Source organism: Pezoporus wallicus, unplaced genomic scaffold (assembly GCF_028554395.1).
Source record: "Pezoporus wallicus isolate ANWC-B61680 ecotype Strahan unplaced genomic scaffold, APGP_CSIRO_Pwel_v1 contig_5601, whole genome shotgun sequence".
Taxonomy (NCBI): Eukaryota; Metazoa; Chordata; class Aves; order Psittaciformes; family Psittacidae; genus Pezoporus; species Pezoporus wallicus.
The window spans coordinates 785,390-857,478 of NW_026642944.1; the positions used below are offsets into that span (position 1 = coordinate 785,390).

Consider the following 72,089-nt stretch of genomic DNA (forward strand, 5'->3'; position numbering starts at 1 on the left):
GCAAGAAACTCTATACTTTTAATAATGACTTAATCCTCTCAAAGTGCTTTAGAAGGCGGCAAGTGGAGATAATTTAACAAACTTTATGTATGTTCAGGAGCCAGCTAGCTAGAATGAAAGACAGAGAAGAAAGGCTTTGTGAGATCATTGCAATTTTGCTCCACCCAGGCAGAGAAGGGGACCTGGGGCTACCACGGAGCTGTTCTGCGCAACACTACGACATGCTGCAGTGTCCTTCTGCAGTGCCGTGGCTGTGTCGTGGCACAGAGATACCTTCCAGCTGGCTTCAGTGATGGAAACTGGTTAGAGTGACCCTTCAGGTGCACCCCTACCTTGTTTCTTTGTCAGGCTAAGTAGTCAAGGTGGCAGGCTTGGGAGGCTTAGCTGCAATCCTGAGTAAATGGCATCTGATAAATAAGTTAATCCTTTCAGAACTGGTTTGGGTGTCTCAGCCTGGCATATCCCCAAACCATATACACGAAAGGTTTTAATTCTGGCAAAAGCCATAGACCTGACTCAAAACCATGCCAACAAACTTGCTGTCAATATGTACGTTGGGTGTAAGTCAAGGGGACAGTGTAGACCACTCACTTCTAGAATTTGTCCCCAGTTTTCATTAAGTTTCAGAATGTTATGTAAAGTATTACTTAAATTCACTTTTAATCAGTATTGCCTATTTGCCCTCTTTTTATTACTGTGAGCATGGTATATTAAAAATACTCATTTGGGATGCTAATACTTTTTAAACACAAAGTGTTTAATCACAAGTAAAGGCAAAGAGATGGAAAATAGTGAGAGTCCTAGTCTTGGAAAGTATAAAAAATATAATTAATTTAGCTTTAGCAGTTTGTTTTTATATCCAGGATTAATGGGTATGTGCCACAAATTGTTTTCTGTTTGTGCCTTGCTTTCATACACCAAAACCAGGGATACAATATTTTCCTCTCTCATGAGAAATCCATTACTGTTCATAGGAAATCTGAGATATCATTGTGATGAATGCCATGAGAAACTAATTCTGGGTGCAGCATGGGCTTGGGAAGATTTGCACTAAATAGAGGAGTGTCCAGAAACTGTATAAGCAGGGCTGAACAACTGCCTTTTCTGTTAACTTTCATCCAACCCATGCACTAAATGAGGCGGGGATCCTGTGGAAAAAAATACTGAGCCCTCATGTAATTATAGACTGCACACAGTTAAAGACACATCCACACAAGGAGACAGAGCAGAAACTGTGCAAATGCAAACTAATTTCTTGCACCTCCTAGCATTTGAGTGCTTCACTTTGTAGAAAAGCTACGTGCAAAAGCTTTTCCATGTGACATGGTCTGGAGCTGCTGTACAGAAGTCTTTCTAAAGGTCCATTAGTTTCCTCAGAGGTTGTTTTACTTGACGGAAAATATACACATCCAGAGATACACATGTGTATGCACGAACATGTTTATGCCTATAGCTGTCATGAAGTAATGTTGCGGTGAGGGGTGATATAATTCACACACAGTGAGTCTAGGTTCCTCCACTGAGTTTCCTTCCCTCACTAAAGCACTGATCTTCACAGCTGAGGTGGATTGTGCAACAACATCACACATAGAGGAGTTTTGTTACTACAGTGGGAGAAGTAGCCAAGGGATCTGCAATTATGTGGATCAGGAACATAAACCTCTTACACAGGAATGCACAGGAGATCAGCTGCATTCCTGCAGTCCAGAGCCTGTGCTAACAGCAGAGAAATGCTCTAAAGCTCCTGAATTAGAGAAGCCTTTATTGCACTCCCAGTTTTGGTTTTGCTTAGCTTGTGTACTGGCGCAGCACAGAGGTAAAACACAGATGAAAACATCTCTGTTTACCATAGCTGTGGTGTTCATGCTGAAGTCTAATTTTTATGTCAATATTTTGACGTTTTCACTGCTGAATGTTTTAGCAGGCAAAGCTAAATACTCCAGGATCACAGACCGAGTTTTGGGAGGGAAAAATAACCAGAGAGAACAGTTTTCCTTTTTTTTCTTTATGTTCTTCAAAAGATAACAAAATAAATTACAGGTGAGAAGCCCTTAAAATACTGACTTTATTAAACTGCCTAAGTATAGATTTTTCTGCCTGGAAGATTTTCTGCTTTCACTCTTTGGATAGTAATTACTGACCAAGAAATGCCATATTTTAGTTTTGTTGCCAATAAAGTCAGTTTTCATTCTGCTAGCCACTTGGTGATAATTTTCAGAAGTTACTGTTCAGCTGTTGTTCTACTTTGTCAGAAAATGGTGCACCCACATTTCTTGTCAAAAAGCACATTTTTATTCAGAAGAGAGAAAAAGAAATGGATCCAGTTAACAAAGTTGGTAAAATAATGAAAAGAAAAAATATACAATACAGTAATTTTTCAGTGTGTAGTACCTTTTAAATACATTTATACACCCTGTAACAACCACATGATATTTGATCTGCATAAACAATACACAGATTTTTAGCTTAAAGAATCTTATGATTATTTCTTTTCATTATTTGATGTATCGTATGACAAATTCAGTCAATATATTCAGTAAGGAAACACAGTACCTACAGCACATCAAGGCTAAGAACATTAAAAGCTATTAAAAATATGTGACTGAAAAATCTCACAAAGAATAGTTTACTTCTTTTTCAGGGGGACAAAAGAGGTTTGTATCTATTGAAGTCGTTTAACACAAGATAGTTAAACTATACTCAGAATGGAAGTTTCTTTGTTGGTCTTAGTGCAACATGTGAAATTTACTATCAGTTAAAACTAAACCAAGACTGGGCATATATGCTAGAGTTTAACACAGACTCTTTTGCAACAACTAACTGTGTAAAACTAATAACTGGTTGTGTATCTCTAAATGTCTGCTTTCCTTCTCAGTTCTTTGGTGTATTACTACTTTGATGAGGATACCCTCTTGAATGCCCTTAAAAAATAAATAAACCACCAGCAGCAATATAGTCAAATAACCAAATGCATTCATTGCACTCAATATAATAAGGTAATTTTTAAAATTTGGGTGCTGGTGCTGATGTTTACACAGAAAATTGGTATTTCTATGCCTGGATGCTGGTTTGAGTAGCAAATATAGAACAGGAATCGCAAGTTTACATATAGCTTTTCAGTGTATTATACGTGATTTTAAATACAGTATAAAACAGCTTATAGGCTACTATCTCAACAGTTAATTTTAAGTTTGATATCCCCATAGCATTATACCTCCTTCAAGATTTACTGTATTTTGAACTGTCAGTAAAAGGCACTTGTGTAAGATGAAATCTCAGCACCACTGAAGATAAGACCAAAACTCACTGACTTCAACAGAGCCAAAAATTTTGTGTTTATAAGCTAAACTTGCTAGTTTGCTACATTGCACTGGTTTGCACAGTGTGCTTTACTTCCCTTGAGGATTATAGGAGCCTTGATTATCAGGAGGAGTTGCTTACACTGATCCAGCCACATTGGTTATTACAGGTTTTTGATTATCTTGCACTACAGAGAAAGCATCACACATTAAAAGTATACGTTCCATATTCTGTGCATGCTCACCCTCTTTACTAGGAGTTCACTGTAACTGTCTTTTGATTTCCAGAGAGTTTGGATAGGTAAGTGCAAAGTGATATTTATTGTTATGATTCATTGTTCATTTTACTTTAGTTTGCTACTTGCTCATTCAGAGAACATTATCATAATGATTCTTAGGAATAAATGTTGTGTCTATTCTCTTATTCATCCAAGTCTAAAATATAGTACCTAGATGAAAAGGTATTATCAAAATACATATTTAATCTATAAATTATTTCCAATCAATCATCAGTTTATAGGTCCATGTTAATGACTATAGTGGCAACAGCAACATATCTTCAAACTAAACAGGAACTAAATCTTAACCTAAATGTTCTGAATATATTTTGAGCAATGCTATACTATAATCTATAGCCTATACTATGCTGTTCTATGGTTTATATCTCAGAGTGCTGTATGTAAGACAGATAGCATTGTTACTAATTTACTGTTAGTCAAAAAGTACTTACAGAATGGTCAAATGAACCTTACAGAATGATATTTTATCATAAGTACAACACAGAAAAAGCAACTTGAGCAATGATGGTACATGGCTGTACATGTCAGTGTAGCTAACACTATTGCAGTTGGAATGGCAGGTCAGCAATGTATTGTCTTCTCTGATGCCCACTTTTGATTTCCTGTTTTCACAACAGGATGTTATCACTAAAGGAAGCATTTCTTTTCAGGATACTGTCCTTCCCAGAGTGGGAGTCTCTGGTGTTTAATAGACCAGAGACAAAGTAAAACCTGTTCCCAGGGCTTATTGTCATCTGTATACTTCATAGACCTGGACTAGCCTCTCTGGGTATAGCTAGTTGAAGAAGTGTTTTTACATGGACTATCATAAATGTGGAAAGAAAGTGGAATATGGTAACCTTAACTTTAGCTCATATTCCCTGAATTTTAATTGCTCAGATAAATGGCAATTCAAATGTCATACAAAGCAAGGAATGCAAGAACCCTGAAATCCTAAAAAAAGATTAATTGTACATTTGTAAGAGTGTAACTGAGTTAACTTGTAATCAGCTTTAGTGACTTCTCTTGCTTTCACAATTAGGAACTCTGAAATAGATTTTGATCTTCAATGAACCTCTTGAATAAAATTCTGCCTCAGTCATTATCATAGATGCAATCTGAAATGGAAATAAAATGAAAAAATATTAGTATTATATAGTATTTCAACTCAAGAATAAAGTTATTTGGTGTAACTGAATACTGTTATTGTATTGTTTGAAATGTTCAACATACCATCACCAATGTCATCGTAAATCTCTCCATCACTGTAAGTTAAAAAAAAGAAAAATAATGTATGTAAAAAGTTGAGACATCAGACCATAGAATCACAGAATGATTTGGGTTGATATTATTACTTGCATGCAGATAAAAGATAGCATACTAGTATGGTGCAAACATGCCATGAAGTAATTAATTAGCTAATTAGGAAAGTGCAATCTTTGTGGTAACAGTACTGTGTTGAACAAGATGGTCATGTCAAAAGATTTTCAGTAGAGGGTAGAGTTGTATACATTTCTAACATGCAAGGCTTTTTTCAGTAAAAGTTTTTTGATTGAGCTTTTAAGTAGCTATTCTAACAGACTCATAGAGATACTGCCATAAAACAATTTAATGCTTACTGATTTTTTTTTAAAATGAAAACCAGAAAAGATGAGCAAAAAATATCATTATGCCCTTGAAATTCTTATTTGTTTCTGTATTTGGCAATGCCATAATGGTTTTGGAGTAGCAGCTATTTAATTAATGAATTTAGGTAATGTTGATAAATGATACATGCTCTGTGAATTTTTACAATATGTCACTTAGATACGTGAATAGGCCCATGGAAGCCAATAAGGCTATTTATACATATAAGAAATGTGTGTATAAGTGTTTGCAGGCCTGAATTCTAAAAGTGACATCTGATTTGATGCTTAAGGGGCTAACATAAAGCCCATTGAAGGAAATGGAAAGACTTTGCTTGGTGAGAGTTTTGAATTAGAATCTAAGTGCTGAACTCCATGCAGTTATTTGGAGCAGCACCGAGCCAAATCTGCTCAATCCCTATGAGACTGAAATAATATTAAACCTAAAAAAAATTGGTCCATGTTAGTTAAACAGTTTAAAATGGAATCAATACACTTAATCCCAGTAACGTACCATTCAGTAATAGATTCTAGTACTAATAATGTTTAATTTGTGTAATTTTTCGTGATTTAAAACAGAGTTTATGGTTAAGCAACAAGGAATGGAGCCCTGGAAAATTTCCAACATGGATGTGTGTGACTAATTCTTGAAAAATCTAAACTCCATTAAAAGAAGTTAATTTGCAGGACTAGAATGACATACTAAAATAACTATGTTCCACTTCTATTTAACAAACAGTTTAAAACAAAATTGAGTGTTACAACAATTTTTTTCAAATAGATAACTTTGTACTTACTTCTGAACTAAATCACTTCTCAGAACATAGCCATCTGTAAAATTGAAATATATTTGTATTTAATTAAATATTCATGTTATTCCATTGCTAGAAGTAGTGAAATACAGTTTTTCTCTTTTAGATGTTTCAGACAGAAAGACGTAATAGGTGGATAACAATGAAAAATAGGTATATACTTGTATATACTCAAGTATATACTTGAGGAAAATTATGCTATGTCCAATTTTAGTTTTAATCATTATTTGCTGTTTAACATATCTACGCCTTAGATAAGGAATCACAATACTACAGAATCTCCAAAATCAGTTAGGTGACTATTGTGCCAGGTACCTCACGTATTCATCAAATCTCATTTGTCTTGTTTTGTTGGAGTAGTTTCCATTGTGTACAAAATTAGTGCTGAAAGGAGGAAATAGTAATACAGTTTGTGTGAGATTAGGTTTTCATCTTCTATTTTAGTTTCCTGGTTGCATGAGAGAGGTATGAAATAATAGCCATTAACACAAAATAAAGTACAGTTCATGAATTATAGCACAAAAATGTGGTATAATAATAACCACATATTATTTATAATATTAAAAACCAGAAATATGCATATAGGACAAAATGTCTTTCAAGATGTATACACCAATTAATCATTAAATGTATTATATTGATAAGAGCTCTTTATGTAGATAATGGATATACCTTAGAAAAGCTGCTCACTAGTGAAATATTTTATTACCTTGCTGCAATACTAATTAAATCAGATAAAACTGCATATATTCTTCAATATATCTAACATCTTGAAAAAAATGCTTGCTAACTTTGGTAAAAGATATCTACAGAAATATTTGTCAGTTGGTGTAACATGCGAGCAAAGAGAAAGCTGCAACAGTAATTACATATTTAGGACATATCACAAAATTAGGACAATGCTAAAATGAGAAATGTGATCTTGTGTTATATTTGAAATTATTATATAAGTTTCTTTCTTTTATTCATTAGGAGGCTTACGTGGTCACACTAAAATGTCAGGTTTTTAGTCGTTCATACAATATTCATAGGTTTTAGAATAAATTTGTTAGCCTGACTTGTAAATTTCCTTTAATTCCTGGAGGCGATACTGTTCCATGTACTTAGAAAAACCATTATATAGTATAGAAAGTATCAGTTTTCTGATAATCTATCTTGTGGCAATCCTTCAAGTCAGTCCAGCTGAATCTCCAGATCCTTAAGGAATTTTTCTTTTCCAATACACAAGACATAAAAGTCTCTTAAGTCTGTCTTTTTTTTTCTTTTAATATAAATGCACAGTAATGTCCAGATAATCTCATATTTTGTGTTAAGCCTTTTTCACATCCAAGCCCTAATTTTGTTCTAACTGAAATCACACTTTTGAAGATATTTACTAGTACAGGAAACCTTCCCTTGCAAACTGGCATCAGTCACAATGAGCTAGTACTGTTCCCAAAAGCTGTCATATTGGCAGTCTTTGAATGGCCAGTGTGAAATGTCCTATGATTCCTGTATGGAATATTAAAAAATTATCTGGCAAGACTAATATACCCAATAGTCCTGCAAATTGTAATAAATAACTAATTCTTATATACGGCTTTTCTTCATAAAGAAATATTTGCATAATTCCTTTTAACTTGGTGTATTTCCACCTTAAAATAGGTAGATATCAGATAGTGCTATAAATCTCAAATGTAAGTAAGGGTGGTTTTTTTTCCCAGAATATGCTATATATAAAGTAGATTAGCAATTTGCTATGTGAAGGCTGTAATGCATTAAAGACATTGCCTTTTAAGGAAAACCTCTGTCTTGTGCTAGACCTGAAGGTTCCCTAGAAAGCCATTAATTCTATGTGATCATATTTTATCTGACACTTATCTGCACTACCTTCTGTTTAAGACTGGACACCTAGCCAGGATGAAGCTACAGATAAAGTGTTCTTCAAACAACTGGGACAAGTTTCATGATTGTTTGCCCTTGTTCTCGTGGGGGACCTCACCCTACCAGATGTCTCCTGGAAGTGGAACACAGCAAAGAAGAAACAATCCAGGAGGTTCTTGGAGAGTATGAAAGATAACTTCCTGACCCAGCTGGTGAGTGAGCCAACTAGGGGGGATGCCTGGCTAGACTTGCTGTTCCAAACAGAGAAGTACTGGTGAGTGATGGTTGGAGCCATTTTTGGGAAAACAATCACAAAATGATAGAATTTTCAGTCCTTGGAGAAGTCAGGAAGGTCAACGAAATCTCCACCTTAGACTTCCAGAGGGCTGACTTCAGCCTATTTAGGACACCGGTTGGCACAATTCCTTGGGAAACATTACTGAAGGTCAAAGAGGTCCGGGAAGGCTGGACACTCTTCAAGAATGAAATCCTTAAGGTGCAGGAGTGGCAGCCCCTATGTGGCAAAAATAAAACTGCTGGGGAAGAGACCAGCTTGGCTGAACACTGGAATGTTCCAGATACTGCTGGAACTCAGGGTAAAAAAAAAGAATCTATCACCTGTGGAAGAAGGAACTGTCACTCCAGGAAAAATACAAGGATGTTGTTAGGTTGTATAGAAAGGAAGTTTGAAAGGCAAAAACACAGATGGAACTAAATCTGGCCACTGCCACCAAAGAGAATAAAAAGTGCTTTTTCAAATATATTAACAATAAAAGAAGGGCCAAAGAGAGCCTCTGTCCTCTGCTGGATACTGGGTGAAACCTAGTGATTGAGGATTAGGACAAGGCTGAGGTACTTAATACTGCCTTTGCCTCAGTCTTTAATAGTCACACAGCCATCCCCAGGGTACTCGGTTCCCTGAACTGGATGACAGAGACAGGGAGCTGATTCAAGTGCCCATAATTCAGGAAGAAATGGTTAGTAACCTCCTGCTTCACTTAGACATGCACAAGTCTATGGGGCCAGATGGGTTCCACCCAAAAGTGCTGGCAGAGGACCTTGCTAAGCCACTCCTCATCATCTATCAGCAGTCCTGTTCTAGTGGGCAGGTCCCAGGGATTGGAGGTTGGCCAACATGACACCTCTCTACAAAAAGGGCAGGAAGGAACCCTGGAAACTACAGGCCTGTCGGCCTGAGCTCTGTGCTGGGGAAGATCATGCAGCAGATAATCCTGAGTGAGGTCATAAAGCATGTGTGGGAAAACAGAGGGATCAGGCCCAGTCAGCATGGGTTCATGAAGGGCAAGTCTTGCTTGACCAAACTGATCTCCTTCTACAATAAGGTGACCTGCCTGGTTGATGAGGGAAAGGCTGTGGATGTTGTGTATTTGGATTTAAGTAAAGCACTTGATGTTGTCTCCCACAGCATTCTCCTGGAGAAATTGGCTGCTCATGGCCTGGATAGGAGGATTCTTTGCTGGGTTGGAAACTGGCTGGATGGCTGAGTCCAAGAGTGGTGGTGAATGGTGTCACATTTAGTTGGCAGTCGGTCACTAGTGATGTCCTTCAGGGCTCGGTGTTAGGCCCAGTGCTGTTTAATATGTTTAGTGATGATCTAGATGAGGGCATCCAGTGCACCCTCAGTAAATGTGCAGATGACACCAAGATAGGTGAGAGTGTTGATCTTCTGAAGGATATGGAAGCTCTGCAGAGGGATCTGGACAGGCTGGATCAATGGGCTGTGGACAGTGGTATGAGGTTCAACAAGGTAAAGTTCTGTGTCCTGCATTTGGGTCACAACAACCCCATGCAATGATACAGGCTTGTGGCACAGTGGCTGGAAAGCTGCTCGGTAGAAAAGGACATGGGGGTGCTGACTGACAGAGCTGAACATGATCCAGCTTGTGCCCAGGCAGCCAAGGTAGCCAAGAGCATCCTGGCCTGTATCAGCAATGGTGTGGCCAGGAGGGCCAGGACAATGATCATCCCCCTGTACTGGGCACTGGTGATGCTGCACCTCGAATTCTGTGTTCAATTTCGCACCCTTCACTACAAGAGAGACATTGAGGTACTGGAGTGGGTCCAGGGAAGAGCAACAGAGCTGGTGAAGGGTCTGTAGCACAAGAATTCATGTGCAAGAAATTAACAAAAACATCTTTAATTGTTGATTTTCAGTCTATTTGAATTTCAAAAGGTAAAATCATATCTTTAAGGTATGAGAAACTAGTGCAACTAGAGAAAATAACTGAAACTGTCAGGCACTTAACTAAAGTAGGATTCAAACTTCACTAATGAATGTGAAAACTGACAAGAGATCTATTCAGAGGTTTCCAGGGAGGATATTTTTATTTGTTTTGCTCTTTTATGCATGGCAAAGCAGTCACTCTTACTGTTTGAAAGGCTTTGAAGACTGTGAGGGAAACAGCTGACATGAACTACTTTCTACTTTGTTATTAGCTTGATTCAAAAAAATGCAGCAGTGAAATCTGCACTTTAGGATGTGGCTACACTAGTGTAGCCCATATTTTGAAAAAACATTATGTGTTGTCATGCAAGAAATTCTCCCTCACCCTGCAGGCCTGCCAAGAAGAAGGCTATAATCCAGATTGTAACTATGAGTACAAAGCAGGGAAAAATAGCAGGAAAGTGACTGTATCTCCTTGAGAGGTATATAGCATTGGACAGTCATCTACACTGGTCAAAGGTAAAAAGTAAAGTGAGCAGAAAAATGCTTCTCCTTTGGATGCAGTCTTCCTACACAGTGGATTTTCATTAGGAGATTTGAAAAATAACAGAAACACATTAATAAATTGAAAATAGTAGTAAATAGTCCAAAGTTCTTCAAAAATGCAAAAAAACTTCTGCCAGTGCAGGCCTCAGACAAGGGTTTCAAAGAAAAACTGGACGACCTTGTGCAGCTCCCCAGACAAGCAGGCATGCCTTGAACCAGCTAGGGGATGGAGGAAAGACTCCTAAGCAGTTTCCCACACAGCCTCTTGGAAAGATTAAGCTTCCAAAGCAAGAATATTGTTACTGATGTTCCCTTGGCTGCAATCAATGGGCAAATGTTTCCCAGAGGTGCAGCAAGGATTTTACTTTTACTAGTTTCTGTGGGGTGTTATAGCTATGCTCTTTTTGGCAAATAGAGACAGAAGCAACCAAATCATCTGCTAATCTCAGCTGATGCAAAGCAGGATTTACATAACTAAGCTGTACTTTTTCTCTCATTTGGTATATCTTGTCTGTTGGAATTTTAATTGCTTTAAGACAATCCTGTCTTAAAATAATAAAAATAACAAGAATTTGCCTCTTGTCAACCACCAGGCAAAGAAAAGGACAAATACTAGACTCTGCTTTAGTATGGCAGGGTAGAGAATTTTTTACGCAACTTGACTCAATCATTCTCTGATAATTTGATTTATACTACAGCTTTGTAATAAAACTTACATTTTCCTTCTCCATTCCTGCACAGGACCTTGGTATCATCTGTACTTTCTATAATTTCAAGAGACTCCCCTGGTTTAACTGGTAAGTCTTTAGATCCCCATCTTCTCTGGGGCAAATCCTGGACTGCTGTGGTAGAGTACATAACTTTAATTTCACCTTCAAACTGCAAAAAGAAAATAAGAGATGCTGATTAAAAAATGATCTACATAAAGCTTATAATCATGCATTTCTTAGAACAATATATTCCCACTTATTAGTTAATTTTCAAAAATAACGCAAAAGATTGTTTATGCTGTGTATCATGTGCCCATGCTTGCATTTGGACTTATAAATACTCAGATAACTATTTTTACAAATGCTAATACTTTACATTTGAAGGCAAAATAGTTGATTACTGGCAAATTAAGGGATGCAAATTAGAGGATACAATACAGATATTTTAGTATTTATATTTATGTGAACAAAACTTACTTTGAACTTTTTTCTGAACTGTTTCTCTTCTCTTTCCATATTTTTAAACTTTTGTGCATCTTTTTCATCTGATTTGTATTTTACAAGCCTTGCTGATTTTGATGAACTAAAACAAAAGTTTACAAATAAAAACTAAATTAACAATACATCTGAGGTATTAACAAACTTTTTGATAATTTTAGTGAAAATGCATTTGCCTTCAGGCGTGTTTCACATGTTTTTGCTGCTCTGCAAAACCAATACAGATAATGCAATACAGACTTGATTTCAAAAGAAATAAAAAGTTGGGGTTGTCTTTCTTAGTATTCTCTTTTAGTGAGTTCTGATGTTAATATATCTATCACATAAGTGAATATGGAAAATTATTTGACATTTCTAGCTGCTACATCAATAAGAACTTTAAATCTACCAAAAATAGTTTAGGTAGATTATACCCATCACTTTAAAATCTCTAGGCAAGGCGCAAATTTTGTGAAGTCTATGTATCTTTGGAGAATAGCCTGAATAATGCATGTCCCACTGTGGAGGCAGCTGGAACCTCGTGGCCTTTCGTACAGTAGCTGTGTTAGTTCTATGAGTCCATACACGACCTTGCTACACAAGGGGATCTGCATTACGTGACCCATTTCAAGTTCAGTTGGTTTTTCCACATCCCCAGTACTGTTGACTTATGCCAGTGAGCATGGAAGGGTTTTGTGCCCTAACTCCTGATGCCATACATGGGAGTTCAAAGTCTGACCCTACTTTTTGATCCTTCCTGATCTCTTCAGGAGTTGCAGATGACAGTTTCACTGATAATGAATGTATGACTGTGTGTGAACTAACCTACATTTAGCTTAGGAAGGCTATGTCTTTTCCTTTGTGTACAGCATTCAAAGAGCTATCTCTGTTTTAATGCCTCCAGACTAGCTTATTGTGGTGCACACTTTAGCTCCACCTGAACGGAGTTAGTACAACAGAATGTGACATGTTGCAGCCATCTTCATAGATGCATCTGTACTCATAACACATCTGTGCTCCAGAGATGGCCATAACTTCCTGATACAGGGATAGAAGTTCTCCAAGCTGAACTTTACACTGCTATATGTGTTTCATACCTATAACAGCTGTCTGCTTTTCTCTTAAAATATTGCAGCAGCTGGAATCAAGTACTTATCATATCAGTCCCCAAATTCTGATAAGAAAAGAACTACATGCAGAAAATCTACAACAAAGTACTGTTAGGCCATGTATTCATTTCTACCTTTTGTCCATCAGGGACTAAATTTGTTGAAATTCAATGCATGCTTTTTTTTTTCTGTAGTCTAATTATTATTTCACTCTGAAATGGAAGCAGGGAATATTCAACTTCCATTGTCAACAGTAGAGTCATGAGAATTAAACTTAACACCAAATAAAGCACACATTAGTAGCAATGTGCCTGTAGTAAATACTTAGAAAATGTTTTTCAGTGTTTTACAGATTTCTAATCAGGGGAGAGATTTCCATTTTCTTTTGCTTGAGGTCAGGCAGGGGAGGAGAGAAGTCTGAAGGATCTACGTCATCATAAACATCATTGTCTCCACAATCTGAAACAAAAGTTTTAAAAGAATGGAAAATCATTATGCAATCCTTGAGTAGTGAATATATTGTGTTACAATCTATGTCACTGTAACCATTTACTCTCCATAGTAACTGTGGCTTCTCTGTTTTGCACAATGTACTGTGAAAAACATACACCAGCTAACCTTTTCAGAAGACTCTTTGTTAATAATAATAGGTATTCACTGATATTTTAATCTTTTGATGCTGAGGCAAGTTTTAGCACATGTTGGCTAATTTAATAGCCTTTAATCTTCATTTTAATGAGTCCATTTCCCATTGTATTGCATCAAAGTATATTTTTGGAGTTTGATTTTAATGTACACACAGGCACTTCTATAGCACTGTGGTCAATGCAATGTTGCTTAGCAGTGGATATAAGTCACATGTATATTAGGGTTTAGACCATCTTGCAATGCCAAAGCAGTGAACTCTTACCCAAGAATATACTTTGAATCACATTCAACATATTTGTAAAGAGGAAGCAATTGTTGAACTCATCAAATCAATGGCTAGAAAAATCACAGTGGGAAATAAAAGGTTTAGAACTCAGGTCTAGAAAAAGCCTCAAAAATTGTAAGAACTTGCTTTTCATTTCAAGGCTGAGTTGATATTTGTGAATATATATTCTCTCACAAAGACACTGTAAGTGATAAAAATAGCAACAAGCATCCCTTTTTGCTTTTGAAGTCTTGCAGTAAGTACTTCTTTCCAAAACTAGCTGTTAATACTAACGTCAAATAAAACAAAATAGTGTAAATCTCACATAGAAAAATCTCAGCTTCTTAAAAAAATTACATTAAATTGTTTTCCAGAGAGCTTGCAATGTATATGTATCTCTTTGTCTGCAGACAAATCGGTCACAATATTTGAAATTTGTTTACTGGAACTGGCTAAGCAATGGGAAATCCTGTTTCCTTCCTTGAATGTATTTTTGTGACCAGCATAATACAGAGTAATGTATACAAAAAAAAAAAAAAAAAAAAGATTGAGAATCAATATGAAGACTGAACAATAGGCTGTTAATTACCTTTTCCAAACTGCTTTGTTGAAGGAGGCATGCTGTAAAAAAAGGTGCTCATTAACTATTTATATCACATTAACAGGCTTTTGCATCATTTAAGTAATTTGAAAAACTTTCAACAAGGGCTCCAAGTAATCTCCAGACATTTTGAAGCTCTGCTGACACCAGAAATACTTGTGGACTAAACGGATTTTTACCACTAAATCAAAGGAAAATTGTTCAGAACTGAATGAGAGAAGATAGTGGTAAAACTAACAGTTGCTTATCTAACCTGTAGGCAAGATAGGTAAAAGACAATCTTTGCATTATTCTGTTGAACACAGTATTCTTAAAATTTGGATTATGGCACTAGGTTTGCCAGTTTGTCTCAGATACATTGGACTGGTGAGCAAAGTACATTTAAACTGAGGATACAGAAAACTTACATCACCAGAGTGGCACAAAGATGATGCATTATTTTGGCACTCTTCACCAGAAAAAAAAAAAAAAAAAAGGCAATTTTAATTACCAGACTTATGCAACAAATGCAGCTTATTAAGCAAATAGCTATATTATAGAGGTGAAAAGAAAGGAGGTCAGTGGTTTGGCAGAAAAGTATCATCCTGAGCTGCAATTTGATGCATGATTCATTAGGTTGCTGTAAGAACATGTTAGTTGCATGTGATCAAATTTTTTTAATTAGTTAATGTGCACTGTGATTTCCTGGCAGACTCTTACAACAAATTTCCATTATCTTCTGCCACATTGACTTTGGTTGGTTTTTCTCGTACACTTTTCTTTTTGTCATCTTTGACTTTTAGCCTCTTCAAGATTCCCCAGGACCAGATACCATTCTTATCTTCATCCTGCGATACAGACCTTTGGAGTATGGATGCAATTATCACAATGTAAAATGTAACAGTCTGTTTAAAAGGTCCAGTTTAAATTCTCCATTGATGCACATAATTCTCAATAATGGCAACGGTGTCTATACCACAAGGTGAGGACCCTTACCTAAATGCTAAACACTAAAATGCTGAACTATAAATATATATATCATTTGTAGATATTGAGATGTATTTGTAGGTTTAAATATTAATCTAGTGGCTTACTGTTTTCATGCTGTTACTCCAAAAGCTAGCATTTTACTTTGTTGATCTCACTTCAGAGCTATTCTGTCTAGTTGGGAATTCATGGATTTTCATGACTGCAGCTGCTTTTGCTGACATATCAAAAATAATTACAAAACAAAACCACTCCAAAAGAGCCAAAGAGCCCTTTGCTTCAGGAACCCATCCTGATATATATCCAGCAATATATATATTGCTGATCATTCCAATACTTGTTATTTATTATTCCTAATTAAAAAATACTAAAAACTGAAATGAAAACACTCTGCTAAAGAAGCAAAATGATACAAAAACATACCTGGTTGCAGCATCTTCATCATTAATCCCATCATAAATATCTTTATCAGAAGGAGGAGGTGGGAACATACCTTTAACAGATCAAACATGAATTAATGTATTATATTAAATGCTGATGAATAGGGTATTCATTACTGGCCTCTTTAGTATGTCAGATGTGTGTGCGCCTTGTTCAGCCTTCTTCTAAATGGAATCTTTTTGTAAACCAGTACAGCCCATTTATTAAAACAGTGATTTAGACTTTTGCCAGTTAGGAATGCCATTCACAGCATTTAGATGTGCTACTGCCAATCACAACAGTAGGTGTTGTGAATACTGAAAACAAATGCATTTACACTGTATTCCATGAAGTTCTAAATGGCTAATTTTGGCCCAGTCCTTATGATGACTGATGGCTTTTACCTTTTTGTGTGTGACACGAGTGATGATGGAAGATGTCAGACGAACACTTTCAACAACTGACATCTTGGGCTCACCCACAGAAGAAAGAGGCAAATGCAGTGTAAGCTCCCCATTTTGGTCTCTGTTTTTTTTTTTTGGTCTTCGGACCTTTCAGCCCCACCTCCATCAGTGCAGGGTTAGCTCATTTTCCATGTCCAGTTCTAGCCTCTGGCCAGATAATCACTGAAACCTGTACTTAGCTGGCAGCAACTTCATTCAGCACTGCCAGGGGATGCTTCTGCCATGACTTGTATCTAAACTTTATGCTGAGAAGATGAGCTGTGCTCTTGTGATCAACAGAGAATCCTCTGAAAATTCATGTGCTACCAAAGGGGAAACTGTTTGAAGGTGCATTCTTGACAGTGTGAAACAGCTGCAGTCATACCAGTTAGGACTCCAGAGTATCAGTGAAACTGAAGTTCAAAGCAAAATTCAGCTTTAATTGGCAGTATTACTGGCTATTTCAGAACTAAATTTCTCCTGCACAAAAGCTCTTGCTCATGTTAATATTTTGCCAATTATGTATGTGCTGTTTTGTAGGATGATTTACCTTTACAAAAAGAAATTAGTTTTGTCATCTTCTGGCATGCTTCTGATTCACAGTATCTGAATCTAGCCAAGTTCCCATACGTGGAAAGAAAGTGAATTTAGCCACTATACTTGCTTATTTGTTGCCGGTTAGCTAATATTTAGCATGGTTATGTATATTTACTGTCTTATTTGGAAAGTGCAGATTTGAAGGTAAGCGGTATGCAGAAACCACTCCTCCTCAAAAGTGTATGTAGAACTTACTTCCAGATCCACTTTGGCCAGCACTGTTACTGGAAAAGCAAGTGAGAGACATTTTAGAGAAAAACAGTCATCCTTTGGAAAACGAAAAACCCCTGATCACCCACTGCTTCTCAGCATTTTGGCACTCATCTACATTGCCAGTTGAACGCTACAGGTTCTGCACTGGAAGCTCAGGCATGCTTGTGTGTTCTATATAGGCAACAACTAAATGTGCCAGTTCTTTTTCTCTCTCTGTTTTCACCACATGCACACCAGTTTCTTACAGTCAAATGCTGGTTGCATTCTCACTAATGCTAAAGAAAAGGCGCTGTCTAATTCGTAAGTAAACTAGCTCTTAGATGAGGAAAGATTAAGTAGGTTCAGGTAAAGTGGGAAAAAATACTGCTCTTTTTCTTGGAAATAATTATTTACAAATCAGAAAAGAGTATTATAAAATCTCATTCACAGTAAATCAAAGGAGAATGAGAGACAGTTAATGATACCATGTTTAGTTAATGTAAAAGTATTTTATGAGTAAATCTGTGAAGCAAATTCTCTATTTGCATAAATCAAAGCAGATATTTCAAGCTAATGAAGGTGTGCATTTTCATACCAGCAGAACATTTGGTCCTAATTGTTAGTAATTGTTAGCAACTGTTAGCAATTTCCAATAAAGTGTCATTTTCAAGGAAATGCAAATTGATGTCTACAGCTATAGTGATTTAATATATTTAGAACATATTTTATATTCTTGTTGCTGTCTTCAAACTAAAGTACAAAATAAGACTTAGGATCATAAGATATTTCATGTTGGAAAGGATCTCAGGAACTCATGAAGTCAAACTTGATGGGGATAAAAATATAATTTGACTGAACACTGCAGAGTGCATCCACATCCACATCCACATCCACATCATTTAGAATAATCCCTTATAGGGGATTTTCTTGAGAGGAAATGTTAAACAAATAATGCTCAACTAGCTTTCACTGGGTGATGCTTTACCTCTAACTCCATGTTTCTAACATTTCAAGGATTCCATATTAGCCCAGTATTCCAACAGTAACTGAAAAAACCTGGTAGTTACACAGTAGCTGACATTATTTCCAGGTCAGAGCCTTTCTCAAACTTTTACATATTTTGTTGAACTCTTGTGCCAAGAACTCCTAAAATACAACAGCCTTAGTAGTCACTAGGAATATTTTGGAATATTAACAATACTATTTGATCAATAGGCTTTTTTTAGGATGGCATTCTTACAGTGCTTTCAAAACATGCTAATGTATGTCAGACCTTCCAACAACTCATGCTTATGAACTGAACAGAATGCTATTCATCACTAGAGAAGATAAAAATGGCAAAATACATCTTAAAGGATTTCATGAATCTGAGCCATTCATTCATCCTTCCAAGTTCCTTACACTGTTACTTTAGTGTATAACAGTGTGAATATTCTTGTTTGCTTTTGGATTCAATATATTTTCTAAATTCCTTGCATTGAGGTGGTTAATTGTAATGCTTGCCATAGTGAAATTGGCTGGCCAAAGATACTTCTGCAATGAAATACCTAATGCTCAGTTTTTCCTAAAACCTGGAACAACTAAAGCAACACTTCTGGTTAGGTTACAATGCCATGAGACCAATGTGCAGGGAGGAAAACTGATACTGAGCAACCTGGGAAAATATCAGACATGAAACTATATTGGCTGCTGAAAGAACGCCAGCCTGAAGTCAGATCTGATTTGTAATCCTGCATGTTTTGCATTTTATTCTCTTTTGGACTGCTAGGCTGTAGGTTCTCTTCCAATCGTATGGATTTCTCCTGAGTATGAGTGGTTATAGATGCTGGATTCCAGAATCCATCCTTGTTCCTCTGACTAAATCAGTCTGAATATCTGTTACATGTTTCTTACATAAATGGCTGTTCTTTTGTAACAAGAGTCTACTTTGCTGTTGTAAACCTTCCCCTGTTTAGGCTGACCGGGGCGAACCATTCATTTCTTATACATACTTGCTAATACTGTCCTGCTCTCCAACATCATCATACACTTCTTGGTCACTCTCTGGACATTTCACAGAAGCTCTGGTAGACTGTTGTTGCTTTCTTCTTAAAGAATCATAATCAATCTCCACCATGGTTGTTTTAATGTATCCATCTAAATGAATGAAAACATGTAATTATGCAGAGGTAGTTTTAAAGCTCATGGTAAAGGGATGTGTTTAACAGAAGGTTCAGAATAAGTGGTTGAATTGTTCTATATGATCTTTGAAAACTTTCAAAGAAATGTCTTATTCCAAGTAGCCTCAGCTTGGGTCTGCATCTGTCTACACAAATACAAATCTCAGACCTGTCTCAGATCTACACCCAAACCCTCCTCAGCTAGTGTCAAGTTAACTTCACCTTTATTTGTTTCTCAGGTACAGCAGAAGAATATTCTGTGCAAATTCCAGGAATGACTGGGCAAGCTCCCTTTCTCAGCTAACCTTGGTATCACTGCAGTGTCATGGAGTGTTTTAGGGCAGTCCATGACACAAAGATTCTGACAGGGCATTAGGAGGGAGACACACTTTGCACTGATTTTGCTTCAGGTTGGTAGATATGCTGAAACTCTATTTCTATCCTCTTATGCCTGTTTTTTTTTTGTAAAAAATTGTCTGGTTATATCCCTAGGTGGCATGGATCAGGAGAAACTTACAGCAAAGCAGTTGGCCTGGGATTGAGAACTCTGTCTATGTTAAGAGGACTTCTAGACAAGTGTACTGCCTGCACAGAAGAGAGCATGAATGGATTTTTCTGAATATGAAAAAATGTTTCTGCATTTCCTGAAAAATGAAAAATCCCCCCCCTTCACTGTTTCTGAGTGAACCCAGTTTTTACTGTGCTTCTCCCCAAATCTGTAACTTCTTTTTTTCTCTTATTTAAATGATCAGAACAGATTTTCCTCTGTTGTTTGGTCTTCTTCACAGACCATTACTGGCATCTGGTGAAACAAATTTGACTGTACCATTGACACTTGTCACTGTGCAGCTTGTGTTTGCTGATGCAAGAATTAGTTTATGAAAAGTAAATTAATTAAAGACGTATTAATTAATTGACTGCACATGCTCAAGAGAATACCCTTCTTCCAGCCCTCACCAACATTTATTTTGCTGTGTACAAAATGATCCATGCAAAAGACTTATTAATGAAGCTTCAAAGTAGCACAGAAAAGCTGATATTGGAACTTGCCTCTTGACATCATCTTGGCCAATCCCCCTGTCCAAGCAGGATCTGCTAAAGCAGGTTGCTCAGGACTCTGTCCCGTCAGGTTTTGGAGATCTCCATGGATGGAGGCTCTACCACCTCTTTTGGCAACCTGCTCCCTTGCTTGGTCACCCTGACAGTAAAAAAGTGTTTCCTGATGTTCATACAGAATTTCACAGGTTTCAGTCTATGCCTCTTGTGTCTATCAATTCTCTTGGGACAATAGAAAGATCCTGGCTCCATGTTCTTTATACCTTCCCATCAGATATTTATGAACAATTATAATATCCCCCCCGAGCTTTCCCTTCACCAGGCTGAACAGTCCTGGCTTTCTTAGCCTCTCTTTGTGTAAGACATGCTCCAGTTCCTCAATATTTTTTTTTACATCCAGCACTACAAAGTACTCAGCTGGTATTGTTCAGTTCTACATGTGTGAACTGTCTTACTGAACTGACTGTCATTTTAGTCTCTTTAAAAATCAATCAAGTGCTTTAATAGTTTTCATTGATTTTATGGCTCAGTCTTTTAATGTCTTTGTTATAACCCAGGAGCCAGATCATAAACTCCTTATCATGCTCATAGACCCACTGATGATGTTTATGCTATTAGAGACAGATCTTGGATTTCAGACAAAGTAAAATCTATAAATCAGTAACGAATAGGAACAAGACAAACAGCGCAGTGCTCTATATTCTCTGCTTCTATTTCAGACATGAAAAAATGTGATCCTTGTTATTTGAGTGATACTATTTAAAGGTCGACATGGAATTACCACTCAATAGGTCCATGAGGATCCAAACACATTTTTCCTAATTTATTCTAGTGTCTGTAGATGTTACATTATCTTCTAAAATAACTTTTTACTATGAACTAAGCCTAGCATGCCAGCTAAGGACAGGAGGATGAGTTGCGGAAATCATTTACTTTGGCGGCCAATGACTCAGCCTTGGTAAGGCTACTGCTTGGTGTAATGCTTACATGTTTGCTGTCTTACAGTAAAAACATTCATGAACACAGGGAAGAAACAGAACTCACAACATCCTTTTATCCTGCCCAGCCACTTTCCTTCTGGGTTGTCCGTCAGGCGAATTATTTCAATCTCATCCCCCTGTTTGACAGTCAGCTCATTCTTCCCTCCCTTGTGGTCAGCACAAGCTCGTGCCTGATGAAGGACTTGGATGGGTCCTGTTAACTGCAGAGAAGAAGCAACAGAAGAAATTGCAGATGTGGAAAATCTAAGTTCTTTCCAAAACATTCAGACAAAAGGGAAAATAATTGTAATAAAATCATAGAATCATAGAATAGTTAGGGTTGGAAAGGACCTTAAGATCATCCAGTTCCAATCCCCCTGCCATGGGCAGGGACACCTCACACTAAACCATGTCACCCAAGGCTCTGTCCAACCTGGCCTTGGACACCGCCAGGGATGGAGCATTCACAACTTCCTTGGGCAACCCCTTCCAGCGCCTCATCACCCTTACAGTAAAGAACTTCTTGCTTATATCCAACCTAAAATACTGATTACGTGCTTCATTAACATTTAAAATAGTTTAGGCAAATAAACAGAAAGGCACAACTCCTGTCCCCAACTACCCAGTTTGAAATTAATAATCATGAATGAAAAGATAGGGATATGGCATAGCAGTAGGGCAGCTGAAGAAGTGACTGGCAAGATCACAGAAATACAAAGTCTAAACCCAACAAAGTAACAAAGTATGGAGCCTTTTACATGTTCACAAAATATACACATATTTCATTTCGGTGGGCAGCTCCATGTAGCTCCAGCAGAACTACTCCTAGAATCATAGAATTTTTCAGGTTGGAAAAGACCCTTAAGATCATTGAGTCTAAGTGTTAAACTAGCACTGACAGGTCCACCACTAAACCACGTCCTGAAGTGCCACTTCTACATCCCTTTAAAGTACCCACAGAGATGGTGACTCCACTACTTCCCTGGACAGCCTGTTCCAGTACTAGACAACCCTTTCTGTGAAGAATTTTTTCCTAATATGAGTCAACATATCAGTAGTAAATGAGGTAAGTCAGAAAAGAGTAGTTTTGTGGGGTCTTAAAACAAATAGCTTCCTTTTTCAGATAGAAAAGTAAAAGCTTCTGAAGAGCAAAAGAGTAAGGATTAACCAGAGCTAAGTAATCTCTGCAGCAGTGGTCTAAACTGGGACCTAAAAAAATAGAAAAATAAAACAACTCACAAGCAAACAAAAAACCAACAATCAATCACTTGTTACTTGGGGTAAGAGTAGTTGTAGAGAGTGGTAAGTGCTCCCCTCAGCTTCCAGACTAAACACCCCCATTTCCCTCAGCTGTTCCTCATCAGACGTGTGCTCCAGACCTTTCACCAGCTTCTCTGCCATTTTCTGGACCTGCTCCAGTACCTCAATGTCTCTCTAGTGAGGGGGTCAAACCACGATTTCAGGTGCAGCCTCACCAGCGCCCAGTACAGGGGGGTGATCACTGCCCTGGCCCTGCTGCCACACCGTTGCCGATACAAATCGTATGAGTAAATGTGCATTAACATAAATATGTCTACCACATAATGTCCTGTGTTTACAATTCTGATCTGTAAATGATCCTACAAGTACTCACAGGAGATGATCACAATGTTTACTGGAATTCAGGATTCTCTTTGTGAAATCTTTAGTACATGTTATGAAGAAACCATTTTGGATTTAGTATCTGTGTCTTTAAGATACATGTGATTTTACAGAGGCTAGTGGCCTTCGACAATTACAGACTAGCTCAGGCAGTGAAGAAATGTGAAAGAAAATATATATTAAAATGTATTTGTCTGCTTTTAAGAATAACAACACACCTTAATGACTGCAAGACAGCAATCTGCAGTCTGAAAGCATTCTGTGCCCTAATGCCTCCACTCCACAGGAGTGATTTGAAAAATAGACTTGGGGCCTGCCAAACACCAGCTAACCCACTATTATTAACTATTACTGTTTTCCTTCAATATTTGCTCCTCAGCTCATGGCAGTCTCTCCACAGCAGACCAAGGCTATGATGTGAGAGAATCATCATGGTTTTACTGTGTACAGAGAGAGCGTAATATGAAGAAAGACAAAGCTGCCCACTATGTACAATGCTGAAATCAGTACAGTGCAGCACAGTGAACAGGCATTAGTCAACAGAGAATGACTGGCAGGTTTGTAGACTGTGGTAGCATGCTGCACCAGCTTTATAAAAATGATACAAACCAGAAAGAACTGTCTCATCATTTAGCCCCTAGCTGGATGCCCCTTTAGGTCCCTTTAGACCAAGGAAAGGGTAATGTAGTAGAATGCTGAAATCTCTTAAGGGCTGGATACAGTTGTATTTGACTCCAGCGAAGCAAAACCCATTAAGTATATGTAATCCAATTTCCACTTTTATTAAGGACTTTTGATGATATTAGTGATGTAAATGTTTTTAAACAGAAAAGTGGAAGGAAATGTTTTTAAGACTTTTTTTACATAAAAAGAATGTGAGAAGGGAGTTTAATGAAAACAGTATAAACACTGAAACTGACTCTGCCCTCAGTACAGAGCCTGAACTCAAGCATATGCCAAACATAAAAGGGTAACTTAAACCTTTATTCAGAATTCATCCAGGTGCTTGAACTACCTATCATAACAAATGGTTTGTTTCTAGCTGAAAAGTGTATTTTGAACTTGACAATGCTAAACAATGCTTCTTACATGTCTTTGGTTAGATTAGAAAACAAAAAGCTTACTTTGAACTTCTTCCTTATTTCCTGCTCTTTCTTTTCTTTTTCCTTTTGTTCCTTCTTCTCTTGGTCCACTCTTCTCTTTTCTTCCTTGTCCCACTTCTTCTCTTTTTCCCTTGATGATCTGAAAGTGCATTGCCAGGATTGAATGTAACTGTGAAACAAATCTCACTAAAACTGCCTTTTCCAAGGTTAACAAAGAACTATATGTGGTGGAAAAAGACTGACATCAAAGCTACAGATTCCCAACCCTAGTCTGGATGCAACAGATAGAGTAAGCAGCCCTTTATCTTGTATTTCAAATATAATTTAAAGTGCCTGTCCTTAAGAGGACAATATACCAGAGAAGTTTATCTGGAGGTAAAAAACTGGCTCTATGTGCATATTTAAACACTTCTGAGCTAATTTTAGAAATCAAGCTCGGAAATTGGTAGCTGTCTGGGTGCTGTGGCACTGACTGCAGCTGTTAAATATTTACTCAGGCCGTCAGTGGTTGATGCAGCCTGAAATGGAGCCTGAGATACCACTGCACTGAGGTTTTAAACCTAATTGCATTCTACATAAATGACAGACAGTCTTCTGCACCACATCACAAATATGCCTATCACACTAGGGTACATTGCCTTCTGTGCCTCATGTACTGGATGGCACTGAGGTCTAGGCCCTGGGATGTAATTCGGACTATAGCTACAGCTCTGCCATTTGGTGCCAATGGTTTCACTGGAAGAGCTGTGCTTTACAGACCCTATGGAAATGACTGAGTGTGGGTCCCTCCTCTTCCTTTTTTGGTACTTTAGCTAAACTAATATGCTTAAATTACATTAAAAAAAGAAGACTGAAAAAGGATTGCTTGTTTTGATTATGTAGTTTTAAAATGATCTGTTTTCAGAGGGAATTAATAAGTTTTTGCTGAAAGTCATTCTACATCTTCAACAAGGAACTTTAGACTGTTACTGATTCGAAGGGAATTAGCTTTTCTTTGGCTGTTGTCCTACAGTGAATCCCATACATTTATACATTAGCAGGACAAGAGACTTCTCAAAGGAAGGGACTAAATGGCAGAAGAATAGGTCGAGTTCATATTCTGTCTCAGTACCTAAGATAGAGGACTCAGGCCATGAGTAAATTGTAAATCCAGCCTTTCATATGAGTTCTAAGAACATTTACCAAGAATGCAAGAAAAACAACCACAACAAAAGCTCTATCTGGGACCATAGTGCCTAGGGGCTGAGCTTATTTTTCCTCCTAGGCTGTAATTCCAACCAGTGATTCAGACATGTTCCTTAGATCAGAAATCAGACTTTTGTTATCTTGATCATAGTAATCACATGATTTTATTGCAGGAGATTTTCCCAGCCCAGGGCACAGCAGATCTAAGTAGGAAAGAACCTGAGAACAACTGGACTTTCTCTGGGCAAAATGAATGAATGCAACAATGCCTGGCAGGGACTACAGTGGGATCACTCTTTTGTGCCAGGTGAAATAACTTTGTTAGCAATCTTTTAGTAACAAAGATACAATAGTTTCTAGAGTTTAAAATTACTACCTGATGTCATTTATGTCTTCATACATCTCACCATCACTTTCTTGGCCCTGTAAGAAAAATTTAGTTTTCAATGGAAAGACATGAAGAAACTGGACCTGCTATGTAAGCTTCATAAAAACTACATAAAAACATTTCCAGCAAAATGAAAATACAAACAAGTTTAATCATCCCAAACCAAGGTACTATATTATTCAAACCCACTGTTCCTTTTTTCTGCCTTTGTTTCTATGATACTGCACCTATGAAGTCCTGATTATAATCATACTAGCACATTGCTTAATCCAAAGTGGATGTTTCAAGTGCAGTTGTTAGTCCTGGAAAGCCTTTGTCTGTGTTGATTATTGCACTGTCACGGTGAAGCTACTAGGGTTAGCAGTAGTTAAACTAGAACAGTAGGGATCTACACGGGACTCAGATGAAGGTCTCAGAGACTGTTTTAGTCCTAATACATTTAATGTATCTACTTAAAGACACCAATACAAACCTGTGCTGAACTGAAACAAGTGGTTTATTACTGGAATAAAACAATGTTGTAGTTTAAGCTGTTCTTGTTTCTGGAAAATTTTAGTGAAATAAAATATTAGTGGAAATAGAAGGGGTGATTTTGCTTTTTAAAAATCAATTTCTGGTGTCTAGCCAGCTTTCATAATTAGCTCCAGTTTTCTCCACTTAACCAGTTTTATTTCTTTACTTCACAGTAAGTAAGTGTTTCTACAATTGGCTGTCAATATACTGGATTCATTCAGCAATTAAGTTTTCTAATGTATTGAAAGGATTTTACTAAATTTGTAAGTTCGTGTTAAAAGGATTGGTTTGTTAAGGATGATAACACTTACCCCCTCTGTGTTTTGATGACCTATATGGCAAAAAATGAAAACAAGGTATTTATTTTTTGATGTACAGAAAATAATTCATTCTAGCATTAACTATTTACAAATTGCTACTAATACCAGTGATATTAAGTAGAAAGCTTCTGGCTTTTAATAGGGGTATGAATGCAAAAATCAGAGGTTTTTTTCAGTTTGCTTTTGTAATACACTGTAAACTAGAAATATCTACAAAACAGCATATTTCACCATGTATTTTCAAAAGTGGAATTTTTTTAAAAAAATTCTTTAGTGACAATGATGAACTTACCTATGCTATTTGTTTACAAAATGCCTATTCATGCAAGAAAGGAGTTGTTAAAAATCTAATAAATCCAAATAAACCTCAAAGAACATGCTTGCACCAGGCCCACAGCTGAATACGGAGGCAAAGGCTCTTCTGCTAAGCCAGCTCTACCCTGAGCTGCAGGAGAAGAAACTGTGAATTTCCTCCTTCCTCCTTACTCTGCTGGCAGTTAGGTGAGAAAAGAGCTTGGGCTCAGTTTCAGCTCTACAGCTCACATTGCTGTATGGCAGGGATGGCTAGCACACTAAATGATGCATACTGTGCCTGGCACAAACCAAGTCCTCCAGAGGAGAGATCAGAAGGCAGATTGAAATTCTTTGTGTCACAATCTGCTTCTCCGGCTGCTCCTGGTACAACATAGTGACTCACTGCCTTTTATTGAAGGCAGACCACAAAGAGACATTAAAAGCACAGTCAACAATTTATTTTTTTTTTAATCAAGTATAAAACAATGCCTGTTTCACCAGAGCATGCAACGTCAGCTCTGGAAGAGCAGCATTCCTTTTGGTTCAGATTTGAAAACCTGGTAATTTATAGTCCCAGCATACTTCCAACTGAATAAAAGGGGGATATTTAAAGCAGTCCCTGAGAGTCTGTCATATTAATTATAGAACAGTTAGTGTTATCAGATAACTAACTTCAAGGATAAAGCTGCAGAAACAGCATAATTAGTAACACAAGTCACTCACAAATACGATTTCCTTTTGCTTATCTTATAAATACAGTATGCTTACAGATTCTTACAACTGCCATTAATTAAAATGTATGCATCTTACCCTGTGAAACAAATTCAACATCATCATAATTTTCTTCATTTTCTGGACTTCTGTAAATATGAAAAAGGGGACATGTGAAACCTATGGAGATTGCATTTTCAAGCACCATTGTTCTCGTGTTTTTTCAGCTATTTTATACAATGTGTGGACAGGCTGTTGAGCCTTGTAAGCTACTTAAGTACCCACAAGATTCACTAATTGTTCTTCTTAACTGCAGCATTTTTTTTATCCCCCCCCGCCCCAGCCCCAGACACCTAGAAATCAGGACACCTAGATTCTGAATATAAAACGAGAAAATGAGCCAAAGGCACTCTATGGAGAAGAACTTACCTATGCTATTTGTTTACAAATGAAAATTGTGTGAAAAAATATAATAGGCAGATGGGCTGACAGAATGCAAAGAATCTTTTGGGCTTTTTAACCATCTTCACAGGTGCAGGCTTCTTACACAATGCATAAGCAGAATGCCAGACTTTTGCTCCTTGTTAAATATAGCTCTAAAATATGCTCCTTGATTTGCAGAGCTTAAAGTCTGAACAAGGGATAAGAGAAACAGTGGTATAAAGTTAGCCCAGGTAAAAGTCTCTGATGCTGTTAGATTTAAAAGTGATGTCAAACTGAGAGAAGCAAGAATTGAGAATGTAACTAATAATAATATCAGGGACTTTTAACTTTACCTTATGTTAGTTGAAAGAAAACTAGAGATGACAGCCATCAACAAAGAAATGTAATCAAAGAAAGGACTTGAAAGCAGAATGTGATGTTTTAAAATTGGCCTGATGGAGAAAGCAACGAAGACATGGTGAAAGGAACAGTGTCAGCATCCAGGCACACATTTTCAGCAGAAGGGAGGGCCCAAAGGGCACACAGGAACAGGAGAGTGCAAGGACAATCTGTAAGTAAATTTTCCCCATTCCTGAAGACAGAGCACACTTGGATCCCAAGCACTTGGCAAGGAGGGTGTCTGGGGAGCTGCATCAGTGGCTGCAGAAAGGTGGCCAGTGCTCCTGCTGCTGGATGGGGCATATGCTAATCCACACCTCTCTAATGCCTAATACATTCTCCCTGTTGTCTGTTTCCTGCTATTTGCCATAACCACTGGCCAGAGAGAGGGTGATTATTCAGGATCAGCTTGTTTCTGGTCAGTTTTGACACTGGAATGAAGTGGGCTTAGCTCTTCATCACTGAGAGGTTCCCATTATGTATGCAGCTCTTTGAGGAAGGATCTAGAAAAGAGCCCTATATGTGACAGAGGCTTTTCAGTGTTATCACAACAGGCCACAGCACAGCCCTTGGTACAGTTTCATAACCAGCACTGAGCTCAGTATCTCTGGCTTGCACAGCTGTTTCCTGGGGTATCAACCAATAGACCTTACCTTCCTGGTCCTCCTTCCCCAGAAAAAGGCAGGGGAAAGCTTTAATTACTGATACAAATGATTTTCTACCAGTGTATGAAGCCCTTGAACTGTTCTGGTCTAATGAACCCAGAGGGGTGTCTGTTCTCTCCCTCCTCCCCTCTACCAACAAGGCAGAAAAAAAGTGGTTTTATAGATAAGACAATTTGGGGAAACAGTTGAAGAGATGGAGGGTTCAATCTAATCAAACCTAATTCCAAACTGTCCAGGGACAGGGTAGGACAAGGAAAGTGGTGTGGGACCTCGCTGCCACAGAAATCCGGGACACCTGCAACTTTAATCTGCTACTGCATGAACAAAGTAATAGAAAAAGGTGAGAAAATACAGACCTTTGGGTTTATGTTCACTTACACTGTTTCAAAGCTGGGCTTGATGTTTCTCGGAGGCAGGTTAGGAGCTGCTTCTGCCTGCAGAGATGGGTGAGAGGCTGATGGAGGAGATGGTAACTGCATAGCAGGGTGTGGTGGAGGTACAGGCAGGGAAAGTGCTGCTGAGGGAGATACTGTCTGTTTCAAACCTTCATTTCTAGGGACTGAAAAAAAGCAGGACAGTCTGAATTTATCAAGCAAACAACTGAGGAAGGAGCGTCACTGTTTACATGAAGCATTAGGATGCAATATCAGTACTGCACACACCCCAGAGCAAACACATTTTGTTGAACTCACTTAGATATATTTGGTGCCTTATCTTGCCAGAGAGCCTCTGCCTAGAAGAATGTATAGAAGGCCTTGAAATCTTTTTTGCCAAGATATGAATAAGACACAAAAATATCAGTTCATCCACTATTTAAGCTGTCTCAAAATTGAATTATCATTTAATTCTACAAATTACTTGAAAAGATCAGCTGCAGATGAGCAGATCATCATGTGAGCACTGATGCAGTCTTGCTGGAGTTTACCTTGCTCAGAGACAGAGTTTCAAGGGAAGGGATGAAAAGATATTTTGGCACTGATTAAGAGGTATAATAGTCTCTGTACATCTTCAAATATATTTGTAACCTAAGTTGTAAAAGTCTGGACTTAATTTCCTAGCAAGCCCATACCAGAAAAGTGGTAGTTTGAGAAGCTGCACAGAAGCTACACAAACAGGTGCAGCCTAACAAACACGATGATGCAGTGCACCAGGCACAGATACCATAATACATGAGTGGGTTGGTATGTGTGAATTGTGTGCTGCACTGAATTCAGGCTCCATGTACAACCATAGTAACCACTGCTTTGAAAGTTCACGTTGAGAGAAGTTATTCAACACAACCAAATGATATCACTGTTTGAATGCCATGAAAACTAGAGTTTTCTTTCAAGTATCATGAGTGGATTTAAAGGTACTCAGAAAGAATTGTCCCTAGCTGTACAGAGGGAAGTCCAGCAAAATCTAAGAAAAAGAGAAGAAAGAAAAAGATAATTCACAGTTCAGTTAAACCAAGTGAAACTGAAAAGAACTTTTTTTTTCTGGAGATTTTCTTCAAGTTCACACCTGTATAGTGAAAAAAAAAATCTTCTCAAGAAAGATATACTTTCACTTTTTTTTTAGAAAAAAGTGGTTTGAACACAGAACAAGGACAAATATGTAGGAATGCTTAATAGCAAGACTGAAAGTTACAGAAACTACTGAAAGAGCTATCTTTAGCTCTTTAGGAGTCTAAGAATCTGTCCTTGAGGGACGGAGAAGGGGAATCAACAACTACTTGAAGGACATTTCATGCATCACATGGAAATCAAAGCGAAATTACAAAGTCTTAACCATTTTTCTGTTACCAACAAAGAACTCAAAAAAAATTGGATATGCTGGGCTTTGGATATGCTTGGAGTAACTTGTCAACATGTGTGTCAGCAGCACTGCATTTGAAACCGTTTAAGTTCCTCCATTACTTAAACAGCAGAATACTGAAAGTTTCAATGCTGCTGCTGACACTGGTGAATTCTTTGGTTCTTTTGTTAAGAAACCTAACACATCTTTTAATAATTTTACGCAAAAGCATAATCTAAAAGTCAAGTAAAATAATCCTTCCACTTCATAGGGGGGAAGCTACCACAGGATTAATGTGTACCAGTTGGAGAGAGTCCATAGGAGAAAAGTGAGAAAGATTAGAGGTCTAGAAAACATTGGTTCCTAGATACATTGAACAAATGATGGTTGTTTAGGGGAATATGATAAGACTGAGGGAAAACAAAATTAATACCTAAGTCTCTGGCAAAGAAGAAAGGGAAATATTTTTTCTTCATTTCTGTGATGGAGAAGGCAAGAAGTAATGTGTTTAAAGGCCAGCAATGTTTGTTAGGAGTCACTTTCTAATACTGAAAGTGGAATTTCCATAGCTTGAAGGTTCATGTTGAAGAAGTAGAATAAACTGATGGCATGAATAAGTTCTAGTACACATATGGATGGACACCAAACAGCTTCTTTATGTCCCTTGTAATTCAAAGATGACATCTGCTGTTTCTTGTCATATATTTTAGAAGACACCACATGTAAAATACTTGCCCTATATTGAGCCCAACAACTAGAGATCTAAAATACAATTTTGGCTAAAACTGATGTTGCAGCAAGATGTCTCACTTGTTTGAAAATGAGAGAAGTAATATACCACTACAGAGTTTGGTTGAGTTCACTCACTGTTAAAATTTGTATTTTACTTGTTTCCCAAGCTCATCAGGCTTCAGGTTCTATTACTTTTATTTCTACCTTTGCTTACTAGATTTTGATAACTTTAAAGACGCAAAGCTTTTAGCCTTTTCCCAAAACATTTCTTTCCCTCCCCTCCCCTTAATTTGTAGCTATTTCTGTAATCTCTCCAACTTTGCCAGCATTGAAAAAAATCTGGCACTGGAATTCTACACAGCATGCGCTTGTCTGCCACATGCAGTGATCAGTATTACAAGCCATTCTTAATCTGGCCATATCCCTATTGATTGCATCTAGGGCATTTCAGTATTTTCTCCATTTGTTATCCCTCCTCCTGTTTTGGAAGTGCAGACACCTGAATATCAAACTAAGGCCCATTACCAAAATCTTTTATTCAAAACCTTTGTAACTATATGAAGAATCCTTAAAGGTAAATCTTTAAGAATTTAGGATTATAAAATGATAACAATAATTCATTAGACTTTCCTGGCACATCATTGTCCTTACTAATTTGTAGAGTTGTTTAGAACATCTAGATTTGTTCCCAAGACATCACACAACTCTTTGCAGGTGTGGTTTACATTTCTTCATTCTACATGGGTACTTCGAGTAAAGACAAATTTTGTCTAAATGAGCTGAGATTACACATGATTTTCTCTTGTTATATCTGACTCTCTGAGGACTTTATGTTCCCATTTAAGTCTTCATAGTCTTTATTTACCAGCTATAAATCCCTGATAAAATCCCTGATAAAAATGAGTAACACTGGCAATCTAAGCATGTATCTGCAACAGAATTCTTTTAAGCAGATTCTAATGAAAAAAAGAAGCCAGAAAGCTGTGTTTTGTTTTGTTTTTTCATTTTGTTTTGTTTTAAAGACATATTAGTTGGTATTAATTATATTGTCAAATTTCTATGTTTTAACAGTGTCATGTTTCCCTAATACAGTGTTGTGTACATGTTGACATAAATGCATTGTCTTCATACACCCTTACTTTATTGTAAATATTTTTTGGGATCAAGGTAAAAAGTCTGTTCAAGTCTCTGTGCATAATACTTCTTTAATCTGATGTGTCTTGGGAGCCAAATTCAGGCAATAGGAAACTGAGCCAGGAAAGGACATCACATGCATTATATATTAATTACTTATTTTTAAGTATAAGGGCTGAACAAGCTGTCCCTTTTAATTTATGTACACTGCTGGAATCTAACAATAACTGAATGATCATCATATTAATGTAAACAATGCTTTTTTATTTTTCAACTATTTTCTTCACTACTTCTTTAACTATTTAACTATTTTCTTCACTACCTTTAGAGTTGTAATTGCCTACACTTATGACTGAGACTGATGTGGGCGTAAAATGCTTTAATTCTAGTACTGAAAATAATGGGATGAGTTACATTTAGTATGAAAGGTGACATTTATTATGAAAAAGCTCTTATAATCAGGCCCATGGAGCCAAAGATATCAAAATGTTTCAGTAGTGTTTTATTTCCTGTTTTAACGGAGAATTTCTTTTTGACTCCAGTTCCATCTTTTTGTGTACGCTTGGTACACTAAGAACATGGAAAGGCTCTGTGTGGGTAGAGGAACTGAAGTCAGCTCTGGACACTCAGAACAAGAAAACAAATTGAAACAACATTCTGGCTTCACATGTATCCAAAGCACTCTCATCACAGGAAACAGTGTTAAGGACCATCACTGTGTGGTCGCTTTGACACTAACAAACAGCTCAATGACCAGATAGCCTCTTTCTGCTTCTTGGGACTCTTAAAGTTTTTTCACATGCTGTGCTGCACTGAAGAAACAGATGCAGAAACTGAAGCTCTTCACAAAGAAATGAAAGCGTATATGAAAAGCAATGAGTTCCTCAAAACCTCTGCAGCTGTATTGGAACTAAGATAAATTTGCCATAGTAAATAACTGTCCATAGAAAGTACCAAATATCCCATTAAACTGCTGCTTGTCATATTATACTTCTTTAATTGTGCTTGACATCAGCCCTTACAGCAGAACTATGCACAGAACACTTCAAACACTCCTGTGCTCTTGGGGAACCTTCTCAAACAAATTCCACACATGCAGTGAGCAAAGGTCATGTACATTCTTGGAGAATGTTTATTTATCCAGAAGTTTAGGGCACTGGAGTTGGCTTGATAAAGAATTTGTGACTTTGACCCTTGCCATTCTTGGCTTGTGAAGAAAAAACACTGATACCTGTTTGGTAGCTGACATAATACCTAGAGAAACATCCCATCCTCCCTTCATATCCAGATATTCTGTGTTCAACAACCTGAAGAGAAATCAACCTGCATATTAGCAATACCCTAATACCTCTCTTGTGTGAACTCCAAGAGAAACTAGTTAAAACCCCTAAATAAGTCCAAGTGTTTTAACCCATGTACTTTACATAGTCAGAAATAAGCTTGAGGACACAATGGGAAAAAGATCCATTCTCACCTTGCTAAAATCCTCAGTTCTCTACTGAGATGCTAAATTAAGGGATTCTATAGGTACATTGCTAATAAAAGATAGACTAAGGACAACGTAGGCCTCTCTGGAAGCTATCAGGAGAACTGGCTACCCTGGATTTGAAGAAGGCTGAGGTTCTTAATGACTTCTTTGCCTCAGTCTTCACTGGCAAATGCTCTGACCACACCAAACAAGTCTTGGAAAGCAGATTCAGGGATTGTGAGAATGAAGACTTTAGGACCACTGTAGGAGAGGATCTGGTTCGAGACCATCTTAAGAACCTGAATTCGCACAAGTCCATAGGACCTGATGAAATCCATCCACGGGTCCTGAAGGAGCTGGCGAATGAAGTTGCTAAGCCACTGACCATCATATTTGAAAAATCATGGCAGTCAGGTGAAGTTCCCGACAACTGGAAAAAGGGAAATATAACCCCCATTTTCAAGAAGGGGATAATGGGTGACCTGGGGAACTACAGACCAGTCAGTCTCACCTCTCTGCCTGGCAAAATCTTGGAGCAGATTCTCCTGGAAGGCATGCTAAGGCACATGAAAAACAACAAGGTGCTTGGTGACAGCCATGGCTTCACTAAGGGGAAATCCTGCCTGACCAATTTGGTGACCTTCTATGGTGGGGCTAAAGAACTGATGGACGGGTAGAGCAGTTGACCTGGACTTGTGCAAAGTGTTCGAAACTGTCCCACATGACATCCTTGTCTCTAAATTGGAGAGACATCAATTTGATAGGTGGACCACTCAGTGGATGAAGAACTGTCTGGGTGGCCGCATGCAGAGAGTTGTGGTCAATGGCTCAAAATCCAGCTGGAGAGCAGTAACGAGCTGTATCCCTCAGGGATCAGTGTTGGGACCGGTCTTGTTCAACATCTTCGTCACTGACATGGACAGTGGGATTGAGCGCGCCCTCAGCAAGTTTGCCGATGACACCAAGCTGTGTGGTTCGGTTGATATATTGGAGGGAAGGAATGCCATCCAGAGGGACCTTGACATGCTTGTGAGGTGGGCAGATGCCAACCTTATGAAGTTTAACCATGCCAAGTGCAAGGTCCTCCACCTGGGTCGGAGCAATCCCAGGCACAGCTACAGGTTGGGCAGAGAAGAGATTCAGAGCAGCCCTGCAGAGAAGGACTTGGGGGTGTTGGTTGATGAGAAAATGAACACGAACCAGCTTCAGTGTGCGCTTGCAGCCCAGAAAGCCAACCGTATCCTGGGCTGCATCAAAAGGAGTGTGACCAGCAGGTCGAAGGAGGTGATCCTGCCCCTCTACTCTGCTTGCATGAGACCTCATTTGGAGTACTGTGTGCAGTTCTGGTGTCCTCAACATAAAAAGGACATGGAACTGGTGGAACGAGTCCAGAGGAGGCCAGGAGGATGATCAGGGGACTGGAGCACCTCCCATGTGAAGACAGGCTGAGAAAGTTGGGGCTGTTCAGCCTGGAGAAGAGAAGGCTGCGTGGAGACCTCATAGCAGCCTTCCAGTATCTGAAGGGGGCCTATAAGAATGCTGGGGAGGGACTCTTCATTAGAGACTGTAGTGATAGGACAAGGGGTAATGGGTTAAAACTTAAATAGGGGAAGTCTAGTTTAGATATAAGGAGGAAGTTCTTTACTGTAAGGGTGGTGAGGCACTGGAACTGGAATGGGCTGCCCAGGGAAGTTTTGAATGCTCCATCCCTGGTGGTGTTCAGGGCTAGGTTGGACGAGCCTTGGGTGAGATGGTTTAGTATGAGGTGTCCCTGCCCATGGCAGGGGGGTTGGAACTAGATGATCTTAAGGTCCTTTCCAACCCTAACTATTCTATGATTCTATTATTCTACCCTGAGATGCTAATCCAGAAATAAGTGGTGAATTGCAGAGAATTCCCACCACTGCTAGGCATCCTTATTGGAGTAACAGAGGTAAGAAGTAGTTAAGCAGGATAAGAATCATGGGATCCAGGACTTTGTCCAGGGCCAGTCCCTCCATTCCTTTTCAAAATCATAAAATAAATTGGACTCAGGTGCAAGGGTGTTACAGGTGAAAATAATGTCTCTATTCATTCCCGTCTCTAAATACCAAGCTATTGATATGGCTTGGGTGAGAGAATGGCACATAGATGAATAATGGTATTATCAACCTAAGCAGAAGTGCTCAAAGGAAAAAAAAAACACACAAAAAACATGTTTAGCACTCACACCTGCAGTTCAGCATCCATTGGCTGAAGATACAGGCTGTCATGATCAGTTCAACTTGTATTGCAACAGAATGTGATTACTTGACACAAAGCTTTTATCTTGCAACAATAGAAATCATCTTGAAAAAGAGATATTTTGAAGGAAAGAAAAAGTAAAATCAAGGGGGGGAGGGGAAAGGGAGAGGAGAGAGGAGAGGAGGGGAGAGGAGAGGAGAGGAGAGGAGAGGAGAGGAGGGGAGAGGAGAGGAGAGGAGAGGAGAGGGGAGGAGAGGAGAGGAGAGGAGAGGGAAAGAGAAGGAGCATGGGAAAGGGAAACAGAAAGCAGGATTGTACCCGGGCATTTCTTAAAGGGGGTCTGGACTCAAGGATGGCAATAATCAAAAACTTTCTGTGGATTTTGTTTTCAAAATGTGAGCAGTGTCTCCAATAAGCTTCATGTCTCTGTTGTTACAGGATGTCTAATAACAGCATAATTAAAAGCACTGAGCTTCAGTAATGTTGCAAGTTTACCTGCTTACTTCGAGCAGCTCCAAAGTCGCATAACTGTGAAACCTGAAACCATGGCTTGTATCTAAATTAATATGTGGGTTAGGGAAGCTGAGAATAGTTCTCTGAACATTTTGAATTAAGCAGGAAGTGGGTGATCAGCTCCTGCAGATGTTGCTGCAGGTCGTTAGCAAACCCTCTGTAAAACTGAGGAAGCTTCCCAGGTCTTGCATATAGAAATGGTGAAATGTTTTGCAGTAAAACTGAAAACCAATATTGCATTTGCAGAGTAGCTCAAAAGCACTTTGTTTTATTAAAGGATGCTTCTATCAAAATGCAAAACTTTTGACTGTGTAACTACATGTGAAGTCCTGAATTTTTTTTTTAGTACAGATCTCCATCCATTTTCAGACTACTTTGTTGATTGCTTCTTGTACATAATGAAAAACGTGATCAGAGATAACAGAGAATTTGTCTTTTTTTAAAGCAGAACTTCTCATTGATCTCAATTGGGATATCTTGTTTCCAGAACAGATGCACAGACTACATCAATGGTATTTCACCTAATACTTAACAACTATTCAATATAAGTCCCAGACTACACATCTGATAGAGGGTATTCCCATTCTGTGTGAGAATGTAGAGAAAAACAGATGAAGGATAAACATCACCCAAAAGTGAATGTCTAAGTATACATTTAGGATTGACAGGTGAAAAATATTAAGCAGGCATGTAATCTTACTCCCAAAAGAAAACCCACAGGTTTCATCCAAAGTCTTTGGTATGTTAAAGCTCACCAGACTGAGCCTTAAGGTTACATATTCAGAACATTTCATCTGGGCAGTGCTGCTGCCATAAGGAAAGTGATTTCAGACTACAGATGTGTAGTCATATGCAGATGCTTATCCTTATTTAAAGGGGAACACAAAATTAATTCCCAATTGAAATATAGGTGAAACTTTTCACTGTCTGATAAGAAGCCTTAATAATTACTTCTTTTTTTTAATAAGAAGTATTTATAAACCTGAGCCAGTTAATTTTGCACTGCATGGTATACTCCATTTCATATGCATGAATAAAGAACAGCAACAGCAAGTATTCAGAGATGGAGGACAAACATAATTAAAGTAACATAATTAAGCAGACAGAATTACTCAGTTACGTCAATGTTACTGCTTTCTTTCTAGCCATCTACTTTCTATCACCTTCCATAATAAACTCATAGCTGTCTTATTTTTTTGACACTTTTTAAATTCTTGTTTCTAATTAGTGTTCTCAACATTCCCTCACAAAAAGTCCTTTCGTATATGGTGTAATCCCAAACACATTGTGCTAAACCCATCCAGCACTCACACTGCTGGGGATAGACACTGGTTTCTAATACAGTGTAATGCGTTACGTGTTTTGTTTGTAACAGAAGTCCAGACCTACTGAGTGAATATATTAGACACATACTTTGATTCATAACAGAAGAGTCCTCAAAACAATTCAAACTGCATATCAATGTGTGTTTGAAATTCCTGTTAAGTGATCATTTAGGCTTAATCAACAGAATTTGCATGATTTACCTAAAGAGTCCTAAATTCTGCATCTGAGATTTTGAAACCTTCACTCAGGAATTATTATAACTCACTCAATGAGAATTAGCATAGTCAACTGCAGGAATGACTCTAGAATTCTTACATAAACTATAACAAGTATTTACATGAGAAAAATACATTTTCCTGTGCCTTCATACTATGATATAAACAGCCCATATCTTACTTTTGATTTTACTAGAATCAGATAATCTGGGCGAGAACAAGTGTGCCACATAAGGCTGAACAAACAAAACCAGAGATAGTTAGAGGAAGATATATGAATTTGCCAGTTGTGTAAATTATAACATTTTGTGACTAATAACTGCCCTCTGGTGGTTTATTGATGGATACATTTTATTTGTTTATAAGTAAAAAAACACATTAATTTATTTTAAAGATATTGCGGACTGTTGTAGCTAAGGAAATGATAATGGGCAATGAGTTTAAATATTAATTTGCGAAGTTTTTTGTGTACTTTTGTTCCTATTGCACAACAGCAAGTTGTACCCAGAACAATCTTCTGCAAGGGATTACTAAAGGATAGCTTCCCTCAAGACTTATTTTATCTATAACTTGGATTAGATTTATCTATTTCCTTAGGCAGATAAATAACTTCTCATTCATATTTCTATCAGGATGGTTTCATTCATTTTTAAATTGCAGTGATTTATCTTTTGCAGTGCTTTAAGCCATACTAGCAGTTTCATCTGTAGTCTTGTCTACAGATTTTAGCAGAATTACATGGTTAATCCTTGGCCAATTACACGTAATACTACAAAAACTTCAGTGTGGCAAGGTTTCTCCCATAGCATTAACATTCTTTGCAGTGGAGGCCCTTAAAGAGTCTGAAAAATTTATCTCCAATTGAAGCAGACTGAAAGCATGTCTCCACTCTTTGCTTGTAGAAAACCTTAGTCTTACATGCGTAATCTCTAACTGTGGTGTATGTAATTATAGCTGGAGGATGAAGATATGAGCAAAAAGACTGAGGGAAATTTAATTCACCTGGTCTTTTGGAACTTAAAGTTTGAACTATTGAAAGATAGTCAAAGAAACAATATTGAAATTAGAAAGGAACACAGAATGCTTTTCTGAAACTACTCTTGTCCCATGAGTAAGACAACTCCTTCGAGGTCAGACATACACAGGTGATGTCAACGCATTTGTACTGAACTACGTACATTGTCTGAGATTTCATACACTGAGGAATGATTTTCATGATAAATGCACAACTTTATTTCAGCTGACCATTGTCTAGTTCTAGGAGCTTCAAAACTGATTCTTTTGTTTCTCAGTGGTGTAAAGTATTTCAGTCTAATGCTGCTGAACAATAAATATTTGGGTTCTCTCAGAGAAGAGAGAGAAATGTCCTTACCGAAAAGCTGAGAAGCTTTTACATTCATTTCCACTACAAACTAAACTACAGGCAAATACTCATCCAGTTTTTCTAGACACAGCAAAGTTAAGATCTTGGCAGATCTGTATGATCATAATTTCAAATTCACTTCCATAGTTTTACAGTAAATGTATGAGGGACCAATAATAATAAACATCAACATCATGAAATCTAATAAGAGACCAGGTAAAAAAAGCACTGAAGGTCTTCAAAGTCCCAGAGTTTCATTTCTCAGTCCCATAATTTTCATATTGCTTGAAATTCAGCATTTTAGCTCTGTATAGCAGGCATTTCAGAATCATAGAATAGTTAGGGTTGGAAAGTACCTTAAGATCATCCAGTTCCAACCCCCCTGTTGTGGGCAGGGACACCTCACACTAAACTATCTCACCCAAGGCTTCGTCCAACCTGGTCTTGAACACTGCCAGGGATGGAGCATTCACAGCCTCCCTGGGCAACCCATTCCATGCCTCACCACCCTCACAGTAACTAATTTCTTCCTTATATCCAATCTAAACTTCCCCTGTTTAAGTTTTAACTCGTTACCCCTTGTCCTGTCATTACAGTCCCTAATGAACAGCCCATGCCCAGCATCCCTATTTTGTTGCACATAATTATCATTCCATTCTGAAATTATGATTTTGACACTTTCTTGAGCTGTTACAAGGGTTTGTGGCATACTGTAGTTCACCTGTGCAGACATATCACATCATTACACACAGCTACCCCCACCCTCAACTGCTTTTGTTTCATCAGCTGCTTTTAGTTTTATCTGTCTTAGAAACAAGATGATTTAGCTCATGTTACAGTTCTTTTTATTCCCTTTCACCTTAATACTGAGCTGTTGCATAACTTTATCCAATCTAGCACTGAGGTAAAAAAAGAAAACCTACACTGACCCTTTAAGTCCAGATTCTGCAGTAAACAGCTGTAACATCCTGTGATAAAAAAAAAATCCCCTGCTCTTTATAACTTTGGAAGCTGCTTTTTCAACTTGCCATCAAGAGAAACAATTGGTTCTAAGAGACTTTGCTGTCATTTACTGTCTTCAGAAGTAGTGCTTGATTGTGATCAAGCAAACTTGATAAATTTGACAAAGCACCTCAAATTTTAATTCCTCCTCTCTCTCTGGTGTCCTACCCAGCTCAGATAGCCATGTCACTGTGTGGGTATATAGTCTGCTGCACAACAGAACCTCAACAAGGACTGCAAACAGAACCATTAACCAAATTATAAATTGTGAGAATTTTCTTAGATGTATTCTTCTCTTCTAGATCCAGTAGTTTCCTTTCATTTCTCCCAGTACAGCTCAAAATACTCTCCGTAGCAGAAACCCCAGTGTTGATCATTAACAACATGTTCACAGGTGTTTAAAGCCTTCAACTGACTTGATGTGGGTGTACACACAGGATCACACTGAGGTCAGCCCAGGTGCAGTTCTCTAAAAGCCATGGTATGGTTGTGGCCTCACACAGAAAGCTGTCAGCAAATGACTTTTTGTTTCTGACAAAGCACCCATTTGCACATGTTCATTATAAAACAGTATCATTAGTATTACTTTCTGAATGTAGAAGGCACATGCATCTCACTGATTTTGGGCTGATGTAAATACGATCTACTCTCAGGGAAAATTGCTGTAATGGGACATAACACAGGAATTTACCAGAGTGCTATGTGTGCACAGGCCCAGACAGGAATTTCTTAAAACCTTTCACTGTAAAATAGTAATGCGTCAATAGTCACACTTTCCTCAGCAAGACACTTGTTTCTACAGAAACTTTATCAAGAAAAATTTTTTAGGACCAGGTGAAAATTCTAGTCCAAATCAAGGCCAACACCAAATCAGCATCCCTTAGTATTCATGCAGGAATGAAAACCCTTCTCCCATACATGACTGAGAGCATCGCATCAAAGGTAAGTCCTTCAACCTCTAATGTTTAAAGTTATTTCATGCCTAGTGAATACCTGATTACAAAAAAGGTAAAGCAGCTTTCATGGGAAAGGATAACAACCAAAGAAAAGAGGCTGAATTTATACTTCTGAGTAAACAGAGTTTACACTCTTGCTTTATATCAGACAGTATAAGGTTTTCTGCACCACAAGCACATGCCCTAACACAAGTGTAATGACTGCTATATGAATATCTTTTCTCAAAAGACAACACAAAATCTAACTTTTGCCCCAGTACATATCACCTTCCTCCCGCCTCCTCCAGTGTTAGATCTCAGGAAGCTTTGTTGGGTGGGAAACCCCTTTCCATATTCTTGTTCTTTTTACTCAGCACCTGAATCATGGCAGCAAAGTAGGCAACTGTAAAGTTGCCTAAAAGTAAAGCGCAGGAATCTGTGCTGTGGGGATGGCACCTTCCTGATATGACTTTGGTCCTTGAAATGACAGTTTAAAAGAAAAGAAAAAATTTCAGTTTAACTGCCCTTCCAAAGCAGGTAGGTTTTGTCATTTGAGTTCAGTATTCCAAGAAACCCATCAATGATGAATAACTGTTGAGCTAAAAATTAATTTGTTCAGGATTCATTCTAGAACACCTAGTCATTCCACCAGAACTGTTCTATGGAGAGTTCTGGCCTCATTCATTAAAACCAAACAGAACATCAGGTCTACATGCCAAGCCTACAGAGGAAAGCTGAAGTTCAGAACCACTATGAACAGCTTTGTATGGATGTGGTTTCTAAATTTTTCAGTCTTGCCCTGACCCAAACACTGTGAGCTAGAGAAGGCCATGTCTGACCCTTCAGTTCTACCTAGCTGGGTGTGTATTTCGCAACGTTTAGAAAAAATCCTGCGCCACCACACTAGGCACCTCCACCGTTTGCTCATGTTCCCAGTGTGACTCAACCAGGCTGGTGATTGCGCTAGTGCTGCTTAGTGACAACTGGAGATCCTCTTTCTAGCAAAAGTTCTGGTTATATCCTTACAGCCCTGTTCACAGTATTCATTTTTAATGATTAAATATTACTAGCCCTTGGTTATAAAAAAAAGGATGAGGAAAAAATGCTTTGTGTCCTTAACCGCATTGGAACCAAAAAAAATAAACAAACAAATAAAAAGTAACATTATTCCTCCATTACTTAAACTAAAAAATGTACTTTTAAAAAAAAAAATAGTTGCAATTTTGGGTGTCTCCAGCTTTATCAGGACTTCTCAAAGTTCTAGCTAGCAAAGCTAGTTGTTTTTATTGAATCAAAATATTTTCTGGTGTCATTTGCTGAAAATGCTGTCTTTCCATTTTGAAACTGCTCTGGGCACTCAAGTAAAGCCAGCCATGCTTAACAGTGCTCTATCGAGAAGGAGCAGCTGCGCAGACTGTTATATATTGGCGTATTTCTCTTAAAGAGATTTTAAAGAAATTTACAACATTTGAGGATCTGGCTCTGGTCATGGATTTGTGAGAACATTTTTGTAACTGTAGGACTAGACAGAAAAAAACAGGATGTAGCAGCTGACAAGAACATACATTTTATGTTACTGATATGCTCCTAATTTTTAAATGAAATTAATAATAATAGAATATATAGCTGCATGCACACTCTGAGGTTTTCATGTGGCTTTTTGTCTTTACAGAAAGTCAGATCTGAGCTTTTTCATCCAGTCATAATCCCTTTGAGTATCTTCTCTCTCAAGAAGACAAGTCTTAGTGCACTCAAAAATACTGAAGCACAAACTATACTGTATTCTAAGTATGGGACGCACAAGGCCAAACTTTTTATCACTTAAATTACATTAAAGTACCCGATGTAGTGCACATGCACAGTGTGGAATGATTCAGACCATCTATCACCAGCTACATTAGGCATCTCCCTTTTCCACTGACTACACTGAAAATTTAGGAGTCTAAGTCTGATCTGTTTAATTAAATCAAAGCCAGATGGTTACAGCAGACTAATGTGCATGAAATGCTCCTCATTATTAGAAATTACTTAGCTATGGTTATCACCTGACAAAATTAGTTGCAGGACACGACTGGTTAAAATTACTTGAGCTAAAATATATATGTGAGGATTGAATATGTCTTTTCTTCTTGAGCTCAATGCAGACAGCATTGCATTAAGGGAGAAGTAAAAACCCAAACAACCCAACTTAAAAGCAACTTAAAGCTTTGATTTTAAAATGGGATCAGAATTTCTTAGCAATCACTGTTTCTTGCATCTGCTGCTGTAAGGAAAAAGAGGAAGCCTCCTTCAGCTACTGTAAAACTTGTAACAAAAATGTACCAACTGGCATCACCCATTCCAGCTGGAGTTGCTGTTTTTAACTTTACAGAATTGTTGAAGAGTGCCTAAAAGTCTTTTTGAAAAACCTTAAGCCAAATTTTGAAATACAGGTGATTTAATGAGGAATTACGGACATTCAGAACCTCACAAAACTGACCTCTCCTTCAAGGAGCTGACAGTCGTTATGTGGGCCTAACTCTAGGAAACTACATTTTTACATGAAAGTTTCAAGGGCGTATTTGGAGTATCTCAGAAACAGCTTATATCATTGCTGCAATTTGTCTTATGCAGAGAAAGCAACCTGTTGAAACAGAATTCTTTGTGGGAGTGGAGTTGCAGCAACTTCTTTTTTTTTCACAAGGATTTATGTCTTTCCAGATATTTCGAGACAATCTCAAATTTTACAGAAACCTAGTGACAGGTCTTAATATTAATGTGTGTATTATGACCATCAGGAAGTTCAGAGGTTTGGCTCTTTACAAAAGGAGTGAGGCAGACACTCAGGTGCTTCTAACTGTGGCACTGCAATCATTCAAATCTAACAGAAAACACTAAGTCTAGGAGATGCTTTAGGTGTCTGGATTCAGATCTATAAAATCAATGCAGCATGCGGGAACAATTGATTCGGTAATTTTGCTTAGTGTTCAACCTTCTAAATAAACCTTAAAATACAGTAACTTGTAGGGTCACACTGTGATTAGTCATTGTGAAAGGCAAAAATGAAATAAAAAAAAGTATGCAGATTCTAGTATATCATTTTGGTGACCCTCAAACTATGCTCAGGAAGTTACCATTGATAACGGGGCACACGACATGAACATCTTGTTTATAGGAAGTCAGGACTTAAATGTCTATTAAGAAAAATACTTACACTACCTAATGCAAGTTATAGTTACCTGTAGGTAGTTTTGAAAACAAATAAACCCAATACAGAAAGCATTCATCCTACACTTTATCATAGAGGGAGGGAGAATATAATTTTAATATTTGTCCTGAATGGAACAGACACAAACATAGGTTAAAGCTTTAAAGTGTTGTCTGATGCATAAGCCTCATTATTTCTGAACAGAAGAAGGAATTCCACCTGAAATGAACTGGGTAGTAAATGCATAAATACGACAATACCCAGGAAAGCAAGAACAGAGAGGACTCACTGTCTTTTAGGCTGCTCTTCCGAAACCTTTCTAGGTCCACGCTTGGGGGTCTGCTGGGCTTCTGCGGGGGCTGGCCCAGCTTGAACAGCGGGGGCAAGGGTTTCTGCTTGGGTTTTCCTAAGCTCCTGTCCCCATCCTCTTTCTCTTGTGATGGACCCGATAGCCTTTCTTCAGCAAATACTGTGTTTGTCTTATGGAACTTAGAAGAGGAACCTGACTCTTCCTGGGTGATTTTGTTGAGAAAGATGTTCTTGGCAGCACTCATTCCCTTTTCTTCAGTCTTTTTCTCCATATATTTGGGGGTTCCTTCAGATGCACCAGAACAGTGATCAGTAGGCTTCAGAGCTTTATTAGAAAAATGACTGCCTGAAGCTTCTGCAGAACAGTGACTATTTTCACCCACTTCCTTCGTTGCTTTAAATGAGTGTATATTTCGTCTAGGGCCTGATAGTTCTTTTTGCAGAAAAACATTTTTATTAGAAGTGTCTTCATTGTGGGAGACATCATGGTTTAGAGAAGGTTTCTGTGCAAGAGGTGGTTTAGAGAAAGACGACTTGGGCTCATTTTCTTGTGTTGCAGACAAGAACTTTTCCTTAACTTCAGTTACTTTTGAAAATGCTGGTTTTGCCTCGCTCTCCTGTGGTGCAATATTTGGATTTGGTTTTGTTCCCAGAGCGCTTTTTTCTTTCTCATAAGGAGCAGAGTTAAGGAACCTGTTCTGCGCAAGTTTTGGATACAGAGGCACTGGCTCTTCCTTTGCCAAGTCACTGGTTTTGGTGGTGAGTTTAGTGCATCCAGCTTTTTCATAATTTTCTCTGTTAGTTGTGTGAAGCTGAACTCCAAACCTTTGTGCCACTGGTTTCAAATATGGGGACTTTGGATCCTTCTCTGTTCTATCATCAATTGAAGGCTTGACTGCCTGAGGAGGCTTAGGATGAACAGGTCTGTGAAAAGTATTGGGTCCTGAAGAAGTTGCATTTCCTTGGCTTGCAAATTTCTCAAATGCTGCTTTCCTTGTCTGTAATCCTGTATGGATAGGTTGTCCAGAGACTTTGAAGGGATGGCTGTTACCAGAAACATCCTCTGTGGGGTTGCTGCCTGTGTTAAATTTTGCCATGAGTGACTTCACATCTACCCTGACATCCTGTAAGCATAAAGAAGATAAAAAGAAAGAGCAGCAATGAGAAAGTCGCTGTTGCGATGTTCACACATACTGTACATTAAAGAGTTTCCTGATCTGAGGCTTGTAGTACTGCTGATTGGCTGTGGAGATATTGTATCATGTCTTCCTGTAGGGTTAGAGAAGCTCTGTATTTTATTATATCCTTGCTGTGGCTATACGATCTTTTAAAATTTTCAGTGCAGGTACTGCCGTTAGAGCATGGTCACGCAGCTCCTTTTGGGCATACCAAAAATTCTCTTTATTTCTAGAATCAGGAACTGAACACTGAATAAAACCAATAAAATACATACTATTTTAAAATTAATATATCCTTAAAAATATGAGTGTCCTATGAGAAGCATAGACTGTACTAGAACTTGGATTACCAGACTAGTGTTATTCCTGTAAAATCCTTAGAGAACTAAAAGTTCCCTTGTGAAAACAGAAATTCTTCTGGTTTGGGGGGGGTGTGTCAGTTTTTCTTTCCCTTCTCAGCAATTTTTCTTCCCTGCTGCTCCCCCTTTCCTCTCTGTGTTCTTGTTTTTCTTCTCCATTTTGTATCTGGGAAAAAAAAAAAAGTGCATATGTAGATGGAGAATTAAAATATTTGGAGTAAAGTAGGAAGATACAACAGTCAAAGCCCTGTTCAACAACTTTCAGGACCAGTCTTTAGTGTGAACTGAGAGCAAAAGCTCAGTATGTTTGAATTCAGCACAATTAAAAGACAGTGCAGGGAAGGATAGGGGCAATAGGGAGGTAGCTGGACTCCTGAGCTGGGGCCAGCTTTGGTTCCAGAAGCCCTTTGCAGCAAGGACTCCGTTCCCAGCCAATAGTGGAAGCAGGGGTGCAACTACAGCAGATAATGGTGGTGTGTGTAAGTTAAAATGCAAGACTAATGATACAAAGCTGGAATGTTACAACTAGAAGGGCTCTGAACTGTTTGTTTGAAATTAAAGGAGTATCGCTACAAAGTACAATAAATGGGGGTCTGAAAAATATTTTAGAAAGAGGTTGAAGAATGATATACTGTCTTTACTCAGTACAGTTCAGTAGGTATTCAGTTGTTTTTTTTCACTTCACTAACAAGAGCTTCTAAATTGGGGTGTTGCTCCTTTTGCCTTCTGTTCGATTTTATCACATTACATGAATTGGCAGTTATGTTGGAATAGTTTTACCTCTGACTTCTGCAACTTAAAGTTATCTTTCCCAGTCTTTCAGTATCACCAAGAAATTCATTCTTTCCAAACACTGTGTACTAAACTACAACGTTACTTACAATAAAGACAGCCAAACTAAGATATATGTGAAACTTACCCCCAGAGCACCATATTGTCATTTCTTTTGCACATACAGAGAAGGGAGGAAGTACACATTTACTATAGAGATTATCAGGTGTAAGCTATCTGCTGCTATTTGATGCATATGCACTCACACACACACAATTACACTGCAGAAATGTGTATATGTATCACTAATCATTCAAGATTTCTCCCACACTGCCTCACAAAGAATTGATTTCACTCTCTTAGGCAGAAAGTTAAGATAATTGCAGCACCAGAGAGAATAACACATTTTTTTGTCTCTGATCTGTTTTGACTCTGTACTGCATGCTTCTGACTTCGACTTTGTAACGCATGCTTTTTTTTCAACAGCTGTAACAAAATCTAAACCATCAGAGATACTGTAACTTTACCTTAGCCTCTGAAGTCTTCAGAATTTACAAATTACAATCTCATCAGCTGCTTGGCCAACTCAGAAGCTCATTTCTTTTGAAAGTTCTAGCAATACATTGATTCTTCCACTCCCTCTTCCACTTGAAATTTAAGAAAATGTTCTGTGTCAAATTATAGCAATGTGATCATCCTGGAAAAGAGACATTCATCATGCAGACTTTTGGAACCTGGAAACGCAGCTTTGAAGAAACCTGCTATTATGAATTCGGTTCCTCAGAAGTTTTCTACATCTTTGTAATAGCAAGATCAATTATATTCATACATGCTTTAGAGTGCACTGAACCATTCATGACTGCCATGTTATGACTATCAATGGATTTCTCTTAATAAATTTCTTACCAGTGTTGTGAACAAACTTTGCCCTAGTCATGCAGATTTACAAGCACTTCAAGAGTAAAAAGCTCCTGGGCATGTGGAAGGGTTTACAATCAGCAGTGTAGCCTCTGTCTTTTACCAGTAGTAAAAGGTAAAGCTAACAACAAGAACCAGAAACTGAAGTCTATCTACTTCTCTCTAATGTACGTAACCAGTTCCTGCTTTCATAAAGTAAGTTATGCTAGAAGCCATATTATGGATTATAATGTAAAACCTGACTGGCCAGGGAGATAGAAAAGGAACTGGGATAATGAGAAAATCTTTTATTTGTGGCTATGCTCAGAGAGTAATCTCCGCAGTTTGTGTTTTTCTTCCCAGAAGCGATAGCAGCTACCTATTCCATTAGCACACGCATTATACCGTAAATCATGAAATGGGAACTTGACAAGATTCTGAAGGGAGATTAAGCTCACCATACCCTTCCCCTCTAAAGTGCAAAGCGCCTGTGGGACAGAGGAGTCTCATACAAGAAGTATTTGGGTTATTTTCTGAACTTTCTCTTTGCACTACATTGGGAAATTCAGTGCAAAATATTTTGGATTTTCAGCTTCTGATCTGAACTGGAAGCAGTACATTAGGTGCACAGTAACATTTGCTTTTATATGAGATGGTTGCATTAGTCAAATGTGCTCAAATCTGGAACAATACTCGGATTTAGTTTCCATTCCATGGATTCATCAAGGAGATTTGTATATGCAATACTTTCCAGCGTCCCACTGCCATCAACAAAGAATCACACAGATATCAAGATACACTTGTACAGACTTTTTTCACAACTGGATCTTAATTACAACTCTGTAAACAAGGGCAATGATCCATTCTTTACAATGTAACCGCATATTCCTATACAGTGTAATAGGAACACAAAAATACAAATATTTCAACTGTATTTTTCTTGAATTCACTGTGAATATCCCAGTCTCAACTAGCAGCTTGATTAAAAAAAAAAAAAGTTGCTTTGTTTTGGCATAAACATGGTCTCACTATTTACTTTTCAGTCTTTGTGAAGCCAAGCACTTCAACTTCCCCTTCTTGTGCTTGCTCTTTCTTCAAATAGCAACACCGGATCAATAAAAGGGTGTGCATACGATCCTCAATTAAGCAAGTGAAATATATATAACTGTTGACTGTACAAGGCATTGTGCAATGCTGTCTAAGTGATTCCCTGATGAGAGGCTCACACCCTCTATGTTATCCTGAGAGCATAATTTTAAACATCCTCCTTTAACACCAGCAAGGCAAAACCAGCATACTTGTGAGTACATGTAGCTGTCAAAATTAGACAAGACAGTGTTCCAGCCTGATCACTGCATTCTGGATCTTTTCCATTGTGCATTACTCTACATTTCCATTGTCCCTCTCTTGTCACTTTTTCTCATTTTTTACCTAGTCATAAGGTCAACTACATCATATTTCAGGAACACGAGAGGAAAATATAGTTCATACACTCAAGGTCAGACTAAGACCAGAACTAGTGAAAGCGTAGGGCTTGACCAGAGCGGCCAGATGGCATCCCAGTTTGGATTCAAACTATTGTCACAGCTTATGCACGATGTCAAAGCATCTATCCATTCATGGTCATCTATTCATTCTATGTCCCACTAAATTCAGCACAAAGTTCAGCTCCTATTTTCTGGCTTTTTTTGGTGCCTGTGTCAAAATAAAAGAAAACCTGGCAACTATTGGCAACTCAGTCTTCAACAGCCGAAACCTGTCAACTTCTCCATCAAGAACGTCTATCCAATAAGAACATGGCTTTTAACATGGCTTTATATAGTCACAGACTGTCATGGTACTTAATAATTTGGGTTCTAAAAAATATTTTTTTTATATGCTGATCAACAGCTTTCAGAATAATGTAAATTTTCTAGAGTAACAGCCCAGAAATGAAGCAGACAGTGTATATAGTAAATATAGTGTATATAGTGAATATAGTGAATATAGTGTATACAGTGACTGCCTTATGAACATCTTTGATTCGACTCTGGTTATTCCACTAAAGGTAATGTAACATCTCCAAATCTCCAGGAAGAAAAATGTAAATTCCTGCCACTGAAAAGTTCCTATCCTTATTTCTATAATTTCAAGATCCCTTGCAATTGTAAAGGAAATTTTGTGCAGTTTTAAGACACTGACTACCATTCTGACTTACCAATGGAAATAAAAATATTATTTATGACCCACTACAAACAAATTATGTTCAGATATCTCAACCCAGGGCATGATATATTAAAAAATACCCCACACACAACCAACCAGCCACAAATAATGAAAAAGGAATTACTAGAAAATAATTGCATTTTGGTGATATCATTTCTGTTATTATTAAAAACGCAAACAGCACTTTAAGTAGGACTGCTCTTAGTAAAATTTCAGGGAACCAGTGAAAGAGAGAAATCCATTTTGTTAACCTGGCATCTTTTCAGCTCCCTAAGTAATTTTAAATAAAATCTACAATTAAAATTTCCAGTTGTATAGGGTTATATGTAAGACCTCATATCAACTCTATTTCTCCTGGAACTTTGCTCATTTATTTCTAAGACAAACAAACATGTACAACAATTTACCTTGATTCCCCAAAGCTCTCCAATACTTTGATACAGGCAGAAAAACTGGTTCCTGCAATGATACAATCCATGGGTATCTCACTTCAGCAGCCTGGTCTGTTTGCTAAGAGGAGTTCTGTTTCTCAGCAAGGGTTTGCATAACAATGTTACTTGTGGGTTTCATTATGATCAGTGGAGAAAACTGCTCTCCTCAGGATATTAAGCAAGAAGTGGTGGGGGAAAGGGAACTAAAATGTGTTCAGACTGTTTGGCTGCTGCTATCAGCAGTATTCACCATGTGATGCATTTACCGCATTTTGCAGAGTCCTGTATAAAAGGTCAAGTCGTTACAAAGTAATGGCTAATGAAATTTGTGTGATAATTACAGGTATAAAAACAAGAGTGGAAAGACCTTGAAGTCTAGTTCCCTGATACCATTGAGAATCACTGTATACACTTCCACTCCCCAGGTGTCTGCTAACGTGTTTGCTCCCTCCTTTGCAAGAAGGATCTTAAGAGATTCTGCTAGTAAGTCTTTTAAAGATTTAGCTATGTGGAGGTGGTTTTTTTTGTTGTTTTGTTTTTTTTTTTAAACTGTGATAATAAATTTCTTCTGCTCTTCTGCCTGTGAGTTCATTACACAAATCAAAGACTTTGAAGAATAATAAAGGATTGGAAAACCAATACTGAGAAAATAAACTTCACTTGAAATTCTCAACCTGTGTTTGTGCTAAGTTAAACCCAAACCTGTCTGTCACAAAGACAGAACCCTCTATTAAACAGACCTCAGTGAAGGTGCTGAGCTCTTCAGTGGATGGGATTGCAGAATAAAAATTGTTTGTCTGAGCGTCATAAAAGGTTGCTTGACTCTTCCTCATTGTTTATCATGTCCCCTTCTGCACAAAATTTTAACTAGTTTTTGAAATATTTTGGGTGTCAAAAATAATGCTTTGGAAATGCTTGATATTTCCAGCTTAATTTTACCAAAAAGATCTATCTTAGCTTATTCAGAATCTTATTAGAGTGCTGGATGGAGCTTATTTGAGTTAAAAACACTGCCATGTGCTTTTTATTAGCTACTAATCAATGATAACTAGTTATTTTTTTTGTTGCATAACACAATGGGTTTTTTCTTGGTGGGAGAAATGCAGTTCTTTATGCTATCCATTCTGCTAAACACTGGATTTTATTTATAAAATCGTGTATTTGTGAAAATAAACAATCAACACTAGTGATGAGGCATTTATTATTAAGGAATATTAGACTTTGCGACTGTTGCTATTCTGACAGTCCTCATGACCATTAATGTGCTAACTATAGCAATATAGTAATTTTGCATGGGCAAACACTGCTGTAAAAGCATGCACATAGTATCAGCACCAGAAAAATCTTTCAATGATCAAAGGACGAGCTCATCTTTGCAACTCTGAATGCTAGGCAGTACTTGTCATCTTCTCCTTTGCCCAATACTCCGAAATAAATGTATTTGTACCTGGTAGAAAGCTTATGAGAACATAAATGGCAACAAACACAATTAAAATAACTGTTCATGCTGTGAAATTTCTGTGAAAGTTACCCATCTGAAAGGTCTATCACATGCTTCATTTTACACTTGCTGGTGGAAAAGCTTCCTGGATCCTCTCTGTTTTTTCCACTTTTTTCTGTGAAGGATGTCTGTGATTAATTTGGGGAAACTAGGTATTTTTAGGTGAATAAAAAATTTGAAGGAATTAATATTTTAAGGAACAGGACCCACAAGTCTGAAAGCAGCTTATACATATTTTGCCTTTTTCTTTTTCACAAAAACCAACAGCAGTACTAGCAACAAAATCACAAGGTTATATTCAAGCAATACAAGAATATTAGCAATGGTAATACCTTCTCATGTATAAACATGCCATTCCATTCTCTGTGTAGACCAAAACCAGCATCTAAATCCCAGAGCAGCGATGGTGTGTTATTTTTCCCATGTGCAACTTTTATGACTGTATCTATAAGTATTTTTTTTTTTATCAAAGCATTTATTCAACTTTTTGTTTCTCTTTACCTTTCTGAAAAGTGGCTGCTTAGATATTAAATTTGACAAAAACAGAGGAAAGAAAAGAGGGTGGGTAAGAGCTTCACTGAGTTTCTCTGCCATAAGTGCTAGTCCATCTTTTTAAGGTATTTTTCATGTATTGATATTGCCCTGTGCTCTGAAGTAGTTTGAAGGGTTGGGCACTCCCATCTGAACACCTTTGACTTTCCATTCAATGCTTACAAGGAATATCGTAATCAGGATCTTGTTACCTCCACAGTTCTGTCAGTACCATGGTTGGAGGTGAAGTGAAATGATATAAAATAAAAATACTTTTTTTTCTTTCCATGATGTTTTTAACCTGCTTCATTTCACTAATCTTACTCTATTAAATGATCCCAAAACAGGTGAAACATCATAATAGAATTATGTGGTGAGTGAGGGTAGAGAAGAACAAGACAAAAATTATTGACTGGGGCAGGTAACCCTTAAACCATGTGTATATGGGGGGAAAAAAGTATGTGAGAGAACGTTTTTGGACAGATGCATTAATATTGTTTAAGCAAGTTTGACAGTTTCATTCCTAAGTCAGAAGAGTGTTGCTCTGTATATCTGTAATATGCAACGCATACAAATGTGAGGAGTACTCAGCAAGAGAATGTCAATATTAGCAGTTTTACACATAAACTTCCTGCTGCTTGCTCACTCTTACGAGGCTTTTGCTTCCTAGTGGCATACTAGGAGCAGCAGCAGAAATGACACACTTTGCCACTGATCATTTCTTTGTACATACCTGTCCGGAGAGAGTTACAGTCTACCTGTTTTCATGCTGCTCCATGATTACATGTATGTGAACCTCATCAGAGGGCAAGGCAGAGAGCCAGCAGCTCTGGTTAGCAATGCTGTGCCACTCCACAGAGTTAAGGTCTAGGGAAAAGCGCCACTGTGCTGCAGTAGTGACCCTGTGGCAGCATCACTTTGGAAAGTACCTGGTTTTCAATAAAAACTTTAAATTGGTGAACACTGGCAGGAGCTTCTAACTCCCATTGCTATAGCATGCTATGACAATAAATGTTTCTTCATGGTCCTTCAGCCTATGCTATCTTTATGCCTGCAGACAGGACTAGACTTCCTGAAAAATGTGCTGCTGCATTTCTATTGGGTTGACATGTGAAGGTGGTTTTGCTATTTATGACACAAGTTTGATGTGTTCACGAGTGAATTAGCAGCATTCTTTCATGTATACATGCACTGTCATGCTTATGGGAAAAAATGGGCATTCCAGATACTGTTTGTGGACAGCTATAATGCAGAACTCCCTGAAAGTTCTTCAAGTCAATGCTGTGGCTCTTCAAAATTCAATCTCTATACTCTTATAACCATTAGCTATTGTTGTTATAGCTTCACAAGGAGTGCATAAATCTCTTTCCACTATTTATATTTTTCTGTCCTAGAAAAAGTAGATCTGTCAAATTCAAGAAAGAAGTTGGATGATGATGGCAGAGTCTCTTTACCCCAGCTATGTTTTGTGAAGGATATATTTCTGCCAAGAAGGAAAGCCCAGCGTACTCCAGAGTGTCACAGTCAGGTGCATGTTAAGCTCCTGGTTTTCTGCTTGGGTGTATCCACTGTAATAAATCACTCTTTCCAGAGCACAGTCCTTCCCATTGACGTCTAAAGCTGATGTAAAGCACCTGCCATACAAAATAATCTTGCATGCAAAAAGTTTTTTTTTTCTTTGGTGACTTGACCTTAGAAGTGCTCTGTCAGCTCAAATCTCAAGAAATTCTTTGAATACAAAGCTTGTATTCAGGTATTAACCATCATGTTTCACTGAATTACTCATCTTCACTGCCCTCCGGTCCCTGCTCTGTGCTCTGTCCCTAGGCTGCCCTCAATGTCCCCTACGTCACAAGCTCTTCCCTGCCCTTTTTGCTGTGAAGCCCACTCACAGAGGGCTCAGATTAAGTGGCTTTTGAACTCTGCTCTTTTTGCTCTGCAAGCTCTGAGGTTTCTGCCAATGTCTGTGCTCCTGCTTTCTGCCTGCCTGAGTTCAGCAGCAGGAGTTCAGGGGAACTGAAAGCAGTGCTGCAACAGAAAATGCTCCAAACAGACCAAATGGGAACACCAGGCCTGTACTAAACCCTTCAGACGAACCAGAAAACCCTCTTGAAAGTGTAGAATTCACCATAGCTGTCAAGAGCCCTGAAGCATTACAGCTGCAGCCCCATGAAGTACAGGGCTTGCCACAGCACCATTATCCCTCACATCCCACAGCTTGTGCCTTGTTGAGGGCTGTAGCTGATCATCAGTGTTAGCTTGATTACATGATTAACAAGCTAAATTGCAGGTGATGTGCATGTAGCTGTGATGGCTGAGTTTGCAGCAACCTATTCCTAGCCCGAGGCAAGGGGGATGTGGAGAGGATCTGTTAGCCATCTTGGCAGGCAGGCAGGGAAACAGGCAGGCAAGCAAGCAGGCTGGCAATCAAGTAAGTGGTCTTGCTGGCCGGGAAGTTGCTAGAAGCTGTGTATGAGGTGAAATCAGCAGAGGCTGGGGTGAGAGGAGAATGGAAGCGCAAGGCAAGTCTAAAGGGAGCTGGGCATGAACAGTCTGTGTGGGGAAAACAGATCCAGCAGCTGAGAAGCACATGTACCTGTGCTTACTCACCCCCCCCCCCCCCCCCCCCCCCCCCCCCGGGCCTCTCAGCAGCGTTCATGCCTGTGCCCTGCCTTCCCCTGCCACCAGCTCACAGGACCCTGACTTGCTCTGTGCCTCCCTGCTGGGGCTCAGGCTGTCAAAGAGGGACCCAGGACTGGCTGGAGCCAGCACAAGCCCGAGTGCATGCACGCATACGTTCATCTTCGCATCTGCTGTCACCAGTGTCCTGGCACCCAGGGAGAGGAGGAGAGAGCCTAAACTGGGGGAAGGGGAGACTGGGTGGGAAGGTAGGGAGGAAACAATTTGCTCAAGGAAGAAGTTGCTTATGTTTCCTGCCCATTCACCCTTATATAAATGGTGGGGCAGCGGATTATCCAGTGGCCTGGCTTTCCCCTTGGCATCCCCCACAGCTGCTGATACCAGGAGGAAGAGGAAGTGGAAAAGCAAGAGGAACAGACTGCTTTAGCAAGACACCACTGACTTCCCTTTCTCCTCAACATGTCCTTCCCTGCCTCTGCCTGTAAGGCAAAAAAAACGTGCAAGAACATGCAAACATCTTACCAGGAGTTGTGCAAACCTCTTGGAGGGAGAGAGGGACACTTTGTATGTTCACACTCAAACTTAACCTCCTTTCCTGTGCTCTTGTATGTTAAACCCCCATCAGCTGTGCAAATTTTATCTGCTTTTAGTGCAGAGAAGCAAAGCAGAAACCCATGTTTCCCAAAACGCATCTCGGTTTCAGGCAAGGCCCTGCTCTCAGTATTTGCCCTTCTGCACTAGCTTATGGAGGCATAGGGGACTTGCAGCTGATGTCTGTGCCTCCTCAGGTAACACATAGCTCAGTTATCAAGAGCTTTCTCTGGGAAGAGGGTAGCAAAGGGCCTTTATCTCTCAAAATCTCCTCCTTAAGCTTCTGAAGAAAAGGTTTCAGGTGAGAGCAAATTAGGTTCTGTTAACATGATAGGATTTCTTACAAACATCTCTTCAGTCTTTTCCTTTTAAAAAGTGGAAGATCAGACCTACATTTAGTAACCATTGCTGCAATCACACCAGTGGTGATCAGGCTGCTTTTGCTTTAAAAATATGTTTGCTAAAAAAAAAAAAAAAAAAATAAATTTTCATGGTCACATTTGGTAAGTAAATCCATAATAAAGTTAAGACAAAAATGTCCTTTAATGAAACACAATTAGCATCTTTCTGTTCTTTATGTGCTCTCAAGAAAATACCTGTCACAAGTAGGACCAAATTTGAAAACATCTGAAACAGAGAAAATGAAAGCTCAAGTTAAATTCTCAGTTGCCATGAATCTTTTGCCATTTCACCTCTGCACCCTTTCACAATGCTTCTGCGATAATTAGTAGTATTTTTCTCATGGTCTTGAATGTTAACTTTTTAGTTATCATATATGCTGTATTATGAACAGGCCTCTGTGACAGGATGAAGTTAGGGTTCTTTTTTTGCAGAGCTAAAGCTGTGTTGTAAGGAGATAGGGAATGGATTGGGATCCCAGCTTGTGTGTAGTATCAGGTAGAAGGATGAGGATGTAGAATAAAGGTCTGGGCTGTGAAAGGGAAGATGCATATTAGAAGAGAGGGGAAAGGAAGACAAGAACACATTTCATCTCCAGCTACTGCCATTGTGCAAACAGGGAGGGTTTAGGAGTCTACTGTGTAGGCCTGGCATGCATTCTTTCCTGCTATAGACCTTTTCTATTTATTTATAAGTCATCATTCATCTGTTTGCCACACACCCTATGCACCATTTCTGCAACTCCTCTAGTAAGTCAACAGTTTAACCACATCAGTGGGACTCATCAAAGAAAAAAATGAGCTGAAAAAATGAGCCTATGCTGTCATGATGTTCAGTCACTCCAACTAGTTGTACCTTCTGAGGAAGTAGTATGTCCTCAGTGTTGACATGGGGCATGGGTCACCTAACAATTACACTTTTAAATGTTTCCCCAAAAGGCTAGAAGCCTGTGTAACGGCCTCAACAGTTTTTCCCAGCAGTTTGTAAAGGTGTCTCAACTACCTTCCCTCAGGCTTCCTACTACAGAAGCAGAAGACTGTTAAGTACCACATAATCACTGAGAAATACTCAAGATTAAACATATTCAAAGAGAGGAAAGAAAATGAGAGAAAAGGAAAGGAACCCTGGTTCCTTTCAAAGGAATTGCTTTTCAGTCTGGATAATCCCACTGGTGGAGGTGGCAGGATGCAGCATTTATGTCAGCAATGCAAAGAAACATAATATTAAAGTAACTGCACTAGAGGTGTGCTTGAGTGAGGAGTCCCTAAACTATTCTTCCAGTGGAGAAGGAAGGTAAGAACACAGACTTTGAACATAGCTTCACGACAGTTTGGTTGGTTAGACAGGAACAAGCAAAATACAAACATAGCGTAATTTCTGTGCTACGCCTGGGCACATGTGTAGCACAGAAATTACATGGCACATCCTTCTTGTTCCCATCTCTCAATCAGTGCTATCCTGCAAGTTCTTCCATATCAGCCTTTTGTTGTTCTTACACTTTTCTTCCTCAGCCATCTGACCAGTCACAGAACTGGCCAAACCTCAGAAATGCATTCATGTAAGCAATCTCACATTTTCTAGTGTGAATTTTCTTGTGTGAGCAACACATTTTCCAGGATTGTCAGACATGAAATCAGGTATCTGGAAAAAAGTTCAATTCAGTATGTTGAAGTTTAATTAAAAATAAATGCAGCCCTTTTTATGATTTCTTAGTACAATTCTTGACATCAGTAACAAAGACAATGGTTTGGCCTAAGTAACAACTCCCACAGCATAAACATTTCAAAACACATAATAGTGTCAAAAATGTTCCCATGGGAGTTTTAATCAAAGACAGTAAACTTTAGAAACGAACCCCCAGTTTAATCCAAACATCTCTGAAAAGACTGTTTCAAACAGAAATTTTCCTAAACTCTTCTGCCTAGGATTTGCACCTTGCCTAACATCCTTTCTATGGCCCAATCCTTTGGGCTTTTATGTTTATTTTTACTATCAATGGATTCTGATCCCTGATCCTCAGCAGGTAATAGCAGATTGATCACAAAGCCTGCTGGCTTTAAAGTGACTGGCTAACCTGTCATATAAACCCATAAACAAAGGAAATGGGAAGTTAAGAAAGAATGCATTCATCTACGCTTCTGACAATCACAGTAGAAAACCAGAATCAGTTTTCCATCTGCTGACTGCCGTTTCGTTAGTCAACTTTGGCAGAGAGTGTACACAAACCCCACATTCTGAAACTCTGCTTAGTACACTCAGAGCTTTTTTTTTCAAAACAAATACTTCTACCTTCCTGCCTTACTCTCCTTTCTTTTTCCAAGATTTGTCTCTCTTTCGCTAACCTCGCTTTTCACCTTTTTATCCCATACTTGGAATGTGCTACGTGGGAAACGAGAGATAAGTGGGCCATATACCCCATCTTCCATCATACAGCTGCCCTGCAGCCACACGGATCTCAACTTTCAGTTACTGAGCGAACGGGAACCCAAATTCGTGCAGCACTTTGTACAACTGCGGTTTTTTACTGCGGCGTCGCTCCGGGTGGTTGCGCAACAGTGACCTCTAATGGAGGCACGGCTGCCGTTACAAATCGTAGTTTCGCAGCATAATTTAGGTTGGGAGGGACCCCTGGAAGTCATCTCGTCCAGCTGTCTGCTCGGAGCAGAGCCAGCGTTCCCAGACTGCTCTAAGCTTTTTCAGTTAGGTTTTGACTACATGCAAGGATGGGGACTGCAGCCCCTCTATGCTGTCCCAGTATTGGATTACCCTCACTGTTGCAAAACCAAAAAACCCCAAATCAAGCAACCAACCAAAAAAGCCCCAAACAAACAAAACCCACACAAACCAACGAAACAGCCGAAAAACCCACCAAAACAAAACCCCAAACACCCTACCTGGGATTTTCTTTTTTTTTTTTTTTTTTTTTTTTGCATCTTGTTCCCAACGCCTCTTTTTTCTGTTGCCTCTTATTCTATCTTTGTGCATTTCTGAGATCAGTATGACACCCTTCCATTAGATATTTGAAGACAGCAATAAAGTCCTTTGCGTTTTTATCTCCAAGCTGAACAAGCCCAGTTCTCTCAGCTTCTGTCTGTCATGTTTCTTGGTTCCCTGATCACCTGCTGTGAACTCAAAGAATTGAGTTGCTGCACTGAGCCTGCCTGCTGCCTTGCCCCACAGGCAAAGACGTTATGGGTGCTTTCTTAACTTTAATCATGCAAATTTTGTTGCTTAGAAAGTCTGTTATTTGCAGGCACTTGAATCTGCTGTTTATAGGATTGTATGTGAGAATAAGAAATGAAAATTCAGCAGGGTCTTTTCCAGTTTTTCTCTCTCCTTACAAAGGCTACAGGCTATGATAGATCAGGAGGCAGCACATGCCAGCCTTTCTGCTCCGGCAGCTAGAATATGTGGGGAAAATCAAATTTAGCAATTTGTTGTGCAGTATCACAACACTGCCAAATTTGTTGCTGAGCACTGGCTAGATTGAGAGATAATGCCAGTCTGCTGGGCATCCATTAAAAGATGGGCCATTGGGTAGATCATTGCGCAGGGTACTTTTATTGTGGGGGGTAGGACAGCTACTGGCTGTGGTGGGGAGAACAGAGGAAGCAGAAGGGCACCAGTGGTCCGTTAAGGGAGATCCATGTATTGGCTGTTCATTCTTGCAGGCTAGAATGAGCAGCATAAATTTAAGACCTAGCAACAGCTCTTAGAGACTTAGGAAAAGAGATATAATGGAAAACTCATGTCACATAAGGAAAACATGCATATCAATAGAAACCTAGTAGTGGAATAATGAATGAATTAGAGACTGAGTTCTGAAAGAAGATAAGGTGGGACCAGTCGTAAAAACAGGACCATTGGGGGATAAACACTTGAAGAACTGAAATTGTCAAAAGGATTTGAAAAATAGTTTAAAACTCACTAGGAGGTGAAGCAGATCAATAGTTGTGGCTAAATTGGGGTTTTGGTTTTTTTTTGGAGGCTTTGTACAGGAGAAGTAAGTGGGAGCATAGAGACATGATTTCTGAAAGTTTTTCTTCTCCAGGGAGAATAAGAAAATTAAATCTCCCTGTGACTCATTTTCAGAATCAAAATGCAGATGCCCCCAGACGTTTACAGAAAGGTCATGGTATTGAAGGGGTTGTGACACTTCTCCAAGACTTCGTTACACCAGTGACTAATGGGAAGAAAAGCTGTTAGAGATGTTTCAGCAGAAGTGAAAGGAACACCCAGCCATAGCTGCAAATCCACGTTGCACAAGATCCTCTGATCCCCATGTCATTCTGTGAAAATGTAAGCCCCCAAAATAAGAAAAAATATATTTTGACAGTATTTATGAATTAAATTTGGCAGATTTCTTATGTGACCTATTTTAAGCATGTATAATAAATTGTTCTCATGAATTTTCCACGCCTATCAGTGATGACATTACAAGTTGGAAGCTATTTTTCATTACTTCAGTGAAACAACACTGGTAAGGCTTTCTTTTTGTACATTTCTGTGTAGTTTTTCTATTCCTAATTTTTTTATGCACTCCAGCTTTTTCACTGAGGGATGCTGCTGCAGGCAGCTCCTATTTTTTGCTCATTCCAGATTTTTCCTGTTAGGAGTCCTGAACTCTGATGGAGAATTATTTTTATTCTTTTCAAGTTTTTTTTGATTCTCTTGAGTAGAGTATGAAAAAAAAGAATGTTCTTTTTTTAAGAAAAATTACCTGGAAAAATGATATTTTGTTGAAATGGGCCCACAATTCCCATCAGATTCTTAATCCCAGAATGTTGATCCAAGTATAAATGATTTACTAATGAATATTAAAACTTTTCCCTTAGGACAAAAAAATTTTAAAAAGTGCACGTTTAGATATCAAACTATCAGGAGACATTGACAATATACTTACATGAGACAGCTCTGGAATAAATGACTACAGAAAGATCTCATATTAATATAAGTAATAAAATGAGAGTGTTATCAAAAGAAAAAGGCTATTAGGGCAAATGCTGCTAATTCATGCCTTTAAGTGTGACTGTAGAGAAAGGCAGTAGCTTTAGTAAACAGTGATCAAAGAAAGTTTCAAAGAAAGGAATCAAGTGTGGAAGCTTGTTCTTGAAAGCAAAATGTTGTGGTTTGTTTTGTTTTTTCCCAATTCCTTCAACAGCTTTGGTATTTTTAAAAGAGCAGTTATCTTGGCGGTCCTAGAGAAAGGGAGCTGCAAGCCCTGCATTAACTTGTGTAACTTACTCTTTGCTAGAGTAAGAGAAGCTGACGCATAAATTCCAACATTTTTCATGTTATAGTTCAGGTGGCAAAGAGAAAAAATGGGGTAATTTTGTATCTTAGAGTGAAATAAACGTGGTATGTTTTGTACTATCTTCACATCTACATTTCCTCATGAAAGTGACTTATCTTTGTCCAATTTATGTTAATAACACATTTTTCTATTTAACCTTTTTTTTTATTTTTAACTCTCTGGGAATAGGAAAAACCCTAATGGATGAAGATTCGCCAAAGGTAGGGGGTCTCTGTAAGCCTGTGTTTTGTCCAAATTGCAAAGTGTAGGGGTAGGGAAAGTTGAAGTTCATTCCACTTGTCCTAAATAGGCCAAGATGTTGCCTGATTTCAGTGCGAATGGGCTGAGGGTAGACATGGCCGGATGTCCCAAGTCCTGGCTTGCCAATAGTTTTCCTTAGTAATGTCATGGGGTCCTCATTATTGTGTTGCAATAATTTCATGGGGCTCCTAAACTGGCAGCAAGACACTGTAGGATGCCAGAGTTTTGCTACACCAAAACCAGAGCCAACCTCAGCCGGTTTGTGCCCAATCTCACGTTCAAAGAGTTCATTGGATTTTTTTTTTTTTTGTAGGAATAAATTTGTTTTCCAAACATTTAGATATATGTCTACTGTAAAACTGCCAGAGAACAAACTTGCCTGTATTACTACTTACTCCACATTCTTCAGCTACTTGTTTTGCTCTTCTGATTTCTTTTCCTGTTTTCTTGTATTGCTATGATACAAATTTCCACCCATGCAGTATCAAAGCAAAGATCAAAAAATGTGATTTGTTTCCTTGGTGAGGCTTCTGGATTGCATGTGATGCAAAGATGAATGTGCTTCTTTCCCCATAGTCTTGTATAACATTGTCAAGGAAATACAGTAAGCATATGAATTGATGGTTTGCATTACTCTGAATTGTCATTCATATTTGGATTCAGAGAAAACTACCTGGGGCTTTGAAAATATTTAATCAGAAAAGTGAAACTGTTAATTGTTGCTTATTTTCAAACTGCACGTGGCAATATCAGAAGTCCTGTGTTCAATATGTTTGAATATTTACATACTGTTCTGAAACAAACACTTCTGTGAAAGCAGCTAGATGTATAAATCATGCCAGAAGAGTAACTGAGCATTCGCCTTGCAAATTTTAATGTAGGGTTTTGCAGATACAAAGGCTTCATGTGTATTTGGGCTCTTGACTGACTAGCCCAACTTAAAGAATCTCTGTGGCAATCAGAAATCAGAAAGTAACAGAATAGCAAGTTGCTAGTTTGGTAGAACTGTTGGCTCTGCTCAAATTCCATTTCTGTGTGTGTAAATCCGGAGTAAGTCAAGAGACTTGAACTAAACTATTAGCATAAACAAATGTAGTATTTTGCTGTTGATTCTACACAGTGGGGTTCATTACAACAGAAATAAATAGAGTAAGAAATAGCTGGTTTATATTTTAAATATATAAATATATTACTTATGTAAACAATTTGAGGCCATTGCTTCAGATTCATTAAGAATTTAGTCATTGTGTAAAACAGACAAACTCAACCATAAGCATCTGAACTTTGTGAAACTTTGTTAAATATAAACAGTATTCTGCATTTAATCCTATTTCACATTGCCATTTTTAAAGGGCTACTTGCAGTGAGCAAAATTAGACCTTTTACCCCCTGAAGCTACTGAATTCTACAGTTTGAGCTCCTCTCTAAGTTTTATGGGATATCTTTTTTACCTTGAAAAAGACTGACAACCTCAAATAAAGAATACTTCTTTAGTAATATTACCTTCAAGGGAAGATTGCTTTATTTGGGCATATGTACTATGGTAAAAGTATAAAGCTACTCCAGGAGTTCTGAACTATTTTCCGTTACAAAGATGGCGTGAAATGCTATTCAGATGTCAGAATTTTCAATATTGATCTGTAAAATTACTTATCTTGAAATTACTGGTTTGGTTTATTAACAAAATACTTACAAAAATAGAGTCTGGAATTTTAAACCCCCTCCCTTTTAAGGAAACATGTAAATGCATAAAACTTGAGTGTTGTTTTTTTTTTTTTTTTAAAGTTACAAAGTACTTCTGAATCAAAGTAAGGCAGTGCAATTGTTCTCTGGAAGTCTTATTAAAAGGTTTGACCTATTCCATTTTATTTCTTGCTGTTACATTGACACTTGACTGTGGCACTCCTCTAGGTAGGCAAACTAATTTATCAGCTTAACCTTGAAAGCAACCGTTTTCCTTAATTTTGAATGACAGAATCAGTAAGACACAAACAAACCAGTTCACATGATGAAGAAGCTAAAAAACCTTAAAAAGTTTCTTCATGCCCTCAAAAGCAGGAAGTCAGCCGCAAGAAACTGAATTGAAAACTATTAGAAATATGTTTAAAGTTTTACAGTCACATCCACTGCAGTTCTAATACTAAATCTTATATATCCATGTAATAAAAAGTAAATGAATAGAGCTCTGTACCTACCATAGTTTTGGGCTCTGTGTCTCCACAAGCCTGCTAAAGAGCATGTACTGTATTAGAGTCAAAATGTTCTTTGTCCTTCACTGTGCACTTCCTTTTTTGAAGTGTATGTGGACTCTCCAGCTTTCAGAGGAAAAGATATCAGGAAAATCCTTGTTATTCATATTATCAGAGACCTAACAGAATTTTCAACAGCATCTGTTTGGGGTACACTGCACCATTGTGAAGGATGAATGACAGAGAATCTGTATTCATTCATTTTATGACCTCCAAGTTAGAACAAAAAGCAGGTCTACACTGATGAAAAGATTATATAGTTATGTTTTCTCTAATCCTTGACTTAATTAAAAAGATAAAGGTGTTTCACTTGTCTTTCATACTCTGGGTTCCTGAATTTTTGTGTCTTTAGGCTTCACTACCTACCCTATGCAGTGTTTTTCTGGCTAAGATTTTCATGAATGTTTAAAATCTGAAGTAATTTTCTTCCTTTGATAAGCTGCACTATATTTCTGTCAATTAGCCTTTGACTATTCAGGTCTTCATAGCAGATACTATCAGAAAAATTGGGTTGTTCTGGTCTGACAGGATGTTAAAGTTCTGCACTGCTGCAGACTTTCTATGCACAAAAATTGAAGGTAGGAAGAAAATATACATGTTAAAGGAGGGGGAGAGGGAACACTGATATACTTTAAGTAATGCCCAACTACTAAATAAAAAATCAGTTGAGTTGTCAATAAGGAAGTTTCTCTGTATGAATTAGTGGGGGACAAAAACCCAATAATAAAGTAACAGAAAATACCATATCTGTGTCACAAAGAAGGTTTAAACTGCATTCTGTGATGAAATCAGGACTTCCCCATAATCTTCGTACTGGAGCACTGAAAGGATTGCTGCATTGCTGTAAATCCCAAACCACTGGTTTTCAATTAAACTTTCAATGCAATAGATCAACATTATCTATTATATAGTTAATAAAACATATCCCTACAGATATTTCTAGTGGCAGTTAGCAAATATCTTACCTATTTTCTGAAAAGCAGAGAATTTCTAGAGCAGCTAGCTACAAGCTTATTTGTTCAAGCACAGCATTATACAACTCTAAGAACAGACTTAGAAAAACAATTTGAAAAAGAAAATATTAGGTAAATGTAGCTACATTTAAGGTAAATTTCATTAAAGATGGATTACATCTGAAAAACTTAGTGTCTGTTTTACAAAGTCTGCTTATGGTATTTTTGGCCAACCTTGATCTATCTGTATTTAAGTGGAATATTTCATATAATGTCCTTTGTTGAATTTTAAGTGATGAGAACTGGAGAGGATGTGACCTGTCAGAAAGACTGCAAGATAGATAAGGAGCTGGTTAAAGCAACATCACCTTAGAAGTGGAAGGGGAATTCCTGAATTTAAGTGGGATTACAAACAGTGTTCTGCAGATACAGGAATGATCATGAGTTAGTAGTCTGGTTCAAGAGCCGGGCCTATAGCAATGTTACCCTAAGATGTACTAAACTGAATGGTTCTATTACTACAGGGGATAATCAGGTCATTATGCAGAAGGAATGAGAAGACTTGATTATTGGAGTGATAGAAGTCACCTAAATTCAGTCACATATTTAGGGCTAAGAAGAATTTTTACTTTGGGACAGGGAGACAGTAAGTATGAGTCATTAACATTACATGCACATGTGAAAAGTGCATGTGATTCAAGTGCACCTTAGGGGAGTGATTTTTAGGAAATGCAGGAAAGGAATTTATGCAGAACACTGATGAGAGCTCATTTAGAGTGTGTGCATGTCCTGGGTTTAGCAGTAGCAGTCAATTTTTCTCCTTCTTGGTAGCTGGTGCAGCGCTGTGTTTTGACTTTCAGCCTGGGAACAGTGCTTATAATACTGATATTTTCAGTTCTAGTCATAGTGCAGAGGCACAGGTGAAGTCCAGTATGAGTAGAAGGATTTTCTGGCTTCTGAGAGGACACTAAAAGAGCTTGCCTTGTCTAATTTAAGAAAGTGGATATGAAAGAGGCTACGACAAGGTAGTTTCTACCAAGGAAGGATGATCATTTATACTGAAAAATAAAGGATTAAAATCCAGTGGGTATAAATAGGTTGTGAGTACATTTAAAGTGGGAATTAGACAAAATTTTATATTCATTTATAGTTGTTTATATTAAATGATGGTCTTCCAAAGAGAATAGAATCACAGAATCATAGGATAGTTTGGGTTCAAAGTGACCTTCAAAGGTCATCTAGTCCAACCCCTCTGCAATGATCAGGGACATCTTCAACTAGATCAGTTAGGTAGATAGAGGAGAAAAGAGATCAGTAAGGCTTCCATATGCTACATGAGCGATTTATATAAAAGGCTTAATGACAAGACAGGGAGGATTCTGATGCTAGAGAGAAAAAAGTCTGTCAGATGGAGAATACTAACTATACTGGAAAGATGCTTGGTGAACATGTCTGATCACACTGAGGGTTAAATCTCAGACTATGGTGTGTTTCCCTAGGCCTATCCTCTTTTTAGTTTTCTTGTTTGCTTGTTTGTTTGTTTTTTATTTTTTATTTTCAAACCAAGGTTGTTTGTATGTGCAGCTCTTGAGAAATTGCTCTGTCTGCTAGGGATTTCCTGATGTGTGATAGCACTGATTTTGATGAAGATTCTTGCTGTTCCCACATTAAGGCAGTAACGTTAGAGCTTCCACCAAGAGCAGCTTTATTCCAGGTGCAACATGCGTAAGTGTTAGGCTTGAGGCTTTCATGTGTCCCAGGAAGACTGCAAGGATGCTAGGTGCATGTGTGGTCTGTTCATGGAGAAATTCTGGTTTTTTTTCACTTGGGAACATTAATTAGTGGCAGCCTATTAATTAGCGGAAGCCTATTTCCACTACTGTTGTGTGAATGGAACTGTTCACAGTGGCAGGAACAAGTGAAAGGTCTTTTTTATTCCGCCTTTGTAGCACAGGGTGCAATTTGCTTTCTTTGGTTATCAGTAGACTTTTGCATTTTGAATGCTCTCCTACCCTAGGGGCCTGGGAAACAGTTCTCTCTCCTGTTTTCTTTTGTGATGTTTGGTTTTTGGCAAAGTCTTCAGGGTCATTTCTGGTGTGCAGGAGGCAGGTAAAGAAGGTTCCAGGGGACTCTTCCAGACCTTGGCTGCAAGTATGTAAGGGACTGATCTTGTATTGATCTGATGGCTTTTATCATTCCTGTGTTTCTAAACCACTCAGCTCTCACACACCTTTGTTCTTAACTGTTTTTTTTTTAAAGAAATCTATTGTGTCTTGCTCCCAGGTGGATGGGTAGAATACCTAAGTTAACAATACCTATTCCTCAGCAAGGGCATTAATTTGCTTTTGTTTATTTTTTTTAATTGTTAATTTGTTTTTGTTTTCTCAAATTAGCTGCCTTTCTTCATGAAACTTCTTTTGTAGCAAATTTCCACTAGGTTCAAATGTCACTGAGGAAGACTGCCAGGTATGTGCAATGACAACACAGTTGCCTCAGCCTTGTTTCCTTTGGAAGTTTTGCTAAAAATATGGATAGTAAAATAACAACTCTTGTATCCCTTTGTAATGTGCATCTGATTTAGTATAAAAATCTTTAACACATTTACATAGACAAGATACAAATGTCTGGCTGTTCAGCAAATCTTGGGAAGAGCGAAAGTAACTCTAGTAAAGCTGCATGCATAAACATACTGGTCGTTCAAGACATTAACTAGATGTAAGATGTGTGGTTGGAAATAAATCCACAAGGGCCCTTTGCTGAAGCTAGTTATTCTCTCAGGTTCTGAAACTCATACCAGATTTGAATTCTTGAAAGTCAGTTAGAAAACAAACTACAAAGACTTATGAAAAACACAGTGACAAGGGCGCACCATTATGCGGCCGCAGACAAATAAAAGATGGACCATAACCACTCCGTTGGCTCATCTCTGTTAAGACATTTATTGGTTTGTTTTGATTAGTGATCATTTAAATTGTAGGTGCTTTTAAATCATGGCATTCCATTGCTCTTGGGTAGCTAGCTGGTCAGCAGAAACTGTGATTTGTAGAACTGGTTTGAGATCCATTACTGTTTTCTAAAAAAGGAGAAAAAAATGTAAAAAAAATATAGAAGATAGTAGCTATGACAAATATATTGGTCAAAATTTAATTGAAATAGTACTGTAATGGCTCACCAAGAGCATGATTTCACTATGTTTCAAATATGATTGTAATGTAAAATAAATCTAATGAATCACAGAATCATTGTAATTACAAGGGACCTGTGGAGATCATCTAGTCCAACCACTGCAAAGGGTGGGCCACCTTGAGCAGGTTACACAGGAATGTGTCCAGGTGGGTTTGAATGTCTCCAGATTGGGAGACTCTACAGCCCGCCTGGGTCAGCCTGTTCCAGTGCTCTGCCACCCTCAATGTAATGTTTGTCCTCCTGTTGAGGTGAAACATCTTGTGTTGTAGTTTATGGCCATTGCTCCTCATCCTGTCACTGTGTACCACTGAAAAGAGTCTGGCACCGTCCTCCTGGCATCCACCTTTGAGACATTTATATGGATTAATGAGATACCTTCTCAGTCTTCTCTAGACTAAACAGACCCAGCTCCTGCAATCTCTTCCCATAACAAAGATGCTCCAGACCCCTTATAATCCTTATGGTCCTCTGCTGGACCCTCTCCAGTAGCTCCCTGTACTGAGCTGAGTAGTCTCTTGTACTGAGGAGCCCAGAACTGGGCATAGTACTCTAAATGTGGCCTCACCGGGGTCGAGTAGAGAGGGAGGATCACCTCCATTGACCTCCTGGCCACGAGGGCACTCTGCTGGCTCATGGTCAACTCGTCATCCACCAATACTGCCAGGTCCTTCTCAGCTGACCTGCCCTATGGTAGGTCGGCTCCCAGCCTGTGCTGGTACTTGGGGTTCTTCCTCCTCAGGTGCAGTACCCTACACTTACCCTTTTTGAACCTCATTAGGTTTCCCTCCACCCAGTTCTCCAGCCTATCAAAATCCTGCTAAATGGCAGCACAACCTATGATTCTATGATTCTAACCTTCATGAAGAATGGAGGAAGGATTAAAACACATATTGTGATTTTCAGAAGACTTCAGTATCTGACTTCTGGTGGAAGAGTGAATACTCAACATGTGTGATATATCGGAAGGCAAAGTTAGGTTAATTTTTTTCAAAGACCTTTTACTATGCCTTACCCGAAGAAACATATCTGAATATGTTTACAAGCTCAGGAGTGTTTTACAAGCTCAGGAGTGTTGCATCCCAACTAGAAGGAAGTGCAGCAGGAGGGCCAGGAGACCTCCTTGGATGGATAAGGAGCTGCTGAGGAAACTTCAAAGGAAAAAAAGAGGCTTATAAAAGGTGGAAGCAAGGACAAGCCACCTGGGAAGAATACAGGGATGTTGTCTGGGAAGCTAGGGATCAGGTTAGGAAAGCTAAGGCCCAGTTAGAATTAAACTTGGCTAGGGATATGAAAGATAAAAGAAAGGGATTCTATAGGTACGTAGCAAATAAAAGACAGACTAGGGAAAACATGGGCCCCTCAGGAAGCTATCAGGAAAAATGGCTACCCTGGATTTTGAGAAGGCTGAGGTTCTGAATGACTTCTTTGCCTCAGTCTTAACTGGCAAATGCTCTGAGCACACCACCCAAATCTTGGAAGGCAGATGCAGGGACTGTGAGAATGAAAACCCTAGGCCCACTGTAGGAGAGGATCTGGTGCAAGACCATCTTAACAACCTGAACGTGCACAGCTCCATGGGATCTGAAGAAATAAATCCACGGGTCCTGAAGGAGCTGGTGAATGAAGTTGCTAAGCCACTGGCCATCATATTTGAAAAATCATGGCAGTGAGATGAAGTTCCAAACAACTTGAAAAAGGGAAATATTACCCCTATTTTCAAGGAGAGGAAAATGGATGACCCAGGGAACTACAGACCAGTCAGTCTCACCTCTCTGCCTGGCAAAATCTTGGAGCAGATTCTCCTGGAAGGCATGCTAAGGCACATGAAAACAACAAGGTGCTTGGTGACAGCCCGCATGGCTTCACTAAGGGGAAATCCTGCCTGACCAATTTGGTGGCCTTCTCTGATGGGGCTACAGAACTGATGGACAGGGGTAGAGCAGTTGACATCATGTACCTGGACTTGTGCAAAGCGTTTAACAGTGTCCCGCATGACATCCTTGTCTCTAAATTGGAGAGACATCAGTTTGATAGGTGGACCACTTGGTGGATAAAGAACTGGCTGGATGGCGACACACAAATTATTGTGGTCAATGGCCCAATGTCCGGCTGGAGACCAGTAATGAGTGGTGTCCCTCAGGGATTGGTGTTGGGACAGGTCTTGTTCAACATCATTGTCAGTGACATGGATGGTGGGATTGAGTGCACCCTCGGCAAGTTTGCCAATGACACTTGGTTGTCCTCCACATAAAAAAGGCATAGAACTGTTGGAACAAGTCCAGAGGAGGGCCACAAAGATGATCAGGGGACTGGAGCACCTCTGGTATGAAAACAGGCTGAGAAAGATGGGGTTGTTCAGCCTGGAGAAGAGAAGGCTGCATGGAGACCTCATAGAAGCCTTCCAGTATCTGAAGGGGGTTTATAGGGATGCTGGGGATGGACTATTGATTAGGGACTGTAATGACAGGACAAGGGGTAACGAGCTAAAACTTAAATGGGGGAAGTTTAGATTGGATATAAGGAAGAAGTTCTTTACTGTGAGGGGGGTGAGGCACTGGAATGGGCTGCCCAGGGAAGCTGTGAATGCTCCATCCCTGGCGGTGTTCAAGGCCAGGTTGGACAAAGCCTTGGCTGTCATGGTTTAGTGTGAGGTGTCCCTGCCCATGGCAGGGGGATTGGAACTAGATGATCTTAAGGTCCTATCCAACCCTAACTATTCTATGATTCTATGATTCTATAATATGTGTGTATCATTCATGATCATAATGGTATTTACTGTCACGGCTGAATGATATGTAAATGGCATGTAAATGATATAGAGCAGGACTAAAATTAAACTGCTTATGAGATTTTCTTAAAATAAGACTGACTTCACCAGGTCAAGCAAAGGCTATCTTGATACCTGGGTTTTAGCAAGAGGGCAATAGCACTGACCTAGGGAATGTGCAAGAGTAGGGAAACACTTCAAGGTGCTTCACAAGTAGAATATTCTGCTCTCATGAGACCCCACTTGGAGTACTGTGTGCAATTCTGGTGTCCTCAACATAAGATGGAGCTGTTGTGGGACTGGAGCACCTCCCGTATGAAGACAGACTGAGAAAGCTGTGGCTATTCAGCCTGGAGAAGAGAAGCTGCATGGAGACCTCATAGCACCCTCCCAGTGTCTGAAGGGGGCCTGCAAGGATGCTGGAAAGGGACTCTTCACCAGGGACTGTAGCAATAGGAGAAGTGATAGGGAATGGGTTCAAAGTAAAACAGGGAAAGTTTAGATTGGATATAAGGAAGAAGTTCTTTACTGTGAGGGTGGTGAAGTACTGGAATGGGTTGCCCAAAGAAGTGGTGAATGCTCCATCCCTGGCAGTGTTCAAAGCCAGGCTGGACAGAGCCTTGGGCGACATGGTCTTGTGTAAGGTATCCCTGCTCATGGGAGGGGAGTTTGAACTAGAAGACCTTAAAATCCTTTCCAACATAAACCATTCTACGATTCTAAGAATATTAGATATAGCTGAACACTACTGAAGCTGAGTAAGGGCAGGCATAGAAGAAATTTCCTGATACATATTTTAAATGCAAGTAGGGGTAAGGTTG

The 72,089-nt window shown here is 38.6% G+C and overlaps 1 protein-coding gene and 1 long non-coding RNA gene across 2 annotated transcripts; one reads left to right on the forward strand and one right to left on the reverse strand.

Annotated features, from left to right (window-relative positions):
* Positions 1-1,919: 1,919 nt before the first annotated feature.
* Positions 1,920-15,644, forward strand: LOC130611997 (uncharacterized). The gene is made up of 3 exons (XR_008975366.1): positions 1,920-2,040; positions 7,896-8,089; positions 15,548-15,644. It is a non-coding gene; the product is annotated as an uncharacterized LOC130611997 (long non-coding RNA).
* On the reverse strand, positions 4,439-51,056 carry FYB1 (FYN binding protein 1). The gene is given in 17 exon segments (XM_057433268.1): positions 4,439-4,695; positions 4,811-4,842; positions 6,000-6,033; positions 11,325-11,487; positions 11,796-11,901; positions 13,255-13,363; positions 14,407-14,438; positions 15,808-15,877; positions 17,040-17,068; positions 19,028-19,172; positions 21,296-21,452; positions 23,997-24,114; positions 25,537-25,583; positions 27,457-27,535; positions 29,252-29,432; positions 45,037-46,180; positions 50,874-51,056. Coding segments are annotated over 16 exon segments (2,442 nt in total). The 5' UTR covers positions 46,154-46,180; positions 50,874-51,056; the 3' UTR covers positions 4,439-4,672.
* Between the last annotated feature and the right edge of the window lie 21,033 nt (positions 51,057-72,089).